The sequence below is a fragment of the Plodia interpunctella genome, chromosome 24 (assembly GCF_027563975.2).
Source record: "Plodia interpunctella isolate USDA-ARS_2022_Savannah chromosome 24, ilPloInte3.2, whole genome shotgun sequence".
Taxonomy (NCBI): Eukaryota; Metazoa; Arthropoda; class Insecta; order Lepidoptera; family Pyralidae; genus Plodia; species Plodia interpunctella.
Window position 1 is genome coordinate 4564189 of NC_071317.1, and position 72089 is coordinate 4636277.

General features: G+C 33.7%; 5 protein-coding genes across 5 annotated transcripts; 3 read left to right on the top strand and 2 right to left on the bottom strand.

The window, feature by feature from the left end:
- The first annotated feature begins 5776 nt into the window (after positions 1-5776).
- LOC128680536 (uncharacterized) lies at positions 5777-9563 on the top strand. Its single transcript, XM_053763757.2, has 3 exons — positions 5777-5972; positions 6258-6510; positions 9121-9563. Exons 1-3 carry the CDS (start codon positions 5835-5837, stop codon positions 9450-9452), a joined length of 723 nt encoding a protein of 240 aa, XP_053619732.1. The 5' UTR covers positions 5777-5834; the 3' UTR covers positions 9453-9563.
- A 3271-nt stretch (positions 9564-12834) lies between these two features.
- Positions 12835-17736, top strand: LOC128680534 (uncharacterized). The gene is made up of 4 exons (XM_053763756.1): positions 12835-13026; positions 14230-14373; positions 15059-15164; positions 16504-17736. The coding sequence occupies exons 1-4, from the start codon at positions 12889-12891 to the stop codon at positions 16842-16844; spliced, it is 729 nt and encodes a 242-aa protein (XP_053619731.1). The 5' UTR covers positions 12835-12888; the 3' UTR covers positions 16845-17736.
- A 6796-nt stretch (positions 17737-24532) lies between these two features.
- On the bottom strand, positions 24533-26397 carry LOC128680371 (uncharacterized). The gene is made up of 3 exons (XM_053763461.2): positions 26194-26397; positions 25651-25906; positions 24533-25019 (listed from the first exon to the last, which is right to left on the bottom strand). The coding sequence occupies exons 1-3, from the start codon at positions 26320-26322 to the stop codon at positions 24649-24651; spliced, it is 756 nt and encodes a 251-aa protein (XP_053619436.1). The 5' UTR covers positions 26323-26397; the 3' UTR covers positions 24533-24648.
- A 29101-nt stretch (positions 26398-55498) lies between these two features.
- On the top strand, positions 55499-59741 carry LOC128680563 (uncharacterized). The gene is made up of 3 exons (XM_053763795.2): positions 55499-55683; positions 55937-56192; positions 58660-59741. The coding sequence occupies exons 1-3, from the start codon at positions 55549-55551 to the stop codon at positions 58980-58982; spliced, it is 714 nt and encodes a 237-aa protein (XP_053619770.1). The 5' UTR covers positions 55499-55548; the 3' UTR covers positions 58983-59741.
- Positions 59742-68898: 9157 nt separating this feature from the next.
- On the bottom strand, positions 68899-70270 carry LOC128680375 (uncharacterized). Its single transcript, XM_053763470.2, has one exon. The coding sequence runs from the start codon at positions 70251-70253 to the stop codon at positions 69438-69440; it is 816 nt and encodes a 271-aa protein (XP_053619445.1). The 5' UTR covers positions 70254-70270; the 3' UTR covers positions 68899-69437.
- Between the last annotated feature and the right edge of the window lie 1819 nt (positions 70271-72089).

Consider the following 72089-nt stretch of genomic DNA (forward strand, 5'->3'; position numbering starts at 1 on the left):
TGAATATTATAAAATTTGAAGTGAAAATTTGTATATATCCAGAAATTAGACCTTAACATGCACCTTAACATTAACATGTTGGTAAATAATATTTGAAAAAATTAAATTCTTTGAATTTGACTAAAAATCTTTTGAAATAAATTTATAAATTAATCACAAACACACACAACTCACTCGACATTTAGCAATTTAAGTTATGTTTTAAATAATACCTATTTACAATATGTTACCTATTTACTAATATTCTTAGTTCTTACTTACTCACTTTTATATGTTGTGTTAAAACTGTAAAAAATACATTTAATTTCATGAAAAAATAAACTAACGCTAGTGGACTGGAAGCAAACATCGCAGCTCATGGACACTAGCAACCCGATACGGGTCACCGCGCACCGGTGCGTTGCCGACTTTTTATTACAAACAAAATAAAAAAAATACGCAAGCACGCATACAAAAAGCAAGTAGTGTGTTTCGAGAGCGGACTCATGGGATGGGTGAGGCCTGAACTTTCGCGGCGCGCCCACACCGGCGCGAGATTCGGTACCGTTCCCATGCGCGCTGGTGATCATCAAAAAAATTGTCATCATCATTTTCCATAAAAATTCAACTTCATCATCGTGATGGTTGGAGCAAAATTTTGCATACATGTAGTTTGAAGTATAGAAAAGGACATACTCACCTTTCATTGCGGAAAACTAACTGTTCCCGTGGAAAATTTCCGCGGGCAAAATCTAGTTAAAAGTAAATAAAAAAGGGCGCTCACTAGTGCTACACTACATTACAGTTTTATGAATTATATAATAATTAATGGCATGTACGTTTATTTTTTTTTCAACGTAATTTTAAACGCCTTATCAGAAATTCGAGGTGATGTAAAGGAAATATATTTAATACATACAGTACATAGTATCACTGCATAGTATAAAACAAAGTTGCTCCCCGTTGTCTGTATGTTTTAATATTTAAAACTACACAACGGACTTTTATGCGGATTTTTTGATAGATACAGTGATTCATGAGGCAGGTTTATATGTTTATTTAGTATCAGGCGGGTCGCTAGTTAGCTGAAAATCGGCGTTATGGTTTCCACAGCAACACGCTGAGCTGGTCGCCTTTTCGACAATATACTTACTGAATTGTTAATTTTAAGTCGCATAGTTAGTTAAGTTAATGTAATTTTTTGTCGAATATAAATATTTTCTTTCTTGAGTCTAGTTCATTATATTTCTTACATGACCTCGAAAGACTTCCTAGAAGATTTTCTAGTGACATTACATCGCTAGAAAATCAATATTTTGGATATTACAGCCATTCATACTAAAATTATAAATCTCAAAATGTTTTTGTTTTCAAGCGGGGATATTAAAATAATTTTATCTCTATTTATTAGATAAAAATGAGAAATGAAACAAAATTGTGTAGAGTCGTATTTTTAAAAAAATAATTTTTGTATAGTCTGTAATGTACGTTTCTAGTTCAAATTTTAAAATGTAAATAAGTCACAAATGGGCTCAGACGATTCAAGTTCAAATAGAAAGCTTAACTTTTAAGGTAGGGCTTGACGGTGGCCGTCGACCCCGTTTCCTAATGTGACGTTTTCTAAACACTAAAAGGTAATGGTTTCTGCTAATTATATTGAGTTAAACTCTCTAAGGGAACAACTAACATCGTACCTTGAGATTATACGGAGTGTTTTCTTTGGAGCGGTTACCGCCATAGAATATCTAAAATATCTTTTGTCGCTGTCGCACTTTGTAATGTTTGGTATTGACAGTAAGAGATAAAGCATACTTTAGCTCAAAGTAGGTTTTAACTTTTTTATAAATACAAGGTAAGACTACCGTGGACGTGTGGTGCGACAAAATAACTAATAACTGCTAAAGAGGGTTGACGTAAACGATGAGGGACTTAAAAATCCCCGGGCCCCGGGCTTCAATCCCGAATGCAACCGAGAACACGCCAAGTTGAGAAAGAAAGTGAAAGTTGATTTTAAAATAATAATTACGGACGAATCACACAGATTTAGCTAGCCTCAAAGTAAGTTCTAGACTTGTGTTGTGGGATACTAACTCAACGATACTAAGTATATTTTATAACATACACATATATAGATAAACATCCAAGACCCAGGCTAATCAGAAAAATATCATTGTCCATCATAACCCGACCGGGGATCGAACCCGGGACCTTTCGGTTCAGAGGCAAGTACTTTACCACTTCGCCACCAAGGTCGTCAATATTCCATTTAGGTGGATCCCCTTTAATTTGTTTGAACCATGTCCCATTGCTCAGTCGCGCTGCGTTGCAACGACACAGCACGTTGCGGCTATGTTCCGCTTGCTCCGTTGTTTTCTATATCTTTTGACACTGGCGTGCGTTGACGTACGTCAAATCTCCACACAATTTCTGCGTTGTCCGTCAACGGAGGACGACAAAGCGCAATGTAACATTGGGGCATAGCTCTTAGGACATGTTATTAAATCAAGACTTTACCTACAAGTTGTAATTTTTTATGAATGCGGCACCCCACCTAGTCGATTCTTCAAAGTACTTTCACAATGTAACCCGTTGTTGCATCAGGCGATTGATGTATTATTTAATAGTTTTATAATAACTCGTCTTACTGACCAGTTGACTGTCTATGTAAAGGATAACCTTGGTTCCTTTTTTTTTCTAACCCCGAAGTTAAAAGCTAGGTACTCTGATAACAATGTACATTATTTTTAAATGTTTACAATACATGTACTTAATAAGTTACAAAAAAATCTACTAATAAAAATGCTTACCTCTCTCTCTTTTCTTAAATATGCTCCCGGTTGCACCTTGGCTGTGACGCCCCAAAAGCTTTGTCCACTTAACAATGCAATTGAAATTTTTGAAAATTCGTTTCATTGTAACCTTATATGGGTTGCAGTTTTTGCATCATAAATTCAATATTTTTTTTCATTTTATTATGATATACAATATATTATTTATTGACAAAGGAAATTTATTTAAAACTAAGTTTACCTACTGCCGACTTCCAAAGCAGGTGAAGTCAAGCGGCACAACTAACTTCAACGCAGCCTTTTATTCAAAGACGTCAGTTATAAGAGTTTTATCAGGTTAAATATATTTTTGAAAATAAATGTATTTATATCCAATGAAATTCTAAATGTGTTGTTGTATTAATCACCTATTATCACAGCTGTCAAGAATATGTACTTACGAGTATACTTATATTCGTCTATAATATTAAGCATACTACCTAATTAAATTTTTAGATTAGGCTTAAAACAATAGGATTGTAGTCCGATCGGGGCGCGCGAGAACTGAGGGCTTTGTGCAGGTTTGCCACCACAATATAAAAAATGTAAACTCATGTTTTTGCAAATAAATCATATTTGCCTTTGTCTTTGCTATTTCACCATCGAGTCGATTCGAAGTGAGATGCAGCGAACCAATCACATTGCACCATTGTGACGCAACTACAATCACACTGCAATGTCAATGGTCGGCTGTGTCTCACTTCGAGTCGATTCGATGGTGAGATGAGAAGTCAAATGCAAACCAGCAATAAGCCCTCTGCATAAGGGTCATGCTAAAATAGTATTCCATATAATATTATTTAAAAAAAAATATTTTTATTTTTTTGTTTGTAATGAATAAACTCAAAAACTACTGGGTCGATTTTGATGATATTTGGCACAGAGATAAACGAAACATTCAGGAGTGAGATAGGCTAGGAAAGGAAGCCGGGGCGGGCCGCTAGTTAATAATAAAGATGGCGATGGACACATAAGTTTTCCCTTTCGACCACATCCTCAGTTATGGCAGTTTCACCACGCTAAATCCGAATTCCTAAAGCAAGATATCAGGTTTTTCGGAATGTTACATAGTATTTATTTACATAATCTGTACTGTAGCAATATAGTAAGAAAGTAACTGAATTTCTGTCTGTTAAGTCGTTATATATAACGACAATTATATATCAAATTAGTTCAAAAAATTTTATAACATTTTTTGAACTAATTTGAATATGGTACTTTGTTCTACTATTGTAAGTGTAACCTAGACCTTAGTAACCCAGATCAAAGTCATGTCAGATGCCTTTAGACGGCTTGAATAAAATCTGGCATTAGTGCTAGAAATTATAAGAAAAAGAAAAAAAGGAGAAGTACCAGAATATTTCTTTTTTTATTAAAACTTTATAACATCATAGGCTCACTGCATATTTTCCAGTAGTTTTACCCGGGTGAAGCCGGGGCGAGATGCTAGTGAATAAAATTAATAATTACCAACATTAAACATATTTATTATAATAGAAAATGAAAAGAAAAATATAATCAAGCAAGTATGTAATTTTCTCACAAATAATGACTATCATTCAAACATGATCACTATCCATGTCAAAATAGGTTTTATGTTTTCTATTAGTGGGTTTAATAGTTTTAGATAAGCCTGAATGGGCAAGTATTAAAGTAATATTTTTTTCCCACTTGAAAATTGTGACTTGTGTTGTCTTTTGATGCTTTTTGGAAATTCCAAAAAGCTTAATAAGTACAATACTAGCCTGAGAAATCAAATATTTATTTTCGTAAATTAATGAACGGAAGGCAATATATACATATTTTAAGGATTATTGTCTATCTTGCTTCCAGTGAAGGAAAATATCGCGCCACCTGTACCACTAGTAGGCAATTGAGTATGCAACTGTTTGCCCACTAATTAGGCACGTGTAGTCGCAAAAGTCCTGTCAGATGCCATTAGGGGGCTTGAATCTGACACTAGTAATGTTCGTAATAAGACACCTGAAAAGAAAGAAATTTTTATTTCTTATTTCAAAAACACATTCTACTTTTAAAAAATCTACCTAATAGATTTAAATCATAGATAAAATTAATGTCTATGATTTAAATTCTTCTATCCTACTAAGATTATAAACGCGAAAGTTTGTGAGGATATGTGTGAGGATATTTGTTACTCTGCCAAAACTATCCATCTACTATATGCATTGTTATGAAATATTATACACGTGTAGTGTAGAATATAACCTGGAATAACACATAGGGTACTTTTTATCCCGAAATTTCCACGGGAGCGAAGCCCCGGGGCGCAGCCAGTAGGATATAAGTAAGAACGTAAAGACTCGCGCCAAAATCTCTGTGACAGAAAGTTTTTATCGGGGCCGGTGTACTAAACTTTTCCGGTTTCGAAGTGACCCCGAATTTCGTGAATTAAAAAAATAGCTACATATAAAATTAGGAGGCGTTTATGCGATAGCTGACCATTCTAATAACTTTATATTTATTTTTTTCCATATTGATCAAAAACGGAATAAATACGTAATAATTATTGATTTAGTCATAATGTTAGCTCGACTACATTGCGCTTGCTCCCAGTAACAATTGCAGCTCGATATCTTACTCAATATACTATAATTAAGTTGCTTTAAAATCTGTTTTATTGTTATGTAAATAAAAGCTATTATATGAAAGCAAAAACTAACAACATCAATAAACAAACATTGGTTACGACGTTAATTTTCACCGGTAGTTTGCACAAGAAAAATCAAGTAATCACACTTTTTCTTTCGTTTCATTTACACCTTCGAAAATAGCGTAAGAGTGCGTATTTGAGTGTCGTAAACGCGAACCTCGCTTTCTATGAGTAAATATTTGTTTATCTACTTATCCTTACGTACCTTACGGCGTGTCAGTTAACACAAAACGTCAAACTGTTCAGACGTCACAGCCAAAAAGGCGGTGGGGGTCGTAAGGATAAAATCCATCAGTTTTTTGAGAAAAGTATCATACATATCTTGCCCTGCGTCGGGTTAGTACGTCACTCGCATAATGATGTGGAAAAGTATAGCCTTGTTAGCCATAGTGGCTTCAGTGCAGTGTAACCCGGTGAAGGAAAGCGGCTTAGCTGAAAAATTCGTTAGTGCCGTCTCGGAGTGCATAGAAAAGGATACGTCGTTATGTTTGAAGGTGATTTTCCAATGGATTTTTAGTGCTGTGAAGTGATTTGTGAAACATTGGACTGTGCAACTTCAGTTTTTTGGTTAGGAAAAAAATCCATGTCTATTTGACTGCGTTTTCAGTCAATTCCAACGTTGAATCAATAATCAGGGTTCGATGGACTGTGTTACTTTAAAAAAATACCTCGTTTCTTTGACTCCGTTTTCAGTCTATTCAAATTTCGAATCGATAAAATATCTGGCTAAAAAAAAAGTGAACTAAGTAAACTCAAATAATTTTTCCTGTCTGTTTCAGGAAAAAGCGTTGAAACTCACCGAAAGACTGTCTCTGACGAAAGACGTCAGCCTCCTGGAAGGCATGTCTCTGGTCAACACTGGCTCAGCTCGATCAGCGAGGAGTTACGAACCGCTAGCTGAGGAGCCAAAAGCCAGGGAAATCCAATTGAACGAGAGGATAGCCAACAATATCGGAGACTTCTTGGATGGCCATGTGCTGCAACTGCGCCTGACAGAACCTGAGGCGGAATCCAGGGAATTGGATGAGGAAGGTAAGAACTAAATTGTACTTATTCTTCTACTTTTAAGTCTAAATAAATAAATTAATTTTGAGCCACAGAAATTGCCTTCTTTTGGACTCATTGAGGTCTATTAAGGTATTTGACAGTTATTTAACTAAATTATCTACTTTTATTTTTTTATCATATATTAAAAAAAAAGTCTTGTCGAACATACGATTAAATTCAAAACTAATTTATTTTTCAATTGTGTCTGTTTGAACTTTGTTAAAACAAAGTTCAAACAGGCTTATATCATATTCCTTATGCCTTAATTGAAAAAAAAAAATTGGTCTTGTGAAGTTTTAGCTGAAAAAATTAGATTATGTATTGGTCCATGGATCAATTACATAATGTATTTAACATTATGTTAAGGGTTTTGATTCTAACATTTCTTGTCAAGCTTCCGAAATATATTGTATGTGCCTATCTTTTGTACTACCTATTTATATATTAGGAGACTTATGAACTGTGAAAAAATCGTTACACGCAATAATGTTGATCCAACAATGTTTACCACCAATTTCTAAAGCACAGGTGAAGAAACATCACTACAGCCTTTCAAAAACTTAATGAATAATTAGGTCATAGAAAAGATTTTTCACAGGTAAAAGTAGCATCCACGCAATTAGGTCACTTTAGGGCCATTGCAAAATTTTGTCAAACGCACTGGCCATTGCAAGTTTTTGTCAAATGCACGAAGGAAGATTATGATATTTTGTCAAATGCAAGGAAGTTTGTGAAATTTTGTCATCGCACGTGACAAAGAAAATAGTTTTTGTAAATTACAAAACAATAGTTCAAAATGAAAACACGGAAATTAAATGTATAATAGACGTTACCCGACTAGTATTTGAACCTTGACTCGACATTTTAAAACAAAGATGCTTTCTCCTAAAATTTGCATACAGAAATTACCATGATATTTCTCAATAGATCACATACTATGTTTCCCTCATTAATGCTTTGAAATATATACATATAAGTCATACTTGTGTAAAGGGATGTCTCACGCGTGCCAACTTGGAGTGTGGCCTCTCTCTTAGAGTTTCCTATGTAACAAAATGTTTGAATACATCTTACTGCCTTTCTCTCTATATTTTTAGCGTCTTACCATTTTTTTAATATTGCATCTTCTTATAATTTCAATTAATTGGATACTATTTAATATCAGAAGATGATATAAGATAATTAGATCTAACTAAATTCAGTTTTAGCAATAACATTGTGGAAAAGAAGAAGAGTGAACTAGATCTTGCTCCTGAAGCTCCTACCATTACATTTGACATAATTTTGTGTTAGGTAATCATAAAATTAGCAAGTTTGTCATGGCAGTGTTATCGTAACCCAGCCTAAATTTAATAGACCTATATCGTCACCGTATGACGGCGTTGATTGGGAATACTATTTTTCCATGTCAAGATTATTAAGTAGGTGATAGTAAAACACCCTCTGAATAAAAATCTAAAACATCCTGTAATTATCGATATTTCCATCACAATCTATACCGCTTCATCGAGTTTTACATTCTCATTTTTGATGTTCCAGAGCCCAGAGTCCATATTAAAACTAAATCTTCAAATTATTATATTAGTGAAATTTTAACGGACTGCCAAACTTATAATAATCTTTAGGAATGTTATTGTTACCTATCAACTGTCAATACAAGAAGCATCCTTCAATCAATCTCTTAGCGATGTCATGTCACGGGAAGATAAGAAAGTGTTCCTTTTCTAGGGCGGGAACTACAAGCGAATGTTTCCATTCAATTACCGATTCATTATGCTAATTCAAATTCAGAACACAATGCAGACGTTTGTCTGATGTGTTCTATTTTTAACTGAGTCACGTTACGTGGGGTTATTAGTAGATGAGAGACGTCCCTTTAAAAAGCCGCGTAATTTTTTTATTCATATTCATAATTTGGCGGGAGTTAACAATTGTAGGTTAGGATTTTGTTTTTAATTTTAGGTATCTCTACTTTATTTATTATTTATATTATTTATTTATATTAGGAATTCTCGTATGTTGAGAAACATTAAAAAAGTATAATTTTTTTCTTTCACTAACTTTTTTGTACTGGTAAAAATATAGAAAAATTACTTTTGCCAGTATATAATTAGTTAATTACTTGCATTTTCCTAAATAAAAGAGTTGAAATGATTTTTTTAAAATTACGTTCGCTTAAGGGCATTTCGTGCCCTTACATAAAATTTACTCCCGTAGAGAGATATTACAAAATATACCTACATTATAATAATCGTTTGTTATTTTATGTAAAAATAAGTTACTCATACAAATGGAGCTTGATCCGAGAATTATTGTACGTTTTAGTAATCATCATCATCATCATTTAAGAACGTCTTTCTTGTCGGTGGACCAACTTCCATCTCTTTCTATCCTCAGACATTCGTCAGACTCAGATATCCTCAGACGTCAATCTTACTCCCTTCCTTATTTGATCCATATAAGCCCTTCTTGGCTTTCCCTTTCTTCTTTTCGCTTCTATTATGTTTTTAATTAGATTATCAAGTTGCACAAGGTGGTCAAACATTTTTCCACGCATATTACGAATATTGATAAAATATACATTTTTTTTTACAGGCCGTGGCAAGAAGAAGAAGATAAAGAAGCTGCTCCCTCTTCTTCTGCTCTTGAAGCTGAAACTCGCCGCATTAGTTCCTCTCTTTTTGGGTATCATCGCCTTCGCTGCGGTCAAGGCAGTCTTTCTTGGCAAGATTGCCTTCGCCATGAGTGCCTTTAACCTGGTTAGGAAACTGTTAGCAAAGGGAGGTTCAGGTCACAGCTCAGGTTCTATCAGTATCACCCCCCACCATCACGAAGAACACCCAGGGTACAACTACGAGCCAGCGCAAGGATGGAGCAGGCAAGCGAGTGATGCATCTTCGATGGCCTACGCAGGCCAGTTGAACTAGATTTATGTGTGCGTGTGTAATTTATTGTGTGTGTATGTGTATTTATGTTGCCATGTATGAGTATTGAGTACCTCAGTCTATTTATTGAGTAAATATTTATTCGATAATGTTTTTCTATTGTTTTCTTTGACTTTCTCATTAAAATGTATTAGAATTCTTCTGTCATGAGTCTGCTGGAAAAAAATTAATTAAATCATTCAAAATAAGGCGTTCCTTTGTACTCTGTCTACCTATAAACTGTTAAATAAATTTGTAAGAAGGTCTAAAGGCTCTCGATTAATCTTCTTCTTTTTTTGAAGTCTGTTAAAAAGGAATGGAATGACTTACGATAAGATACGAGTAGAAAACAAACTAGTTTTTGAAAATAATAAGGAGATTTCTTAATTCTGAATTAATTCAGCCGAACTGCCATGGTTTCGATAGCTCAGTGGCGCGGGTTCAATTCCCGCTCGACTCCAGAATTTTTTTATCTCATTATTATTTTCAAAAATAAGTTAAAAAGCATGCGTGACATGTATAACAAATCAATTTTAAAACAAACTAGTTTCTAGTGTTCGATATAGTTTCACAGACACTCTTTTACGTCAAATTTTAAATTAAATAGAGTACTATATAATTTAGTTTGTAGCTTTTTTTAGTAGTAACTTTTGAATGGTATTTTTCGTTATATCTTTTCACCCTCATTTAACTACTCCAAAGGTCAAATTTAAAAAAATCCTGAAACACGTGTTTCATTATTTTTGTTCCATAGCATTTATGCCAATTTTCAAGTAGATCAGTAAAGATTTTCGTTATTTTTCATACAAACTTTACCCCTTTAGGTGTCGAATTTTGAAAATTCCTTTCTTATCTGTGCACTACGTAATAACCTAAAGCCCAAATTTCGCGTTTATAGCTTCAATGGTTTAGGCTGGGCGTTGATTAGTAAAAAACGCTTGTTCTTTTACATATACGGATTATAAAGAGGTATGCGTTTTTGAATTTGTATGTTTGAGGCGGGTAATATCCGAAACTAACTAACCGATTTCAAAAATTCTTTCACCATTAGAAAGGCACATTATCCAAGATTGCTATAGGTTATATTTTATCTCAAAATTCCCACGGGAGCGAAGCCCCGGGGTACGATCTAGTCCGTTTATATAAAGGAATCATATATTATTTATAGGTAAAGTCTTTAATATCTGTAGGTCGAGTGATACATACCTATTGTGTCGCAGTTTAGCCAATAAATTTTCTTACTTTCTTTCAAAACAAATTCAAACTCCCAATCAATCAAAGTTCAATAAATTAAGCGTATAATTCAAATGTATGTAATAGCTGTCACATTTATGATTGATACCTATTTAAAAGATAAACATTTTATATATGAACTTGTATATTTTTTTGTGTGTGCATAGTGGCGTGTGTGCATAGTGGCAGCTCTGTCCTCATTGACATAATATCTTTCAAGAAATGCATAAATATAAAAAAGAAATACTTTTGATGTCTCACAGCCTTAATACGTTTTATAATTGTAAAAGTTTGTCATAATTTGAATTAAATATATTGTGATAGGTGTATTTATTATAATAAAAAAAACATGAACTTTTGTCAGTGTTAGTAAGTACCTACTGGTAAATTAAAATGTTTAGGATTCATTTTCATATTTAGTATAAGATCGATTAATTGAAATAACACAATGCAAATAATGATTATCAGCGACAAAGAATACATTAAATCTTTCAAATTACTATAAAAGGAGAAGTAAAACTGATAAACATTACAAGACACCATTTAAAACGGTTTGTTCAGCGAAATATTCAACCAAACATTAAATTAATTATGCGAAAATAACTCAAGAAATAATAAAAAATACATCATAAGTAAGTATCGTCAAATATGGTAATTGCCAGTAGTACTATCGAGTAGTCTTACTAACCTAAACAACCTAAGGCTTAAACTCCCAATGGAGTTTTGTTTTACTAGTAGCTCAATTTTTAAGTGTAATAATTATGGTTGTCCTACTGTTCCAATGTGCAATAAAAAAGCCGCTCTTACATCGATAAATGCTAGGAGTATTATATAGTTTCATCTAAATTTTGGATAACATTTATTAGAGTCAGAAATCTTGTTACAGTCAACGAATATAATGATGTCCATGCAGTAAACTCTTGAGGAGTTCTCTTTTCGAGAGCCAATCCCGGTTGCACCATCTTGAATATGAATGAGAAGGTAAATGGGATCAACTCTATCAAGTGAAGAAAGTACAATACAAAAAAGGTAAAGTATGATTACAAACAGACGAGACAGATGCAACTATAAAATCGCTAAATAAGACACAAATTCACAAATTTTCCTTTGAACATTTTCAAATTATAAAAAATATTTATAAAACAATTTATATATTTGTAATTCATTCTTCTATGAATGAATGAATGAAATATTTATTCAATTGAATCAAAGTAAAAATAGATGTTATGAATAAATAGATTATGTGACCTTATATGTTCCGCCAGAAGTATGACATGTAATTGTTATTATACTTATTAATAACATAATTAAATAGGCGTTAATTTAGAAATTAATAATATTTTAAAAGGATATCTACTAGATTTTAATTTCAAAGGTATATAGTATCATTAAACAGTTTCTGGGCTGGTGTTAGAAACAGCTGAGAAAACTCGGGAGAAACGGGTTTTCTTTAGCCTTAATTTATGAGATTTTTGGGCTGTCCAGTCATTGGCGTACCTAATGTATTCCCTAAAAGGTTACATTATTTTATTGACGGACTATATCAATTAATTGAACATATAATATGTTTATAACTATACTTAAACTTCTCAAAAAATACACAATTATAGAACAACTAAATATAAGTCATTACATCTATTGATACCATTCCTAAAACACTCTCAAAAGCCTATTTTAATGTTAGTCATAATAATAATTAGCACTACTTAAATAATGCTTTATTATCTATAAATGAAAAAGAAAACTTAAAATACAATGAACATTTTATTTATTTTACAATACGATCACAGAGTGAATAAAATTGAGGTTCAGTCCAACCTCTTACTTTTTCTCTATAAATTTTACGTCATTCACATAAAAGTCAATAATTATATCAACCATAAAATCTATTATATTTAGTACTACTATATACAATTTTATTCAGCGAAACGAAGCCTTAATTCAAAATACAAATTGTAAAATGTGTCATTATTGAATAAAGCCATCAATAGAAAAGTGAAAATGGCCGTGAACTATCGAAATAAATATTAATGAAAATAAAAATCCGTGGTCAGTATGGCAGGGTGTCATCTAAGTTTCTCATAGCTATATCGTTTTAATATGTTAATACGGCACGGCTTAGTGGGGGGATTTTGGATAAAAAAACTGTTACCAATCAAAAGTTTATCACAGTTGCATTGCCGTCGAGTCGCACAAGACAGCAAATATGAAGGTTTTCGTTGCTTTTCTCGCTTGTGTCCTATACGTGAGGGCTGGACCAGTGAACCAAGATGATTCTGTTGTGAAATTAGTTGCAAACCAATTCATTCATTGCGTGAACAGTGATCTAAGTTTGTGCTTGAAGGTTAGTGAAGTGAAGTGTGGTCAGCAATTGCAAGTGATTCCTTGGATTTTGATGATAAAGTTACACAAAATTGGAACTTCTGGATTGTGTTATATATGACACAATCTAAAGCTGCATTAATCGATATTTCTCTGGCTTTTATAGTACGTCTATAAAACCTGGAAGCGTGTCTTATGAAGTGTCAAAACGCGGAATTATGAGTGTTAATTTTTTTGTTTGAAAAATGCCATTGATTTGTTTACAAATGCTGACTACATACAGTGTCGTAATAGATGGTCTAATGGAAGTTATTTATATCAGTTATTTAACGAGTTAATATGTGTTTCTAGTTCAAGGCAGAAGTTGAACGGTCTAGACAAGTTCAGTACTGGTTTGAAGTGCTGTTTTTATAATACCAACAGTCTATAAGATAAAAACCTGTCGTTATATTAATATATGATTTTTTAAAGGAAAAACTAATGACAAGAGTCAATTGAAAAAAATCCTTAAAATTAAAAATATTTTAAATTATCAAAATTATACTTTTAATTGAAACAAATAAGTAACAAAAGCAACTAATTCGAAAATATAATTTTGAATCTTGAATTTTTGGAATGTGAGAATGATCAAAATTGATTCCTGCAAAACTTAATATTTACTATTGAAATTCCATGAAGTTATTGTAAAAGCTTTAAAAATAATAATAGTTGATTCATAACGGAACTTTTCTAGTCAAAGAAAGCCATAAATATGTTTACACAAAGAAAACTTGATGACTCTAATTAGACAGGATTGGCTGACGATTTATTTTTAATGAGATACTTTTTTACGACCTTTATTATTTAATCACTATACAAAAGAAGTTAACAGCAATTAACTTAACCACTTAACTACAAAAATATTTTCTTCTGACGAGAAATGATGTTAATTCATTGAATATACATATATTAGCTACAAATATTGAAATATTATTTTTTGGATAATTAAACAAATAAACAAAACACTAGTATTATATTAATTACTTTTTATAATAACATTATCATCTTGACGTGAACCCTATCGAAGCTTTGATCATGCTCTGCTCTTACATGCTCTTTGAGAATGCGTTTGTTACCGTCTTCTTCTTGATCTCCTTCCCACTTATTTAGGCTTAACACAGTATTAGCCTATTAGCTATTTATCTTTATACTTCATTAAATAACCATAGTTTTCTCATTCCTTCAGGAAAATGCCTTGAAAGCGACAGAACGTCTCGGAACAGTTCGCAAGCTGTCCATCATAGATGGCGTTACTATCATCAACAATAGCCCCAAGGAAGCCAGGAGTCTTGACTCCTTGCCCACTGACCCCGAGGCCAGGAACAAGCAGGTAAATATACTATTTATTGAATATACCATATCACCTGAACTATGTCATGAGAGTTGAAAATACATCTGGTATTTTTTAAAATAAAAGTTTTGTACTTATTCGAAAGTAATGAATCATATTTTTACATTTAATATGTGATAGAAGGAAAAATTGAAGCTAGAGAAAGGAAAGGAAAACCAAGAAAAGTATTCATAAATGATTAAAAGATAAGGCACAGCTATAATATATAATAGCAGAGAACAGAGTAGAATGGAAAATGTTCCATCGACATGAGCCTCGTTCTTAAATTAACTGAAATAATATCGTTAAACTATCAGTGACATTATTATTATAAAACTAGAACCTATGTGCCGATAAAAAGCTAGGTTATAGAAACAAAATACGTAAAAAGTGATAATATTTTTGAACTTCCACAGCGTGAATTAATATATAATTCACTCATCCTCACGTACCTATGCTTGGTTACATTCCCGCCTTTTTGTAAAGAGAAAATCAATCTTAATTCGTTTATAAACCGATATATAAAATTATTATCACATGTATTAATCCCACGAGAAACAAGCCATATATTCATAGACAGAGATTAAGTATTTCCATTTGTCACGATACCTGGATGTCCGTTCTAAATTAGTTGACGAAACTTTTATTTTGTGACGAAATTTTTTGTCAAATGTTTTGACCACAGGTGACAGAAAGACTATGGGAGAAAGCCACAGACCTTCTGCAGCAAGGTGAACTGGAGCTCAGCTATGCCGGTGGAGAAGAAGAAGAGTCGCGGGCTCTCGATGAATGTGAGTGTATAGTGGAGAAAGTAACATTTAATTTGATTCTTGCAATCAAAAATTAAAACAACGATAGGTTATGATTAATTCCGAAAAGCAATATAGTTGTGTCTCCGGTTACTTTCGGAGCTGTGATGCCTACAAGGAAATTATTATTTTTTATCAGAAATCTCTTTTCAACAATATTTGCAATTGAAACAATGTAAAATACATCAGAAAAATATGTAGGATACGGCGGTACACACTTTGTATTCTTCCACTATAATTTACATGAATATGTGTGTGAAAGCTCTCTCGTGCATGATAATAATGGTCAGATAAAATCTGTAAACAAGTTTTGTATAGCAAGTTCCCAGGGCCTTAATAAAAAATCGCCAAGTGTCTGTTGGATAAGTAATAGATGCCAATTTGACCCTGAGAAACTATTTTCTAATGAATCAAGACTAAAATAATTAGGTATATTAAAAAAAATATTGCATAAAAATCGAGACTCGAACTAACAGCACCTAAAAACGCGAGTTTTACACGAATTTCTCGAAAAATATGGTAATCATTAATAAAATACTTTCGTTCCGGAATGAGATTGGAGTTTTCTCTGACCAAAATAAGTCGATCAGGTTCCGATGTGGGTCGAAACACGCATATAAAGCCAGTTAAGGCTTAAATTGATTTGTTGTCGTGAATAGTACCGTTTAAAGTTTCTACCCACTTAATATCACTATGACTTATTGTATCCGTAATTTTAGTTCTAAATTGAACAGCACAATATTTAGTTTCGGAAATAACAAATGACTTACTAGGTTGCTTAGTTTCTGATATCGTATATACTACTGATTTCAATATATATCATTTTGAATTATCAAGATAATAAATATGGAGATACTTCGACTACAACTAAATAAACCAATCTAATAGCAAATAGCTTCAAAGTAAAGTAACAACCTCTTGAAATTCCTTGTTTTGACGGTCCTGTGAGTTGAAAAGTCATACATAAAGGCAGTCAATTGTATACCACTTTGGCCAAATATTATAATGAAGGGAATAATAATGTTGAAAGTTATTGGCATAGATATTGAAGCGTGGGATTCTGATGATTGTATTTAATGCGTGAAGCCAATACTATCATTATGGGCATATTAGATGTGTTAACATATTTTTCTTTTCGTGTACTTATGTATAATTTGAAGCATGATAATATCCGTTTATTGTTGAGATTAAAGAGATGATTAGTTTCTAGTTACTTCTTCGTTTATTTCATTAGATTCAAAGGCATCTAGGGGAGCTTGGCGAGCCTATATCCTTGGTAGCGACGAAGTAACTAATCATTAATGTTTTATTTTCTCCGTAGCGGAAGAAGCCCGTGGCAAGAAGAAGCAAGGCAAAAAGAAGTTGAAGTTGCTCATTCCCCTTCTTCTCCTGGCTAAAGCCAAGGCCGTTGCTATAATAGTCCTTTCTCTCGTGGTCATCGCTGCTTCGTTGTTCAAGCTCGCCGTGATGGCCAAGATCGCATTCATCGTCAAAGCTATCACAGTCCTAAAGGCTCTCTTACATAAGAAGCACCATGAAGAAGACCACGGCTGGGCTCCAGTGGAAGAACATTCCCACGGAGGTCACGGCGGATGGGAAGGCGGCTGGTCCAGGTCTAAAAACGACGGATCTTCACTCGCCTATTCTCACTACAGAAAGTAAAACTTGAAAAACGTTTGCCATGATGACCTGGAGGTAAAGTGACAGATTTTTGTCGAGACTTGATCATAAAAATATTATTTGCCGTTTTTTTAGTGTTTTAACTACGTTCCATCTATCAGCTACATATATCAACTATTTACAATTTGTAGTGACATAGTTGGAATTAGGATCATTTGTCTGGGTCAGATTATATTTTAATTTATCTTATTTATTTGTGTGTATGTTGTATGAGTGAAGTTTTATTTCTTTTTCTTTTCGGCCATTTTACTTCTATAGAAGATTATATTGGTTAATTTGACCGAAAAGGAACCTTTCAATGTATATGTGTGATAGTTTATTTATTTTTACTTATAGTATTATAGTTATGTATGTACATAATTATTTTGAGTTATACCAAAAATAATTTATTTTAAGTTATTTTTATAGATTAAGTTTTTTTTTTCAGCAAATAATGCCAGTACAAAGATGCTCAATTTTATTTATGCGTTTTTTAGTTAAATGTATTTAATTTATAGACAAATCAAAATGTGTTTATTAAAATGTATATTTTTTATATTATATGGAGTCAAAGAAGTGTATATTAATAATCGAACGAGTACATATAGTCATTTTGCTTATTTAAGTATTAGATATGTAACTCTATTATATATTTATTTTATGTATTATAAAATATTATATTTATATCTGATCTCCTTTCTTAAGCAATGTATTTATTTAAAGATATAGATAAGTATATATTTTTTTATTATGCAATTTATATATGTGTATCGTGTATCACGAAAATTGAGTATATATGTGACTGTGTGATTGTGTGTGAGCGAGTTATTATTTATCCTCCGATTAAGTTATTAAATACTTACAAAGTTATTACAATAAACAGCATTTAAAAATATATATATTTTTTAATTTATTTTAACCCTCCCTGGTTCCATCACTATGTCCCACAGATGGGTATGTATTGAAGTTGAAGTTGGTGTGACAATAACACATCTTTATGCACTACGGGGGTAGGGAGATGATGAGGGGTGACAATGGACAACCAAGGATACTGACGACAGTGCGAAGTGAAGACGAAAATGTTTGATAGCGGACCCAGAGCTTCGACGCTAAACGACTGAGGAAGAAATCGGGTAAATGAGCTCTAATATGAGAGAGCCAAGAGTAGCCAAACCCGAAGGCCACGTTACTGCATGCCGTTTTTAACTGCAAGCGTAGGAAGAGATCATATCAGAATAACATTATATCTTATCTGATCGTTTTTCCGGCTTCTTCCTCAGCCGTAAAGCGTAAAGTTTTCTTTTCCAATTCGCGCGGTGCTTGCCATCCTTTGTTGTAATATCAGAAACATTATTTCTATTATAAGATTACCTAGTATTCTATAATTTATACCAAAAGTTAAGACAATGAGGCTTGTGCACTTTCATTTCATTGGTATTTTTCTACAACATAACTGAACAACTTCTTGATTATTTTATTTGTAAACTCTTTATTGCACGAAGAAAACACATAGAAAGAAAGCAGTAAAATAAAGAAAGGGACGCGTACAAAGTATTTGTTTTATACAAAATAGTACTTATTTGTTTTCATTATCCTTTCTCAAAGCAAATTAAAAATGTCTGAATATTACCAAATATGAAAGAAAGTTTAAAACGAGTTTGTACGTGGTATATATTCCAATATATACCACGTACAAACTAGATTCTAATCTAGGCACATAAAAATACATAATAATAGTTTTATTAAAATAGCCTACTATAATAAAGTTAGCAACAATTTTCTTATCGACAAAAGTGTTAGAATTTCTTAGCTTTCTTTGGCATTTGTATAAAGAATGTCGTCATTGTTATATTGCCTGTCAATAATATTAGGAGCTTAAAATTTTAGTAATTAATTCAAAACATCATAAGGCTCCGTCATATTATATTTATATACCTCTTGCTCGTACCCAGGGGAAAAGTACATAAAATAATGAATGAAAAGCTATGCATTTCCTGAAACCGTATTTTTTTCCAAATCTTTTTCTGTCTACCTCGTTTAGCATAAAGACATAATTCCGTGTTCCGTAAGGAATTATATTTTGCTTCCTGTCCGTGTTAATATTTTCATAAAAATAAAGTCTGCAAAATTTCGCAGAGCAAATTTCCTTAACAAACATTTATGTTAAAAAATGTCAGTCGTCTTAGAAAATTACGAATTGCTATCATTTGTATGCCGAGGCAACATTGCTAAGTCTATGTTGTCAGGTTTTTTAGCGTCTTTGTGATAAAATGTACTGTGAGCGTTCATTACGACCTTGCTACGAAGTACTTACTAAGTCCATGTTTACGACATATTCGCGTCTATCAAAATGACAAGACAACAAAAATCTTCCTTCTATGATAGATTAGCTTTTTTCGTAGAACGTCACATATGCTAACCGATCCACGGAGTTTTTTGTAAAAATTTAAATCGTATGGACAACATTTTAAGAAAACTGAACCGCGCCTTTGGCGTAGGTATGTAAATTTAACTAATTCCAGATTAACTGGGCGTAAATGTTTGTGTCCGGCGTAAATCCATCACCTGGTATCTTGTAAATTGTCACTCTCCGTAGCTTGTGAACTTATTAAACTGACGTTAAAAAACTTTGTCCCACTTTTGAGGAGATATCTAAGACTTGTCATAATCATGCGCAGATTGATGTCGTCAAGTGATGTCGTCACAATGGGTGCTAATGGTCTGAAAACTATGGATGTCAAGGCCCGTGCGAAGTAGGTAAAGACAAATATATTATATAAATATATAATCAACTTGGGGTAAAAATATATTTTTTTGTATGTATATCGCGTTACAAACAGTTTGTAACGCGATAACTTGTACCAACCGTTGTTCTGATTTTGATGAAATTTAAAAGGTATGTAGTCGTCGGGCGTATCGTATGTAGGTATTTCGTCGTTTTTGAAATATTCACTATTTTGTAAAAAAATATTGTTTTACGAGGTTTAAGTTCATGGCGAACAACTAGTATTTGTAAAACATTGAAACGGTGGTGATGTAATGGTTATGACGCCGCCTGTAGATCGAAAGGTTCCATGTTCGAATCCTATTCGTGCCATATGAGTTTGTATACCAATCTCACTCATTTATAGTAGTTTTCATCGACTACCTCTGTAGAAGTGCTTCCAGGTATACATTGCGAGGAGACCTGCACTCTGGTTGATAATCAACTTGGGCGTGAAATGGAGAAGGCAGGCAAACCACTCCATTAATACGTTGTATACAACGACTTTACTGGCACTAAATGGAATGAAACACATGTTCCTTTCCATGTAGTGATGACGATACGCAGCCGTGATGAATACGATTATAAAGAGAGAATCATGCATAAGAATACATGTTATAAAAGAGCAACAATGATTAACGATATACTTAATCGATGTGCACATACAATGTCAGACTTAGTATGGATGCGAAAATTAGAAAATAGGACCCCAGGGTCCTATCGCGGGAGCCCAGGCTCCCGCGATCAACGGCTAAGGAAAAATGCTCAAATGACAGAAAGAGAGAGAGATATATTTCGTGCTGATAGTTCAATAAACGTGTGATTTTACGATTCAAAGTTGATTGCGTTAATTTTCCGTCACTTATACTACTACGTACTTGGTCATTCACATACGAAGCTTTACCATTGTGGTCAAAACGATATTTGAAGAAAAAAATATCGAAGAAATCTCTCCAAGCAGTTGTGCATACTAGTACAACTCTAGGAGGAACATAGGGACATTCTTTATGGCTGGTGACAAGAGGTGGTTTTTCGCACAGAAAATTTGCATTGGAGAGGTTCGCTATATTATACTTCTTCGGGAATGACTGCCGCTAGTGCTCTTGGCATGAGGCCTCGCGTGCTTTGTTAACATTTTTAGTTTAATTATAATTATACCATATTTAAGTCTGTCTTTGGTTTATTAAATGGTTAAAGAAACATAAATAAATTAAATGCCTAGTTTTTATTCCATTTATTTCTTTATTTCTATACGTAATATAATAAAATTGTAAGTGCGCCATGTCTGTACGTACATAGAGATATTTAATAAAAATAATTACATTGGGTATTTTATGGGACTAATAAAAGCCAAAACAGTTCTTTTTAGAATTTTTCTCTGTCTGTATGATTGTTCGCTCATCATACAAAAACTACTAGATGGAATTTAATATGGTTTTCACAGTTGTATAGCGGATGGTCTATCTTAAAATCCGGTAGCCCGAGATATTGACAATAATGTGTTATGATCGGACGCAAGAAACAAACGCTGGCGAAGCCGCGGGCTTAAGCTACTTTATAATATTTCTTTATTCGTCATTCCATAACATTTCTAACACAAATTCTCCACACATCCAACATGGCAGAACAAAACACGTAATTGCAGTCACAAGCATATCGAATGCTTTACTTAGAACACAATGATTGACACAAATAAAATGACTAGTATAAATAACCATGGTTTCTTCCATGGGATGTCTATATAAACTCCACTTTTACTGTCAGTCAGTTATGATTACACCGCATTATTGAGAATTTCTATTTTATTTCTACTTTCTCGATCAAATGCCGATAGTTCATAATGATATCGATAATATTCTTCATAATCGATATAAGTTACTATTTACTTACGACTTAGTAATAATCTATATCTATACTATATTATAAAAAGTTAAGCGTTTGTGACTTTTTATGTTTGAGGCGGGTAATCTCCGAAACTACCGAACAGATTTCAAAAATTCTTTCACCATTACAGAAAATTACATTATTCAAGATTTCTATAGGCCAATAAGGCTGTTTTTTCTCAAAATTCCTACGGGAGCAAAGCCCCGGGCAACAACTACTACTAAACATAAAAGAAGTGATTACAAACATTTTATTTTTAATAACTTTTATGGGAGTTCAAACACGCACTAATCTAAAAGTAGATATGGTCGTCCAATAGACTTAAATAAAGTGCGACAATTCAAACGGCGCTGGTTTGTTCTCAGAGAGTTTCGACCGCTGCGGACGCACTGTCGATTACGGTCCGTCAATTTTGTTGACGTACAAATCATTTCCAAAATCAGTCATTCATAAAATTTACATTACCATAATACAGTTTAATTGTTTTAGTCAGTCAGTAAAAATAATTCTTGTTTTTTAACAATTAAATTTTAAACATTGTAATGACAGCGCGGCCGCAGCGTTCGAATGTTCTTCAGAACCCCGCTGCGTGTCGCCGCAGCACCATACCATGCTTCAGCGCAATCGCGTAGGTACCTACCTAAGTGTGCAAGTATCGGGCGATTTTCACAGAGACCCGTGCTGCGTGAGGTCCACGCTATGTATCACCTATATACAGACCAGAAGAGGCCTTCTGGTCTGGTGCCTACCACGAAACATACAATGCGTAACACGTAACACATTACTAAAGTCCAAATGCTAACTCCCTTTCCCATATCGTGCAAAAAAACAGAGTACGTTTGAACGCAATGACGTGCTACGTATTTTATGTTTCGTGGTAGCCCCCAACTTCCAAACAAACTTTCATTGTCTTTATCTACGATATAATCACGTATGCCCGAAGCTTGCCCAATCCAATGATGGGTGGTGTCAAAATTAACAAGATATAATTTATTGATCGCTGACTGATAAGTTTCTAAAGCTTTTACACTGCAAAATGAACTATTGTTCTTGGTGTTCGAAACAATATACTCATTTTGCAAATAAGAACCAAACTCAAAATGTGAGAAAAGTTTGATTAGACGTAATAAGGTTTAACTTGCAGCTGAAGAGAAAATCGATCAGAAATTGTTATAAAAGATTTTTGAAAATACTCTATTGTGACAAATGAAATGAAATGAACATAACATACACAAATGTTAGAGTTTTTTACTTTCCAAACTCAAAATTTGAAAAAACTATAATTTTATGTATTCCTATTATAAGTTTTAGTTTGTAGCTGAAAAGAAAATCGAAGAAATCGAAGAAAATCGAAGAAAAACAAATTACGCAGTAATGTAGATGTAATTAAGAAGAAGATAAAAGGTAAAATACCATTTCTGAAGATAGTAAACATTTGCTTTGTATGTTTTATTATTTTCCTAGACAACCGTTTCCCCATGTCCACAGCCATTTTTGGTGTTATTAAATAAGTATGAACAATATCTATACTAACACTATAAATAAAGTCTGTCTGTCTATAAGTCTGTCTGTTTGTACCGCTTTCACGGCTAAACCGACCTATTTTAATGGAATTTTATTTGTTGAAATAAATTTGTTTTATTCAAAAATTAACCCTCAAAATGACTATAATGGGGGGGTGAGTGAGAATCAGAGAAATTCACGCGAGTGAAGTCGCGGGTTAAGGCAAATTATTAAAATTTATCAAATTAGTGATGAATGTGTGTGCAAAAATTATACCTTTTCCTCAGGCTGAAATTTCACTTGAGCCTAATTATCTATTAATAAATAACCAGTTAACGACATCTCTGTCACAGATGTCTTTTTATTCTAAATATTTTAAACATATTGAGGTCAGCTCGTTTCGATATCCGGTTTTGTCTGACATTATTTAAAAAAAAAAAACGTAGGTGCGGTTTGGTCGAAAAACAACATCAGATTTTATTTTCACCAATCAGCCGAATTTCGGAACGAATAATTTCGTTATTAAAATATTGACTTCGACATTAAATAAATACATATGGAACACACACATTGAGTTGTCCCCAAAGTAAGTTCCAGGCTTGTGTTATGGGATACTATAGTCAACGTTATTATATTTTAAAACATATACATCCAAGATCCAGGTCAATCAGAAAAAATCATTTTGCATCTTTATCTGATCGGCGATCGAACCCGGGACCTCCAGTGTAGCAGTCCGGCATGATGACCATTAGGCCACAGACGTGTAATTGGGGGAATAATGTGAAAATATAGAAAGTGAGCCTTTAATATCTGCTTTAAAACCTGTTCTAAAGAACAAGTGGCATCGTTAAGCAAACCACTTTTGTACCCAACTCTCTAAAGAATCTCATATTTATATAAAAATGTAGAACACAATTTATATATACATATGAAAGTGAACAAATTAGATACTCTAATCTGTTAACAGGAAGTTTCCACTAATTTGACTCTAAATGAGTTATTAAAAAAGAAAGTGGCAGTGATTATATCATTTATAAGTACATTCTTTTAATGGTCATCCATAATTACGTAAGCCGGATCTCGGATAAGATCGACATCTTTAAAACATTCACTTATATGTCATAAATGATTTCTCTATAGAGGCTTCGTCTTCGTATTTATTAGCGGGAAGCATTGATCAATCAGATTTCACATGCCTGAGGCAACTAGTGCCATTTAGTTGTGTTAGATAAACAACGGCGAGATCCAATCTTTTTTTTATAATATTAGATTTATCTACGGAATTATATGATAATCATAATGATTTTGAGCAATGAGAGCATTTGTAAAGATAAGATTTGAAATCTAGTTGTAACGAAATTTAAACGAGTAGAAAGGATAATCTAGATCCAACTGTATTACGGTATTTAATAGTAATTTTAGTGAAGCATTAAGGGGTGGTATTAAATTCACATCAGTTTGATGCAAAAATCATGAATAAGGAACCACTGAAGAAAATAGGGATTGTAAAATTTCTAGGCTACTTAATAAAAACATAACGAACGAAATCAATAATTTATTAATAGAATAAGTTAATGGCAATAAATTAAATAAATAAATAAAGTCTTTGTACAACAGAGGTTTAAGTTACAGGCCTAGCCTTTGGTATTTTTCTATCTACTTGTTATGAGAATAGGCATTATAGGCCAAGTTTTGGGCCTCATCGAGGTTTTTGTTCCAGTCGGCACCGTAGCTGGAGTAGCCACCTCCATGGCCGTGAACATCATGGGAGACATGTTCCACGTGAACTGGGTGGTGGGACTCATGATGGTGCGCGTGAGGGATGACCTCATAAGTGGTCTTGGAGTGGTCATGCTTCAGGCACCAGGCAACGAACAGGATGACGGCAAGGACCAGAGCGATCTTGGCGGTGGCTAGAGCTTTGAGGGCGATGAGCTTGACGATGAAGAGTTTACCGAGCAAGACCTTGGCTCCGAGGAGACCGATGATAGCGCCCATACCGCCTCCCTTGTTCTTCTTGCCACGACCTGAAATTTGAAACAAATGGTTGCTCTATAACAAAAATTGGCAATAGATTTTGACATATAAATGGTAAGTTTAAAATGAAAATAATCGAGTATTAAGTTTCGAAACTTCAATTAATACTTTTAACGACAACATTAAAGTTAAGATCATTAGAGATTTGTACGTAAAACTTGTATAAAATATCTTCAATTGATGATTATAAAATAGATTTTCTTTAATAAGACTTTTAATAGGGGAATCAAAGAGACAATATTTGCTGTATTACTTTGGAAGAGAACGCTAAATCAAAAGCAAGCTTTCTTAGAGACTTTAGGTCAATAAATTGTTTGCTGCAAACACAAAACTGGTTTATCAGAGAAGATCTTGTGTTTCATGTAAACTGATTTTATTTATATATAAATCTAAGTAATCATGATCTAGTAATTGCGTGACATAATTAGGTCTATAAAAATGATCTTCTGCAAATATAATATTATATAATCGATCAATCGTATAAATTTGATATTTTCAAACATGTTCAAAAAAAAGTCTCAAAAATAATTTTTCGATAAACATTTTTTTTATAATAAATGTTTAATGGAAATAGACTTCGAAAAGATTATTTCAACTAAAATAATATTTTAGGTCAATTACCTTCTTCAAGTGACCTCTGGATGGTCTCCTTGTCAGCTTCGTTCATTTTAACCTCGACAGCATGAGTTTCAAACAGGCTGACAACTCCATCCATGAGTCTGTAGTTAACCTCAGCATCCCGGGCGGTAGGGTCTACGGGTAAAGCATCATATTTCTTCCCAGTCCTTGTCTCTGGTTCACCCTTCAACACAACACCCTCAGCAATAGCTATGCTCCTTGACGCTCTTAGGTTGTCGACAATTTTGAGTAGTTTTTCCTGTTAAACAAAAATTTTAATTAGTTTCCATTCGAACTAAATTCGAATTTAATACGAATTCAAAAACCTAAATTTTGATAGATTTGTTCAGATTTCAAAAAATGATGTAGCAGTTCTATTTTTAAAACAAATTTTGCAACGGTTATAATTCAGAACGCTAATTGACGTCGCACGGGTCATCGTTAATTAAAAAACAAGCGAGAAATGTATAAAACAGTCCACGAGAAACTTGATCCACATCACAACACGATCACTGGGCACTTTCACTTAATAATAAAATTATGAACCTTAACACATAAGAAGTAATCTCCTTTGCAGTCCTTCACAAAACTAAGGGCGATTTCCATTGTGTTATCACTTTCTTCAGCTGAAGCGAACGCCGCTAAAGCAGCCACGAGAACTAAGGTCAACTTCATTTTTTAAATCTTTTTTTTCACTGGACGGATTATCTTCCTTGCATCCAGTGATGTCAAGATATGTTTGGCGTGTTAGCGGCTCGGCTATACAGTTTTATCATTTCTCCCCCCACCGCAATCTATGTGGACCGCGGACCAAAGAAATCATCTGGGTTAAGATGAAATTTGATTCACATTCGACCTAATGCGTATGCTAATACGGGTGATGCTTAAAACAACAGCCGAAATTCTACCTATAGGGACTTTAGGTACACAGTGATTAGTAAAAGTTGAATTTATAACATAAATTCATATTTTTACAGTTTATGAATTTAGATGAGGATCGAATTATCATAGATTTAGTTGTATTCTTGATAATGCTTTCGTGATTAGTCATTTGTATGTTTGACGGGGTTCATTCACTTTTACGGAAGCAAATTAGCACGTAATGTTTCTTTTATAAATTTTGTTTGCTCAGATATGCCTCCAATATATTGTGTGTGGTTTTTTTAGAACATGAAAAGGTTATTGTGGTATAAATTGCCAACACTAATTTTAATATTCTCTGAGGAAAAACTGTACCATGATGTTATTGTAGCTATTTCATTGTGATTCTCTATGTCCGTTTTGACATCGATAAATATTTCAATTACAAAGGCAAAAAAAATCAGCAGTAAACTTAGATAGGTACCTATCTAAGCAGACTTAAATATAGGTGTCTAAGTTTATTGCTTTTTTCAGCGCAGTAGAGAGCGGCGTAACAAACTTCACCACACCCTATTTGTCATAGAAACCATAGATATAATACTTACATTATATCTTTTTTCACTACGGTATAATAAAGTGAGACATTTTCATGAATATCGATTGTATATTATAAGTAATACATAATCTACTCTTTCAATCTGTCTTAACCGACCGTATTCTCGGTTACTTACACAGCCATTAAGCGTCAGAGCCCAGAACCCGTTTTTCAACTTTTTCCTCATCCCTTCGCTCTCTTCGGCATCACTCCACCATTTTAAACAATGTCATTGATTTATCGAAATTACAGGTCTACCAACTCAAAATTGATTTCATAACCGTGACGTAAGAGAGAAATGTCTTTTTAGTAAAACAGGTTACAGTAATATAATTTCTAATTGCCATTTAATTTTAGAAAGAATGGCATTAGACTCTTTATTCATTAATGAATGGCTTGTATAATCTTTACTCGGCGTAAGTGTATTATACTTTAGATGTAGACAAGTTATTATGCGTGGACGTCTTTCTTTTAAAATTTAATTATTTATTCATACTATTCAAGTAAGTGGAGAGATTCAAATATTTCGAATTTTATAATTGACTACCAAAAGCTTTAAGGCTACGCTGTTGTAAGAATTTTGAGATTTAAATTAATAAATAATTAGATAAAGATGGGTAATGAAGTTTAAATATATCTTAAATTCTTTACTTTCAACATTTGACGTCATGAAATTCATGTCCAAAAAACCAGCAGTAAACTTAGATAGGTACCTATCTAAGCAGATTTAAATAGGTGTCTAAATTTACTACTGATTTTTTCAGCGCAGTAGAGAGCGGCGTAACAAACTTCACCACACCCTATTTGTCATAGAAACCATAGATATAATACTTACATTATATCTTTATTCACTACGGTTTCTTTGACAAAAATAGTCGTTCACATTACTGAGTAGACTGTAGGTTACAAAATGGTATGCGAAGAGGCTATTTTATAACCAGAAATGAAGAATACTCTATCAGTAAGGCCCTAGCTATCCCAAAGAACAAGAGTGAAGGTGAACTTCCGATCAATAAAAGGGCCATCCTCAAGCAAAGGGAACACACAAGGAAGAAGAAAAAGGAGATAAGCTTGGGGACCTAAACCTAGAGAATAATGTGTAAATGCATTTTATTTTCAGGCACTTCAACCCGTCGGGCCCGACTGTAATACCACCTATACACATTAGATCCACGTGGTGGGTCATACATACTCCTTATGGATTATCATATCGTTCTCATTATAGATGGCTATATAGAAGGCCAGTGTCCCAGCAGTGGGGACATTGAGATGATCGATGATGATTCTCACTCAGAAAAGCAACAAAAAAATTTTACGGCACATACGAAAACTATTCATCTTCAATTACATAAGACAGTCATTAGACTAAGTTTGATGACAATTAGCTTGGAATTTTTTTCTCTCTCTAGTCACTTTAACAAAGACTACACAATAAGCAAAATAAAAAGGTAGTTCTAGCTTTAATATATCTTTAAAACACACTAATTTACGTGTTTTAACTAATAATGTACAATAAAATTAATTACCTGAAATGGTAACAGGTAACAATAGTTATTCTTATATCGGATAAACTCAGGTGAAACGAAAAGCTGGAAGTCGCATTCATGCAATACAGCAGCATTCATAGAGTTGACGTCAAGCAGGCGGTGCGTCGTAAACACGGCCGAATATTTGAATATTTTAATGTTTATTTTTTACGCCGTTACAAATGCCAGTTTGCTAAACAGTCAAACGTATGACAATTCACTCGCATGAACTTCAATACCGCGGTGATAGTAGTGAATTTGCAATGAATTTGAATAGCTTGATCTGCTGTTGCCTGTACATAGTAAACACAATGCTTTGTGTGTATGAATGAAGAGCGTAATATTGTGAGAACATAATATGTGGATATCGAAAGTCAATTGTCATGGATCTGTTATAAGCGTTTATATGATACGATTATAGGCAGAAAAACAAATGCCATTAGCATGAATATTTCCATACAAGAAGATGATAAGCAACTGGCATACAATATGGACATCGCTAGGGCATTAGTAGAAGCGGTGACAATCTAACTTGTGTATAGTAGTTTTCATACACCACCACGTGCTTCCGGTGAAGGAAAACATCGTGAGGAAACCTGGTACACTTGTTGATTATTAACTTGTATGTGAAATGGAGAAGGCAATGGTAAACCACTCCATTAATAATGCCTAGAAAGTTGTTGTGTGCGTTTCAATGTACATAATGACCACGACCCTCAGCCATGAGGAAATACGTCTATGAAAAGGGCATTATTACAGCTAATAGGAACGGGGATCACTTGCAAGTTTAATACAAGCGTAATGTATACTTCTGACTTTACATTCATGCTCCGTTGCAACGACGTGGCATGTTGTGGCTCCGTTGTTTTCAATAGGTTTTGATACTGACATGCGTTGACGTACGACGAAACTTCATAATTTTGCGTTTGACTGTCGACGAAGCGCGACTGAGCAATGTTAAATGATTCTTGAACTCATTGTTAACCTTTTTGACAATACATTTAGGTATACGATAGCAAATAAGATTAGCTTAAACCAAGGTTTTTCGGTTATTTCCGCAACTGTTAAACTTCTGAGCCGGACTCCGGGGTTCGGAAATTTAACAGTTGCTGATTTTATACTTTTTGTGGTCCAAATTCGCATATGCAATGCCCACCACGCATTGTTAGTTGTCAAACTATTGGCAGATATGCGAATCCTCCGACGAAATTAAAAGAACAATATATTGTCATTGTCACTTAGAAGAGGACAATGAGATAGATAAATTTCAATGGAATTTCATTAATAACAAGATTGTCAAAACCGGGCTATCCCATATAATATGAAAATAAAAATTGCTCGTTTAAATTTAAATTATAGTATATCTCAAATTATAAAAAAGTCTTTTTGCGCATACTTAAACAGTGACTTTCTATTTATATGCCACTATTTTCCTATTATAATCTTAGTAACACTTTCTTCAAATCCAAAAATATGCATCAAGATTGTTCCACTCTGACGAATTCGTTCATAAGACTTCAGTTTAACTTACAACGGGTGGCGTTTTTAAACAACTTTAGCATCGCTTGGTTTCTTTTTGACTGCAGATAGACAAACCATGACCAATGAATTTGAAGTTCATATTACTAAAATTAAGGAATATTTTTCTATTGATTTCTTGCAACCCGGATGCGATTTAGTGAATTATTTGAATAAAATACAATGTTAGACTTTTAAGTGCAAAAAAAATATAATTAAACAAATAAACCCAGATTAAACAGTAGTAAATACATAGGCACGTAATTCTGTGATGTGTAATTTTAAGTAAGTGTGTGAAAACGCATTTTTTTCAGATGGGTCTCAGTTGTTGTATGAACAGAATAAAACTCTTTTGAAAAATTCGTGTGTTGTGTAATATCATTTTCTAAATCAAACATATTTATGTCAAAACACATTGATCCGTGCTTGCTATAAAATAGTTCATTAAAATAACCATTGCTGTTGTTAATATCAATAATGGCTAAATCAAGACAAATTCTAACAATAAATTATATTAAATTAAGTCGCTGTCAGTAAAACATTAACTTTAAGGGGCTTATGTTTCTGAGTGATGGATCAACCCAACTGTACGACTTTAATTGAGGTCTTACACCTTAGGAAGATTAGCATTTACTCGCTTTTAGTCTAATTTATGGTATACGTCGTTAATTATAGTATACAACTGTAGTAGAAAATGCTTTATAGCTTTATATAATAGGTACAATTTTGACGGAAGAACCCTATTTGAAGCAGATATCTTCAACCGATTGAGCTAAAATTTTGTACACACGCTTAGTTTGGATGACCATGACTTATTATGATAAGCATAATCTGATGGTATACCGAGGAACGGCTCCAGACGTGGATACTCTTCAACGGTTTACTGCACGGACACGATTATTTTGTAACACAATGAATGCTATAAGATCTCTCTGATCAACAGCTTGTGCCAAAAATGTTATTTTTATAAAAAAAACTCATTAAATGCCAATTAATCTCTTTATTTTCCTAAATATTTGTGCATATGTAATTATGTTTTTCAAATAAAATTTCCTTTCTTTCTTTGGCAGTGGATGTGTGAGTGTTTGGTCCTCGGTATTCTAAACATGATTCATGTTTAGTAGTTTAGTGAATGTTCAATTCATCAAAAACATCGAGAACTGTAAAGCGCATTTAACAAGCAATATGGATTTTTAAAAATCATCGTTAACACGATATATCGCTTTACTTCCGTGACCACACTTTCGTTTTCGATCTTACTTTCGATCGATTTTAAAAGACATTCTCAACATTTGCGGCTTTCTATGTTAGAGGGCGAAGTTTTTATAATAAAAATGTTAATATTTGTAGGTCACCTAGTTGGATCCTTTTAATATTATTCATTATATTCACCAATTTTAGTCTCGAAGGTTAGATTTTAAAATGTGTAACTTGCGGAATACATAAGGCCTAATAAATATGAATGAAACCTCATTTCAAGTCACCAATACATAGTATATAATAGACTCGCTTCCCGCTGTGTGTCTGTCCCTGCGAATGCTTAGATCGTTAAAACTACACAACGGATTTTGATCCGGGTTTTTATATTAGACTAGATGTTGCCCGGGGCTTTGCTCCCGTGCGGATTTTGATAAAATATAGCCTATAGCAATCTTGGATAATGTGCCTTTTTAAAATGGTGAAAGAATTGTTGAAATCGGTTGAATTCGGTAGTTTCGGAGATTACCCGACTCATACATACAAACTTAACAAACGCTTACCTCTTACATTACAACAACAAAAATGTGTAATATTTTTTATCTCAACCATCTGATATGAAACTCGAAATTGAAAAAAATGCGAGCTCGAGGTCATTGACATAGTTTCACTTTTACTGAGCTAAACACAGATCAAAAAAAGTCTAGTCAATTACGGTAACTTCTGTTAAAATGTTACAATAAAAGTAACTATGATGTTTGTAAGCTTTCCTGTGTAAAACGTAATAATAGTAATGAACACTTTATCTAATTTATCTGTCTCACTTTTTAATGTATTTTAAAATAAAATTGTTTAGGTAGGTATTTATATACAGATAACGAATACAAAGGTATCCTACAAATGCTACTAATATTATAAATGCGAAAGTTTGTGAAATATATTTGTTACTCTTACACGCAAAATCTGCCGACTGGATGTTATAAAATTTGGTACACGGGTAGAATATAACCTGGAATAACACATAGGTTACTTTTTATCCTGAAATTCCCACAAGAGCGACCCGGGGCGTAGCTAGTATTATATATATATTTCCAGATATAGTATGTCATCATGTCTTTATATCATACCGGGCAAATGTAGTCTAATTTCGCGAGAATCGAAGGCTTCGTTTTAACTAGACAGTGGAATTATTTTTGAAATAGAGTTTCTGAAATGGGGTGTCTACAGTTCACATAATCATCTTCATCGAAAGCATGTTTCGTCGAGGTTTTTTTTATATATCTTAAGTTAGTTAAACTTTATTATCATGTTCTTAACTAACCTAACCTAATTATGTCAAGCAGGACTGAATTTACCGCGATTATTCTAATTCGAGCTTATCTAGATTTTGAGAAAACCAAAAAAATTTTTCGACGAAACGTTCTTTCGATGAATAGTGATTTTGTGATCTGTGGACAATGCTTATATTGTGATACGTTGCTAGCTCATCGTGTATCGTGAATATCAAGTTATTAGCCATTTCCCTCGATTGACTTTACAATTTGTGTGGCAGGAGAAGCAGCTGGTATAGTTACTATGTTTTTTCAATCACAAAAAACAATGCAGTAAACCGTTGAGGAGTTCCTTCATTGGGAGCCGACCCTGAGTGCACCAGAAGGTCATATCATGGTTCATCATAATAATGTATCGTTATGAAAACTGATGAGACGTGGAAAATTTCGACTCTATAGGAATAGGACAAGCGCAAATGCAAGATTTGATTACAGACAGACGTACATTGGGACAAGTGAAACATGTGAAAATAGTTTATTGTTTCAAAATATTCTATTTCATTGTCTTTCCATAAATGATGTGGCTTTAAATATATAAATGTAAAGTAAAATATGCATACGCACAGGCACTTAAGTTTTTTCCCACGTTGTCTGTGGGGTCGGGCGCAATACGCATGTAAATTTCTTCCATGCGGCTCCGTTTGCCATTTCATATGACACTCCCTTTCAATTCATACTATGTTTCTGGCGATCCATCCATCTCCTTTTGATGTTTACTCCTGACATGGATGATTCTAAATTGAATACAATCATTTTTGCAAATGCAAAAATTTTACATTTACCGCGGCACGAATTGCTTCTGAATGAATGAAACCATCGTGAGCAAACCATCAGGAAACCAACTACACTGGTTGACCAGTGTGTAGGTTTCCTCACGACGTTTTTCTTCGCTAGAAGCATTTGGTAGCTTTTGGAAAGTACTATTATGGGTCAGATTGGTATACAAACTCAATTCAATTCAATATTTTTTTAATTCATATTTCCAAATGTTACAAATCAGACTAATGTATAATATTCCTGTATGCAATTCACATTACTATCTGATTTTTATGTGCCAAATAAGAACAATTTTACAATAAGTAGCTATAAATAGATCCAGTATGTTATCATAGTCCAACACACCTGAACTAGGCCGAGCCTGTATCTCAGATACTAGGTCCTTCCTTTGCGTAACACTATACGCATTATTAAAATAAATATAAGTAAACACACGTGACATGAGTAGGATTCGAATCTAGGAGCCATCCACTGCAATAAGGTAGATGACTAATTTTTATTTTGATCACTATTTGAAGGCCCTCATATTATTAGAAACACCAGTGATAAAAATACATATATACATACATATAACGTATATATGTATTTTTATCACACAATACATATAATGACGATGCTATTAAAGATATTGTCAAAACAAAATCACGCATTTTCTCTTCCAAACGCTCCATACTAAATGATACTCTAATGTGACGTCACGATTGAGTAGGTAATATATTGGCGAAAAAAAGCTATGTTTGTTCGACAGCTACTTATCTTGATTATCGCTTTTATGGTTTTGACTTCTTAATAAAAGTTGTTTCAAAATTTTAGTTCTTTGTGATGATTGATTGCGATTGTAATTTTTGCAATATTATTTTTTTTACATGTACTTTCCAATCAACTTTAAATCTTCGTATAATGATTCAGCTGCATTATAACAGTGTATGATTATCACAATGATCTTAAAATCTATTTTATCTAGAGCATACATATTTTTTACAATTTTCTGGTCGTGTCATTTACCTCATTAAGTATACGAATAAATAACAAATGTCATTCTAGCAGTGAAAATTGACGATAATGACACCATTACTAAGGTCAACAAACAACACAAGAGCTATCAAATCCACACAATAGAATAGGCAATTAGCCCACGCATCAAAATAAATGCTTAATTGTAAATTTTTGATCATAACAATGGGAAAAGGGAAAAGTGGTATGGAATTTTCACATAGTAATACTGTAACCACTATTGTTATTTACGAGACTAAAGTTTACTTTCGTCGGGTGAAACTACTTTATGATTGAGAAAAACGACTGAGAAAAACTTCTCAGTCGCTCCCAACTCATAAAAAATTTCATCGAGTAATATTGAATAATATGTTAATTGCTTGTGATTTGATTTATCTGAGACCAATGAATACGTAAAGTTACCCTCGCGCACAGCGAATTTTCACAGAGCGGCCTGTGTGATGGGCACCTTGCCTAGCGGCCAACTCTAGATATTTTCGATACGAAATGATTTGAATTTATTCACCCTAGGCGCTAAAATTTACTCAGCATTTGAATTGAATGTTCGCTGAACTTTCTCAACGAAACATGTAGTTTGATCTCACCGTCTTAGTAATTCAGCCCTTGGGCAGTAAGAGCCTGTATAAAAATATTTACCACACAGAAATATAATTATATTTTGTTTCACATAGAACGCGTCGAGTTCAGTAAATTTATTTCTAATATGTTAGTTTTAGTCTCACTGTAAGTGAATTAATATATTCTTTATGAGCCACTAAAGATCTTTAAACGTACTTAATGATAATGCAACATATATATTATCATGTGCTGTCTTTGGAAATCATACACAGAGTTGTTTCTGTAAATACCTTATTTTGTAGCACTGACTGACACACTTGAGATCTCAATGAAGCTATTTTTAGCCATGAATTTGTTTCGCGGAACAAACATTTTACATACGTGAAAGGTGAAATTAACTTTTTTTACAAAATTGACAACTCAAATTATAACATTTTTGTTCACAACAACACGAAAGACATTTGAAAATTATAAAAAAAAGTTTTTTTTTAAATTATTTCTAAATTAAATGAAAGAAATTTAAAAAATAAATACTTATAGAACAAAGTAATTGACACAACATTTTTCAAAGAAGTACCTTCCTAATCCGTAGTCGCATTTAAGAAAAAGAATTCAAAAATTGGTATCAGATTTGAACCTAGTCCCTCACATCACAAGACACTTGGACCACAATATTGACTCAATATGTACTACATAACAAACGTAAATAGCCAGCTACACACTATCGGCAGACAATTCAACAATCGTATGCAATTTCAAAGTACATTGCTTTTTCTTTTCCCTCACATACGTATATAAGCAATGTAACGTCCATTCGCATCGGTAACTCTAAATTCAGAAATATGGTTTAGTAGACACGAATTAAGCATTTACATCCTATCCTTATTTACCCATTTAACTTCACTTAAAATAAAAGCACACATACATATTTAAGACCGAATATTGTGAGCCGAGCTTTTTCAAACAAGATAATAATATGCAGTAAAAGTAGGTGTACGAATTCCAAAGAACGCCAATGGCTACTTATTCAAATTTAAGTACGACAAGTAGGGTTGCCAAAAAATCGATAGTTACACTATCGATACAAGATTTTGATCTTGACATCAATCCACATGAGGCAACCTTAGCTATGCAGCTAGCATTATACCTATCGACATTTGGATTGGTATCGGCTCGGAGTGCTATGTTAGATTAATACATTTTTGACGAAGCATATTGTGGATTCTTTCATGTAAACTGTATCTTTCATGTTCTCCTAGAACCTTTACTATTCCGAGATACTATCGATTATATTATCTATGAAAAGACTATTCGATTCTGAGCTATCGATTGTCATCATTAACGATTATGAATAATGGATACATTATACTTTGTCCTTAATGATGACTTTGCGGACTACATCCAATGAAAATTTGTGATGATCGGTGACCAGTTTGAACAGGCCATGGATAGTGCCTAATGGTGTCTATTAGTTTAGGTGTCCGATGAAAACTGCCTTGAAACCGTACTGAAGTGTATGTCATGTTCACTCAAATGGTCAAACTTGTGGTAGCGGCGTCGTGAGATTCCTTCTGCAACGGTTGGTCAACATATGCGTCAACTCGTGAACGGATGCTGCCAACAGGAACTGTTCAGTTTGATTCTTATATTATATTGTTGGAAAATGTTGTTTTCGCTGTTAAATGCTGTGTATATATCGTATTACACAACAAGTAGGTACAATTTACTTATTATAATCCGAGCGAAGCCGGGACGGGCCGGTAGTAGTATTATAATGTAGACACTACAAGCGTGCCTTATATTAAATAAATAATAATAAAAATAATATGTCTTTATTTAGATATTACGGGGATATCAGTAGTGCTATGATTCCTGGTCACTCCACTGAGATCTACGCAAAATCATTTACGGCACAGACTGCGCAAATCCTTACTCCATTTGATCTACTCAGACTCTGAGTAATTTCGAGGACCAAGTTTTTTATTTTACTTACTATCACATACGTTTATGTATAGTTTTTTCGACTCTACTTAATGTAATCTAGTCTAGTCTAATCTATACTAATCTATCAATTTTACGAACATGTAAAATTTTCGTAAAATTAATAGATTAGTATAGAAAGCCTTTTTGGTAAGATTACGATTATTCTCTTATCTATAATTAGGGCCGATACTCTAGAACAAAGCGATGTTTTTTGCGTTAGTGGTGCAGCTGTAACATCTAAGAAAAAAAACGTTTCTATTGGGTTAAAAGATACATGATCAATAGTGATCTCGTTTTTCTTGCGTCATCTTAGAAACTCAATTTTACCCATGAATGACATAAGAAAGCTACAATGCATCCCATATCATTGTTTACGGTTAATAATCACGAAAACTTAAATAATTCATCTGTTACTTTCACCTGTGTCGCAAGATTTTTTTGTAGCGGGCCTCAGTGGAATCGGTGAGAGCAAAAGTGATGGTTGAAATCACGGAAATCGGAATCATAAGCTAATGGAAGTTCAAATCATTTCAATCATTATATCGCCGCCTGATAAGATAATAAAGTTTACATCTCCCTCTCTCATTTGAGAATTTCCCCCGGTTGATTCACAGCTGTTGTGCGTCGGTGTCCATCGTTCGCTTTTCTACTTTTTCGTCTCCATTCCATGGCATGGTCGACGGCATCCCTAGTTGTCAGAGCATTGGCACACACTTACCCGTGGCGGCTAACAGAATTGTCTTCTGCTATTCTCAATAAATATCTGACACTCGCTCTGATAAAATATATGTGGCAGTTCAATTCAAATTAGACCTTATGGCGACTGGTACTTATAGGTCTTTATTGCTGTTGTTCGAATACAAAACAACGGCAATAATGGTGTAAGTGCCGGGCGCCATATCCCTTTTGATTTGGACGGCCACATATTGTGCACGCTCACGTGTCATAAATCCAACCATATGTGACATAAGACGCCATGTTAAGCTCAACAGCTGGAATGGTGGTAGAAGAAACCTAGATAACGCTCAGAGAAAGAGAGAAGACACTTCTATTTATCATATTATTTCAAGTTCTGCGGCTGAATCTGTATTTATGGGACTGCCATAAATAGACATACAGGGTGTCGGCATTTCGATGTCCAGTTCCAAACCGGTCAACGATTCGGCAATTTTTTATCAACTTTTACTAAAGAAGCTGTTTATGTGTCGCCTATAAAACATTGAAAGCAAGAAATCCATATGCAAAATGTTTTTGAAACCGATTTAAAAATTTTAGTATTACTTTTTCTCCCGGAGCAATTATATTTGGGTTCGGTAATTGACACTCCATACTCCATAGACTGAACAAGACCGCGGTGCCATGGCTCAGTTGCGCTGCGTCATCCTCTGTCATGTTGACGTCCGTCGACGGATCAACGCAGAAGAACGTAGAAATTATATGAAGTTTCGACGTACGACAACGCATGTCAGTGTCAAACCCTGTAGAAAACAACGGAGTACGACGGAGCTACAATGTGGTCCGTCGTCGCAACGGAGCTCGACTGAGCAGTGGGGCATGGCGCCTACTTGGTTCCTACAGTCGAATATCGAACGTCTCTGTGTGTGGAGGTGATTGGAGGATCGGTAAAGTAAATAAATTCGGTTTGTGACAACTCTGTTTGCATTATTCACATTTAGCAAGGCGGTAGCAGATAACTGTATGATCATCTCATTAACTGTGCTTAGGCACAATTAGCTAGCAAGCTTACACATCCAAACTAAAATTATAAAGACTAAAGAATGTCTGCCTGTTTAGCTTTCAATGATAAACCGCTGGTTTACCCTTGAAAGCGGAAAACATAAAACTTATTTTGATGAAATTTTGTATGCATAAAGTTAAAGAAAGTTCAAATATAGGCTACATTTTTTTTCTTCAAAAATCTACTTCCAAACGCGGGCAAACCCGTGGGCAAAAGCTAATCGTTTTATAGATTTAAGATAAATCAATTATTTCGTGTGTGGGATTAAAATACATTCCAAAGCAAAATTGTTTTATCAACTGGTATCAAAATTACAAGAAAAATTTAAACGTTAAAATGAAAAATTTAAAGTTTTTTTTTTTTACATTTTATGAAAATTACAAAAAGAAAACTATTGAACAAAATTTTCTGTGATGGTCAAAAAATTGACTTTGTGAATTACGCAGCAGGAAAAATAGTTTTCCTATGTCGTTGCTTCCAGCCCGGAAATCAAGGTCATAACGCCATTCCACTGGAAAGCTCACGTTATTAAGCTTTAAAGCTATAAGCTTGGTGAAACACCAGGTTGAGGTCAAATGGATGTAATTTTCTAAAGGTGGGTGACTAGACTGGTTATAAAGCCAAGTTTACGTGGCAAAGATGAACGAACGCACCGTGTGGACTGTGTCTTAGAAGTGACCACATCATAATCATAAAAATAAAGCCCTTACGAGGTGTCTCTTGAGGTCTTATTCATAGTCGTTTATTAGCCAATTAAGTGTACAATAGTAGTCTTAAAATGATTATTAGGTACATATAACATAGTCACAAGTATTAATATCAGCTAGGGCCTTTTTGTTTGGAGATTACTACGAATGGAAAAGGCAATGGCTAAACAGACTTAGAAAACCGTTGATTGTATTTCCTTCCACTTAATGGCATGACTATAACCTTCAGCCATGAGGTAGGTATATGACTGTAAGGAAGGGAAGATTTGTTTAAGGAATTCACAGATACTATGTTAAGAGTTGAATTTTATGACATAGAAACTCCGACGGAGGGGTCAACCGGATCCGACTCTCTATTCACAAAACATGTAGTATACGCATTCATTACGCAAGTGTATCTTGTGTCAGAAGTTTTATTAATCTTGGTTGACAGTCGGTGAGTTCATAAGAAACCAGTTGGGGGACACACGGACGAGTAATTTGTTGAACATGTTTCACCTTACTTTTTTCTGTACTGTATAGTTATTTTTTATTTATTTATCAATAAATTAATATTAAGTTTCACTTTTTTTATGTTGAAAATTATTTTAAACAAAGAAAATATATTACTTATAGCAAAGAAAGGATGGAATATCAAGCAGAACCTTTTCTAAGACCATAGACAGGGACATACAAAGAAGAAATTAGGGGACACTTGTTTAATAGTGTAACAAAAATAACTAGATATTAACAAAAAATTATGTGTAAAATATGTATCTCAAAATAATAGATATATTAAAAACATATATGACTTATTTAGACAGTACTTATAAGTACTGTCTATTTAGACAGTACTTATAAGTACTGTCTAAACGGTAAATATATGTGAGATTAATTTAGATTATGTATTTCTTAGAAGGTTAAAGCTTAAACAACTTATTTTAAATCATTTTTTTACAAACTTATTGCTCCACAACTTTTCTTTATTTTTGTTTTGTATGTACTAAAAAGTGTTCGCCAGAAAAATTGGATAAAGCAGACGCTTGTATACCTTATTAAGTAATTTGAAAACACAGACTCAATAAGTTTGTAATAGTTATGAAAAAATGCAGGCACGGTCTTTCAAACAAGATTATTATATTAATCCTAACTAGATTAAAACATAGCTTAAAGAAATAAAAAAAATGTTCAACGTTTTATCTAACCGTATGTCACAAATACAGGTGCTTCCGAACCGGCGATCACTTTCACAGAACATTCGAAATTAATTCAAGCATGTTTGCCACGCATAGCATACATGCTACCTTTATCTGTGTCAGGGACTGGTGTGTGATTACCTTAATTTCATTAGAGATCGCCCTGGAAAAGCTTTAATCTTCTGCGTGATTGTAACAATTATGTCAATTAAGGCGCCCCATGCGTGTAATCTATACCAGTAATAGGGTGTGAAAAGATTTTACTTTAGTTTAGTCATTTGCATGTAGATTCCAACTAAGAATTGGGTACTTGACTGGGTATAAAATAAAATGCATATAGGTATTTAAATGACCAAATAGGTACAATAATAAAATGTCAGTTTAATTGATCTCGGGTCTCGTACCGACCATTATCTGTAAAAGCAGCAAAAAATCGTTTGTTATATGGGGGCTTCCTTAAATATTCATTTTATTCTTTTTTTTTTTTTTTGTATTTGTTGTTATAGCGACAATAGAAATACATTATTGGCGAAAATTAAAATGTTCTAACAATCACGACACACAGACAGACAGATGAACAGACGTCGTACGAAACTCCATAGATTAGTTGCCTAGAATAGAACCACTCGATATCCTCTCATCGAGGCCATACAACGTGACAGGACACATAGTCTTGGCTGTTGATAGGTAACAATGACATTTTCAAAGGTGTCTTAATCCGATTTCCTAACTCCATCTATCTGTAAGAGCGGGAACTACAAAGCGAACGACTGGTGAAAGTAGTCAACACACAGTGCTTTTACAAGCAACCAATGAGAGAAAGGCTTTCACTGAAGGAAGCGAATACGCACCTGCTAGTGTGCATAAGTACTGCTTTTTGTTTTAGTTTTATTGTGATCCGTTGCTCAATATTTAAGCTGCGCTTGCGCATAGCGATATTTTGTGGACTTTTAATGTTAAGCTATGCTAGAAAAAACGCCAAAGCTTGCCGAATTTATTGATTCTATATACTTATCATATATATCTTGCGACAAATATCATAAATAGTACATGCTATGTATGATGATGCTTCTCGCGACTATATTTTAAGTAAACATTTACAGTTGGATTTACTACTCTAGTTTAACAATAACAATTGTTCTCAAAACTAGGCACAAACCTAAAATCATACATAGTTTGAAAAGGACATATTCTAATCATTACATAAATTTCAAATCAACTTGGAATGTAATTGAAATAATTTTTTTTTTAAATTAATATTTAAAGTGGCCAGTAACAAATAATATTATTTGAAAGTACCTAATTAGAACAAAAACGTCTTTTTCATGAATATTTAAAGTGGCCAGTATGAAACAATATTCTTTGAATGTAATTGGAACAAACATTTTGTTTTTTTTTTCGTTAATATTTAAAGTGGTCAGTAACAAATATTGAAATCTTAACAACAACATCCCTAAGTACCTATATTCATCGAATATTTTTTTATACAACACCTACAGTTTAATAATAGTTATGGATGTAATCACACTTGGTACGCATACCTATAAGTAACTTTCCTAATCACTTAGCATTAAAAGCCTATAAGGCTTTCGTCCACGATCAATAAGGTCGTATATATTCGGACATTGCCTGTATTTGAGAGACGTGAGGGAAAATGTGTCTGTGTCGCTTTATGACATACATAATTGTGTCTTAATTTCCGGAGTACGAATAACTTTTGACCAAACCAAGGTAGTGGCCCATGAAGTCATTAATACTATAGGACAGTACTATTTTTGTGTCAGAGAAGTTGTGTAGCGCCTGTGCTCCTAAAAGTAAAGGTAGGATTTTTTAGCCTCGTACAATTTATGGTTTCAGTGAGGATGGTTGGTCACAAAATGGCGAACCAGAAAACGTACATTTCTCCGTGCCGTGTGCGTGTTCTGCCCGTGGAAGGCAAGTTAAGATGTTTGGGTTTCGGCTAAATTTGCAGTCGTTAAAACGAACCAATCAAAATTAGCCTCGTAATCCTCCTCTCAGCTCATTCACCTTCTCCATATGTAGGTAACAATAGCCGCACCTTTAGGGGGCTTCGCTCTCGTGGCAATTTCAGGATAAAAAGTACCCCATGTGTTATTACAGGTTATATTCTACCTGTGTACCAAATTTCATAACAATCGGTCAAGTTTATTTTGTGTGAAAGAGTAACAAACATACATATAATACATCTTCACAAACTTTCGCATTTATAATATTAGTAGGAAATAAAAATAGCTATGATAGTGATGTCTTGACATCTTTTTTTTTTTCTTCAATAGTCGCCTATACATCAGTGAACCAAATAGTCCGGTACTAGGTAGGCTTCCTCACGGTATTTTCCGAAAAACAACAGTATCATTCGACAGAAAAAGATTCGAACTTCAAAACCTATTCCTCATGGCTGAGGGTCGTGGTCATTGCGTGGAATGAAAAACACACAACAACTTTCTTGGCATTATTAATGGAGTAGTTTGCCATTGCCTTCTCCATTTCACACAAAAGTTAATAATATACCAGTGTGCAGGTTTCCTCTCGATGTTTTCCTTCACCGGAAGCAAGTGGTGGTCTATGAAAACTACTATACATGAGTCGGATTTGTATACAAACTCATGCGGCACGAGTAGGATTCGAACCTGGACCTTTCAATCCACAGGCGGGCGTCTTAACTATTACACCACCACCGCTTCTGTTTCATAGATCATTAAAAAAGAACAAAAAAAACTGTTTACAAAGTGATGTATGTATCACCCTATCATGTATCAATGGTAAGCCCTTCTGGCATAATAGGGACCAACACTGTTTGAATGAGTTTCTTTCGGCATTTCTTCTCAGCAGTGGTCGTTCCGAAATGCTAGTAGTTTGTAGCTTTGGTAAACATCATTTAATTTAGAATATGACGTGAAAAAGTACCTGTGAAGGCTTAATTTCTGAATAAATGATTTGATTTTAATTTTGATTCACCTGACCACTTCAAACTAAATGGCTAAATAGACAAACTAAATGGCTCCTCAAAGCAAAATATTCGCAAACTACATAATAGGTAATATAATATGATAAATTATATTGGCAAAAAAGTTTATGACCCCACGAATAGAATTATGCAGTTAATTTTATAACATGAACACTTTCTATTCTTACTCTTATATAGGCATATGTTTATTTTATAATGATTAAGTACTTGGGAGTGATTGACTGATCTCGGTGATGTGGCTTTCGATGTTTTTATCAAAAGCTGTTAGTAAACTATTAGCTGTGGTGTATTTTTACATATGGGGCCCTGGGCATACAAGGTTAACAACAAAATAAGTACTTGTCATAAAAGTCTAAATCATTATCATTACATAGTTTAAAACAAAGTCGCTTCCCGCTGTCTGTCTATAGCCCATAAAGAGGTTATAAGCCTATGGATACCTGTGCAATAACAGGGGTAATATATTGTAATAGGCTAGTTCTCCAATTAGTCAAATCATAATTCAAAATTTTATATGGAGCTGTGATAGCAATGTATTATGATGTTACAGATTTTGGAGTTAAAAAACAATTCAAATTATACTTTAATGAGACCGAAAAAAATGTACTTAAATCCCGTAATTAACAACAGATCAATTAAAGTGATACTTAATTATCATGTTTGATTAGTTCAAAACCTTGATACATTTTATTTTTTAACCCCTGTCGCAAAAAGAGGGATGTCTGTCTGTCTGTGTACGTGTCACCGTAGATCATTAACGGGTGAACCGATTTAGATATTTTTTATGCGGTGGTTTTTAGAATGTTCGATTACAATTAGTTCAGCCGTTCAAAAGTTGTAGCGAAATTAATATTGAAAGTCGGGGTTTTTTAAATTTGTCTAACAAATAAACTTGTTACCCAGTCAAATAGCCAATTACATTGCATCTGGAAACACACAAAGCACAGCAGTTTGGCGTCAGAAACAAATGAGAATGTGGCACAATGAAACGACTTTTATACCAACAATCTATACAAGGTTACTGGTATCAAACGCAAAACCTCCTAAAGACTTGGCTACATCAAAACAAGCAACTTTTATTCTACGATTTTTCGTGATACGTAGTTTTTTTTTTCATATAAAAAAAGAAACAATCTAATTTTTTATTCTACACATCTTAACCCTATGTAATAGCCAAGCAACACGAGACAGTAGCGTTTGTAGCAAAATCAAACATAGAGGTAACGTTTGATAGAAACAACATTAAAACTAAAAAAAGGATTTCTTTTTGTATTTATTACGTTTAGACAAAAGTTGTAGAACAAAAGATGTACCTTACGCGCCTTTGGAAGGTTATGCGTTATATACCAGTAAACATGTATACTCCTTGTTTCTATTTAATCGGGCGTTGATCTCTGTTGGTCGCCTCTCAAAACTACCATGGTCTTTGTTTGACGAATACGCCACTGCATATACCATCGACATGTGCATGACAACCATTAATCAAGTTTTGCATGGTCAACGATTGCGCAAGAGCATCTCAGAGACTCCATCATCGTGATATGGATTACTCTCATAAACATGGAACTGTTAAGTTTTATTATTGGACATGACATTATTGTCAAAATTTTATAATTATTTTTCTCTTTTTTTATATATTTTTTTAATTTAATATATGTAATATAAGATATAATAATATTGTCGAAAGCCGGCCGGAATAAAAAAGAAAGAGAAGGAAAAGAAAAATAGAGTGTAACATCAGCCTCCCTTTTCGTTATACTTTTTTCTTTATTTCACCCGCTTTTCGTCGTCCTTTTTTGTCAGACGATTTATATAAACAGAATACTTATACAAAATTTTAATTGAAGGACGAAGTGCAACTATTTTTATTTCTGATTAACTCGCTTTCGAATAAATCAACTTGCACTCCAAGTTCCAACGAACTTTCTTAGAAGTTCATAAGGTTATTTACGATAAGGACCGCCTTGTACTCGTATGTATAAATAACTGTGCATTTATAGTATCAAGTTAGTTATTTTAATGAATCTGAAAGATTTGTTTTCAATGATTTATTTAAAATTTTATTAAAGCTAAGATTTGTTTCAAATGAACATTGTTTTACAAACGCAAGTTACTAGTTTGTGCCCGCCGATTTACCCGCATTCGCTTCATTCCCGAATTCTGACTATATTATGTGTTCGAAGCGAGATATCAAGAAGAATAGATTATATAGCACATGCAGTAACTTGCGTGTTGAGGTAACAGAATAACTCATTAGTTTAATTGTTATTTAGAACAAGTTGCTCCCTATTACTTCTGTAGAAAAATTGCAACAAAAAGTCAAATTGCAACAAAAAACTAATTGTTGACGTTCTGTTTTAAATATCTCATCTAAATAAAGATTCAAGATTATACATCCTTGCTATCTAAACACGTGTGATAGATAAAATACGTCACGCAAACCGATTCATCGATTATTCGTCACTCGAAACTTTCATTTAATCGATAGTAGATAAATTGTTATGATTACTATATTTTGCATTATGTAATTTACAGTTCGGAGTCACGATGTGTGAAAATGTTTTTTTATTTTTAATTTAAGAACATTATTCTTGTCGGTGTGGAGTGAATTACATGCCTGCCAGTATTCTCAGATTTCTCGCAGGACTCAGCTTTTAACATCTCCTTTATTTGATCTATGTAAGTCTTTTGGATTACATTTTCCGCTTCTAGCCTCAATTTTTCCTTCAATCAAGTTTTTGAAGAAATCGTCATGTCTTATAAGTTGGCCAACCATTAATACATCATTTAAAATGTTATGTTGTAATTTTCTTCCTCTCATTCTCACATGTTTCTGGTTTTGCCTTTGATTCTTGATCTTCTCAATGATCGAAATTTTGAATGTTGAACTAGCTGTATTTTTAAAACTTGCTTCTTGACGTTAACCCTCGTTAAGAATGTTATAGTTGCCAGCTTGAAGTCAACCGCTGTTGAGAATGTTAGTTGCCAGGTTGACGTCAACCCTAGTTGAGATTGTTATAGTTGTCAGGTTGACGTCAACCTTTGTTGAGATTGTTATAGTTGCCTATCAGCTACCAAGGCTACGTGTCTATTTGTCAACTCGTATAATCCCGGAGGATATGGAGAGTATTAACTTCTTTGTATTATGTTACGAACATGTGCAAATTGTACAATATAGTTATAATTAAACACAAAAACAGACGTTTTCCTTTAGCGGAATCACTGTTTCCGCTACACAGTGCGGATTAATAGAAAGGAAAGTCCCTTATTTCACTACCGCCTCGGAATATGGGTCTAATAACCATTACATAATGTTTTGTTTTGTTTGGAATTGAGACATTAGTGTGGAAAGCGGAAAATTTCAAGCCCTTACGGATAGAAGAGTCAAATTATAGGTACTTATACGACTGTTGAAAATTGCGTTTATTTTTAGTTTGTGTTATTTTCGTCACTTCATTAATATCACGTTCAAGTGACAGTGTACGGTTCTATGATTTAAGTAATCTAAAGAGGTTTTATGACATACCTGCGGCTCGTCCCAGCTTCGCTCGGGTAAAAACATAATAAATTATACCCATAAACCTTCCACAGGAATCACTCTATCCATTGGTGCAAACCGCATGAAAATCCGTGCAGTAGTTTTTGAGTTTATCACGAACAGACAGACAGACAGACGCGGTAGAGGACTTTGTTTTATAATATGTAAGGATAAAATCTGGTATCTTTATTTATAATTGACCATAGTTGTGGCTGATTATATTGGTTATCACAATAGGTTTTCTTGAGGTCATTTTCAAACGCCACTTTATCACAAAATGCTACTTAATTTGTCATAACTAAATTATGTTTGTAAAGTTTCTAATAAAGAAATTAGATAAAGTTATTATTTTGTTTAAGTGTGTACTTTATGAGATGGGACCGGAAAAATCACCAGTTTATTTTCCCTCAGATGAAAGCTTATCATTATCAGCCATTTTACTGCCGGCTCGGCCTTCTAAATTGATGAATCCAAACTAATATGATACATGAGAAAGTAAGTTTGTTTGTTACCTCTTCACGCTCTATCTACTCAACCAATCTTCTTGTAATTTTGTACAGATGTAGTTTGAAGTATAGAGAAGGAAATAGGGTATTATATATAATTCATCCTGGAAAAATACCTGTTCGCGCGAAATTCGCCTAGGCGAAGCCGCGGGCAACAGCTGGTAAGGAATGAAAAACAGCTTGTTCTTTAGCATTTACAAGATGGTCAACAATTTTATTAAAATTATTATGATACGCAGATCACACATCAATCATACACGCTCAACGTAACGCATTGTCGCTTCAAATAATAAAAATAAAAAGTTGAAATTTAATTACTCATTAACAAAAAAAGCGGAGTTGTGTTAATAGCGAGAGTTGGAATTTTGGTGACGCTCTAAATATAGTGAAATTGTGAAAACATTTTATCCATATCAGGTGTTTTTTATAAAAGTAAACGTCGGACACAATTAAGTAACGTATATGCGTACACTTGTATTGAATTGTAGCGTAGAGTTGTGTCTATACAAAAAAGCGCGTACACGTATCCGTTACGCATTACACATTAAAATATAAAATCCACATTTGTTAATTGACGTCCTTGGTGAAAAGGCTGCAGTGAAGTTTGTTGCGCCGCCTCTTCTTCACCTGCGCTTTGTAAGTCGGCAGTAGACTCATCATTCGAAGTTAAACGTATTTTAAATTTGAATTACGTAGTCGCAGCTTCCAAGTGTAATTATGCTTCAAAGGAGATTTAAATGCAGTATTAGTAGTTGATACAACACCAAATGTGTATTGATTAAAGGAAACAAATACACGTTTAAATCAGGCAATGACCACAGAACAACAAAACGAAAAAGAAATGGCAGCGACTGATTTTAAAATTGTAAAGTCAAATTTTCAAAAAAATTGGTAATTTTTTTACGGGTTCAAGGTGCTAGAATCTCGCTAAGATGGAAGAGAAAATGAAACAGTAAGGGACATTAAAATCTCTAGATTATCTCTTATCAATAAAAAATAAGTTATCTAGCAGAAAAATATATATAATATAAAAAAATATATTGCTGAATTAAAATCCTAATTCTTGAACGAAATTCAGTTCATATTCGCTTTCGCAGCGCTGTTATTTTGTTGAAGACAAAAATGCACTTTATTGCTATTTCAAACTTGAAATACTCTTATGCAGAGCCGGTGAAATATGGGTTGAGACTTGAGACCACAAATCATAGACCACAGATCACACAATCTACCACAAGTGTCACATGCACATTTAACTTCACCATTTTGTAGGTCATTGACCACAAATCACATTGATTGAGGTGCTCAATCAAATCAAATTTTGAGTAAAGAAAGGATATACGAATGATACAGTTCCAATTCCTAACAGTTCTTATCGTGGTTTGATGTTAACGTTAGGAAATGACAAGATCGGAAAATGTCATAATATCGAAATGTCGGGATTATTTGTATATACTACAGAGCAAGTAAACAAGGATGCGTCCCATCTGATAGAAAGTGGTCACCGCATTGGACACCTGGTCCACAATACATATTTTCACGTCCTTTTAGAAGAAACTTTGATAATATTTTTTATATTACAACTAGAAGCAGCTGCAATAGACGTAACCGGTTTAACATTGCAAAAAAACCTGAATAGAAATTATGAATGAAGAGGTGAGGTCATAATTTTTGCCAGACAGACACACATCGGAAGTTGATCATCAGACGAGTCCAACTAGTTGAACTACATGAAAAGAAAAACACAAAAAACCTCTACGCTTTTACTTTCATTACAAATGCGAACAAAAAATTATTTTAATTGCTATGGTGATTGTAATTAGGTGTGCTCTAAATAATGATAAAATTACCATAACATTAGTACTGATTTATTCATGTTATTTATCTCAGATAAGTAACACGTATTTCTATTTTATTATTATATGTATTGATTTACTATATTACATACTAGAACATATATCTATTATATTCTAGACAGATAAGAGATAGATATATGTAATGGGTGTGTGAAGTTTTCAACGTTCACAAAATGACCGACGTAAATTTATTTGAGTATGGAATGAGACACACATAACTACTTTCTTGGCACTATTAATGGAGTGATTTGCCATTGCCTTCTCCATTTCACACACAAGTTGATAATCAACCAGTGTACAGGTTTTCTCACGTTGTTTTCCTTCACCGGAAGCAAGTGGATGATGAAAACTACTACACATGAGTCAGATTGTACAAACTCATGTGGCACGAGTAGGATTCGAACCTGGGACCTTTCGATTCACAGGCTGGCGTCTTAACCATCACACCACCACCCCTTAGGTCTGTGGTCCAAAATCATTATATTGAAGTTTTAATTACTATATATTTTTGCCCATATAACAAAATTTATTTCGAAAACCTACTATCCATATTAGATCGATAACGACTTCCGATTCACTATTCTCAGTTCACTTTTTTGGTTAGTTCTTCTAACTTTACAAACTTTCGCACGGATTCTATCTATCTAACATAAGTGGACGGTAAAACAGCACTCCTTTTTGTAACATATCGTGTAAGAAGATAAAAACGTCTCGCTACTTTGCGTTTCTATCGATCATCGCTAGAAGTTGAAGAAATTTGTATCCTGCCTAATAATGAGGAATTTCCGTCATTCTGACTCTCAAAAAAAAAAGTTAAAACAGAGTGCGAATAAGTTTAGATGCTATATTTTCTATTCTACTGAAATATTTTCTAGACTGGTTGTTAAATAGTGTCATTAAAGCGTCTGCAATTTTCATTACAAATCTTTTCTTTTATTTTAAAATACTCTCTTAAAATCCTATATTAGTTGTTCGCCGCGAACTTAGACCACGCGAACACAATAAACTGTTGATGAGTTTTTACAAAATTGAAAATATTTCAAAAATGGCTTAACCGATTTTGGTGCCCCACGAATTCTATTGACAGATCCCACATACCTTGTAATTTTTTTCAAAATCAGAACAACGCTTCGAAAGTTATCGCTTTACAACACAAAAAAAAAATATTTTTGCCCGAAGTTGATTTGTAGACCTCGCTCGCATCGCTCGGTCAACTTCTTCTTCATAGTCGTATTCCTCATAGCTGAGGGGTCGTGGTCATTACGTGGAATGAAACACACACAACAACATTATTGGAATGAAACATACACAACACATAGGGTACTTTTTACACCTAAATTCCCACGGGATCAAAGCCCCGAAGCGCAGCTAGTTCTGAATAAAAATAAATTCAGTAAAATTTTAAATCTGTATTCCAATACCGTAATTTAAATTTTCGCATCCATATTCATACACTAATATAAATGTGATAGTCTATTTGTCTGCCAGGCTTTCACGGCTTAACCACAGGGCCAGTTTTGATAAAATTTGATGGAATATATAAAACGGCCCGAGGTCAAATAGCTACCGCAGATTGCATGAAACAGCTATTAATAAATTGTCAGTAACACCGGAAGTGACATCATGAGACCTGATATGTTGTGACATAATTTTCACTATTACGGCACACTCAGTCTTAGCTTGTTTATTTGCTTAGGTTCCCACACATATGCTTGATGACTCAGGTGACTGGTTCTCGTAAGAGTTACTAATCTAACAGTTGAATATCAAGTCTTCTTAGACTTGATAGGTTAAGATTATGAATGCGTGTATTCATCAAATAAACCAGCACTAACTTTTGCGAGCGGCTTCGCCCGTGAAATTTCCCACACGAACAATACACGAATAATTTTTTTGTTTTTTTTCTAGGATGAAAGGTATCATTTCTTATGTCATTTCTCCATACTTCTAACTACGTGTATGCAAAATTTCAAGGAGATTGGTCCAGTAGATAGAGCGTGAAGAGGTAACACATAAACAAATAAACAAACTTCGCATTTATAATGTTGTTTAGGATAATCTTTAATTCTTACATTTAGATTTTCATACAGTTTGCACCAATAGACATTGTGGCTCCTGAGGAAGGTTTAGGTATTAAATTATTGTGTTTCTACCCGAACAATGCCGAGACAGGTGGTAGGTAAAATAACATTATTTTAAGCTCAAATTGCCGTGTTTCAAATGAAATCTACTAAAACTACATATCAACGTAACTATCAACAATATTTACAATCTATTGACACAGTATCTTTATTTTGATAGAAAAGCAAAACAAACATACAGCCAAGTTTAAGGTTACTCGGACAGACTGTGACGCAACTTTTGAACTGCAGCCAATAGTAGGTACTACGTTGTATACAGTCAATGAACGGAGAAAAATAATTAGATACTATTTGCTATTGTAAAAACAAAGCGTTGCAATTAACCAATGCCAAATTGAAAGGGCTCCTGACGATGGAACATACCTGTCACTATATTGGAAGCGGTGGTGGTGTAATGGTTAAGATTTTGGTGCCCCACGAATTCTATTGACAGTTCCTACATACCTTGTAATTTTTATCAAAATCAGAACTACGTTTCGAAAGTTATCGCTTTACAACAAAAAAAAATATATTTTCTTGTGAACTGAAAGGTCCTGGGAACTTTCGGTTCGAATCCTACTCGTGCCACAAGAGTTTGTATACCAATCTGACTCATGTATAGTACTTTTCATCGACCACCACTTGATTCCAGTGAAGGAAAACATCGTGAGAAAACCAGCGCTCTGGTTGATTATCAACTTGTGTGTGAAATGGAGAAGGTAATGGCAAACTGATCCATTAATAGTGCCAAGAAATTTGTTATGTGTGTTTCATTCCACATAAATGACCACAACTTTCAGCCATGAGAAATCCGACTACGAAGAGAGTTACCTATTACTGGAAGAAGAAATTTTTGTCATATATAAAAACAATAAGCTTTTTACATATATGAAAATGTTTGAAAGTTTTATTGTTGTCAGAGAGATCTTATTGCATTTAATGCGTGACAAAAAAGTCATGTCCAGGCTGTAAACTTGCTTTCCCTCATCAGGAGCCGTTCCTGAGTGCACTATCAGGCGATGATCATAATATAATGCATTGCCATATAAATTAAACGTGTGTACAATATTTCAGCTCAATCACTTGAAGATATCTGCTTCAAAATTGAGTTTCAAGATTCCAACCGAACATACATAAATATTGCATATAAAATAAAAGCTAATGAAATGGAGGAGGAGGTCCTCAATTTAAACTATTATTATAAAGAGGTAAGCGTTTGTGAGTTTGTATGTTTGAGGTGGGTAATCTCCAAAACTCCCGAACAGACTATAAAAAATATTTCACCATTAGAAAGGTACATTATCCAAGATTGCTATAGGCTATATTTTATCTCTAAATTCCCACTGCAGTGAAGCCCCGGGCAACATCTAGTTTATGTATATTTTCAATTAAAACATTATCTTAGCTAAGCTTGATGTCAAAGACTGGTTACACTGTTTTAAGATCTAAAAGTTTTTGAAATGTCATTGTCATTTTTTTTTTAGCTACTGTATACTATTTATTTATTAATGAAAGATTTTCATCGAAATATGCTCAATAAGCATAAAAAAATTATACAATTTTAAATTCGATGGCGTAACACGGTCAAATCTATTAGTTCCATCCGGAAGTTAAAATATTAGAATTACATCAGTAGTGTAGATTATACAATGAAAAATCAAAATTACAATCACGATTTATGAATACGGAATTATGTGACACCACATTGCGCAATATTAGAAAACTTAATTAAAATTAGGAATATTAATTAGCATTAAAATATCAACTTGTATGATCGTAAATTTAACATTTGGTTTCCGTCGAATTTGTTAAATTTCAATGACATTAGTGCAATCAGTTTCCATAGCTTCAATATTTAATTGAAATAAAACTTACCTGAAAAAAAATATATAACTAGCGGCCCGTCACGCCTTTGCTCGGGAAAAACCGTAATAAATTATTGATGAAAACCGTATCTTCGTTTTTGAGTTTATTGCGTTCATACAGACAAGAAATGGCATTTTTTATTTTATTAGATCTAAAACAATAAGAACAACCCGCTTCATTTTAAGCGATTCAAATCAAATAAGCAAGTAATTATAGAAAGCAGAATACTAAGTCAAAATATTATCTAACATAATAAGACATAACTAGTCTATTGAAATTTAAAGTCAAGGTTGCGAACAATAGACAAAAAAAATGGCAATCATGTTACCTCAAAAAAGAAGACGCTATTATGAATTCGGTCTATGAATAATTTTTACACATGCTTGATAATAGATAAGTAGAAGTCTAATATATATTTTTTTATGTAGCTCTCAGGTCCCACTGCTGGGCAAAAGTCTCCCCTCTTTGTTTTCAATCAGTTCTATTCCCCGCCAGTTGTTGCCAATCCTTATCGAAGGCCGACAGTTCGTCAGACCATCGCACCTTGGGCTTGCCTTGCGATCTTTTCCCATCAGTCAGGACCCAGGTAGTCACTCTTCTGGCCCATCTTTCCGGCGCCATGCGGCTCACATGACCCACCCAATCCCACTTCAGTTTAAAAGTCTAATATTCTCTTGTTAAAATGTGTTGCATGTCTACTTCATACGGTAGGACTTCACATAAAAAACTACAGAAAAAGAATAGATCTTATGAAAATATAGATCTTATGAGACATTTTCAAGATCTATCAGATCGTGTGCTCATTGTATTTTCTATATATTTATCTCACACATCTTCGCGTGTTTGTCAGTTAGTCACCTGGTTGCATTCGGGGCTATGATGCCGCGAAGCCCAGGGTCAGCGTAAAAATAATTTAAAATTTTGAAGATTTGGCTATTATTTCCGCATGCCTGACGTCAACCCTCCTTGGGAAAGCTATTGTTGTCTATCAGTTGCCAAGGCTTCGTGTCCCATAATCGCCTCGTACGAGATCCACGGGAGGATGTGGAGCGGTTCTATTCTAGGGCGGAACCACCCGCCACAAATCGTAATCTATTGCCTACCTTATTAAAGTCTTCACTAATAAAAAGCTATTTTCACCTATAGCCTCAGCGATACTAAGCATAAACTATGTAGGTACATGTTTTGCCACGACTTAGCAACATATCCTGTTTACCTATTGACCTACAACGCATATAAATCAATGTTTATACATATTTACATACATACATATACATAGCCCTGCACGACTACCATACTTAGGAACTTCTCGAAGTCATAATAAGGTTGTACACTGATTGAATGATATAAATGTGAAATAATCTCGATTACAATTTCATTTAAAGACTATCTATATATATATTTTTAAGGAAAAGCTAATTAATATTATGAAAAAGGTAACAAATCGAGAAATTGATTGTATTATTACGGGTTTTAATGTAACTTTTTAATTTTAATAAGTATTACCAAATTCTTAACATACGCGAGGCGCCAGTCCGTCTACAAAATTACTATCGACGAAATCTAAACTATTATTTCTGTCGTACAAACTTAGTAGTTGTTGGAAAATAATTTAAAACTATTGTAATAAAAGACATATACTTAATACGTCTTCATTTCAATAGCAACAATATAATCACTATCAAACAGAAGCCATAAACACTATTTCCTATTATTGTGTGTTCATGAAAGTAAAACTGTTTCCGGCTTATTCAATCACAATTAAAAATCAATATCACGCAGATGTATCCAATCACGCATAAAATTATAAACGTTATTATGTAACAATTTGAAAATTCAAATGAACTTTTCCAAATTTGAATTCAAAAATTGGTTTTCGAACGCTGAAACATGGCCGCTTCTAAAAAATTCTCGGCGCGTCAATGCGGTATACTCGCGCGTACGCATTTTGGCGGGAATCGGCGCAAGTGGGGGTACGTAGAATAAAACCGCTAAGCATCACTCCAACATTACATTTCACTTATCACCACCGAAGGAGCAAAGGACAAGATGAAGTTCTTCCTCCTTTTAGTAGTGAGTGTCGTGGCGGTGTACTCCAAGCCAGCGGGAGAGAATGACGTCATAGGATCCGTGATCGGTGTCGTGAAGAATTGTGCCGAAGGAGACGTTTCCCTGTGCCTCAAGGTGTGTGTGATAGTGTTAAAAGTGTAACTGGATCAGGTGTTATTCTTTTGCAAAATTGCAAGATATTTTTTTAATTCACAAATTCATTATTCTAAGTAATGGAAAATTTTAAAAAGGAATATTTAAAAAAATTGAAAAATTTGAAAACATATTCAAAAATACAACAGCCAATGTAGGTTAAAATCTTAGAATAAAAAAAATACTACCTAAATCTAAATTTTAATAATACTAAAGTTCAAACAATTGTTCACAGGAAAGAGCCCTGAAATATGTTGAAAACATCAATTCTGCTAGGGAGGTCAACATTGCTGATGGCATCAGTCTCATCGGGACTGGATCCAGTAGATCAGCCAGATCCTTCGAGCCTTTACCTGAAGAACCTGTGGCCAGGGAAAACCAAGTGGAGTCCAGACTAGTAGACGCTGCAGCGGACTTCATGGAAAACCACATAATTCAACTGCGCATGCCTAAAAGCACCGTTGAAGATGTCAAGCGATCGCTTGAGGAAGGTTAGTTATTTTTACTGTTTATGTCAGTTAGATAATGTTGAATACGTGTGAGCTCTACGTTTTATTTTCAGTGATTTAGAGATAACATTGTAGATATGATTTCAGATATTTTACTAAGTTAAATAGTAAATTTCATCATAGTACTTGATTTTATATCTAAAATTAAATTAATCTAGCAAAAATCTGAATGTCATACAATAATATCTAAGGATTTTATCGATTTATTTACCAAATTGTCATTATTTTCAAATCAAGATTAGTGCTAAATCTTCGTCAAATTTTAAACGGATTTTCGTCAAATTTAAATAAAAGATCGTAAAGTAAAACGAGAAGTTTTAACACAACATTAATAAATAGAAGTAAATTAGATTCCGAAAGAAAACGGCTGTTTAGATCAGTTATTGTGTCAAATTAATGGCATTTGTAAACTCTTAAAATACGTCAAAACCTTTTTAAATCAAATATCTTACTCATATAAAACCAAAATTATTTGTATCAATTCATCATTTCCCATCTCAAACATTTTTAATTCATTCTAATCTCTCGAAAAAGCTAATTATATCAAACATATGTTGAGATGATTGAGACTAATTACGCTACTAAACATGTAATCATTGTCATAATTCAGATAATCGTTTTGATCAAATTACTAAGCGAAGTGAAAGTTAGAGAAATATAATTATAAAACTATCTTAAATCAGTACACATAGTAATTGGCTTGACCTGTGGCTCTTAAAACACAAGTTACTTATTAGAAAGTTTCCATATAAATAGTCGGATTAGCGCTTTCAACTTAATTTAATAGTGCAAATTTTATACGAGGCACTTTTACAAGAAATATAATTTCCTTTAGATATTGAGCAGTAAAGTTATCGTACTCTATTGCCTATTAAATTAAAGCCTTGGTTATCCTGCAATTTCTATTGCATTTATTTCTAACCTGGTACCTACAATATCCGTAGATTGATACAATGTAGCATGATCTGCTTTAGTAGTAAATATAGTGCTGAAGAAATGGAATCATTTAGAATCGCCTCGTAGTCTTTTCGTTCAGTGTTTGTTAGTTTTAGCTTTCGGATAAAAATCACAAAAGAGTCTTGTAAATTAAGCTAATAGTATATAAATATGGTGTTGCGATTTTTTAATTTCCAAATCTAAAGTTTTTCTCCTCGCATTTGTTTTTGTGATTATTATATGACATCTAAGTCTTAAAAACAGATTTGAAAAATCTCATAAAAAATAACTCGATCTATGTACAAATAAATTTATAGACAAATATATCAAACCACAAAGTGGAGGTAATAAGATATAATGATCTCAAAAAAGAAATGATAAAAGATTGGGCCGAGACTCGGTCATCTGTTACGACACTTATTGTTATATAATAAAAAGACGTATCGCGTGAGTAAAAACTGGTTTGAACACCTCATTTCATTGATGACCGCAGAATATTTGATATCACTGGCGATACAAGCAAACTGATTTACTTTTACTTTTTACAACTGTCAAAAACTGCAACTCATAGTTTTTAACCATATTTCTGTGATACAACAAAATGTTATGAACGACTACTAGGATTTACTTGTTGTATTTACAGATACATGTCAGAATGTTAAATGACTTTGTGTTATATAAGACTAGAACGTACATTATTTTAGCACTCATAAAATGCTTGCCAAATCATTAATTAAAAAGTTTGTATGTGATCCGGTTGTAACCAATCAAGATAAAAATTGGAAAGTTCTACATTTGAAAAAAAAATTGCAAGATACAAACGAGCAACTGTGTTATTTTCATTAGTCAGTTTAATGGGATATCTTAGAAAACGGACATCCGTGTTTTAGAGAAACAAACCGTAGAAGAAGACACTAGAAATCGCAACATCGGAACGGGTTTGGTGGGAATTTCTCCAGCCTATTTAGAAGGTTGATTGTGGTGAAAAGCGGCCTATACGAGTCTAGTTTTTGCTAGATTTCCATAACCTTGCTATGTAGGACTATACAGCCAGTTCTCCAGTTCCGTTAGTACATGCTTGCTACCGTGATCAAAATCTTGATTGAGAACGAGTAAAAGTTTGCTCCAGGCAGTTTCTTTAACAAAATATGGAAGTAGGTCCGGAGCTTTCGAATTGTAACGTCCGGTAATCGGACTTTCTAGATGAATGAGGCTGTTATGCAAACTGGACGTAACATTGTGAATTTCAATGAAAGCGACATGATTTAAATTTTAGACTAGTGCGTCTGTGCCTCGCTGTTCGGTATTCGATTCAGATTTGAAAACAATTGACATACGAAGCATGTTTATGGATTTTGAGACATGAGTTTATTTAGGTCAATATTTGTTTGATTTTGTTTGATTAATATTCCATTTAAATGAGTTTTTATTATTAGATTATCTTCATTCATGCATTCGATTACTACTGAAGTTTGTTGAACTTGAAATGCTAAACCGCTTACTTTAACTTCAGGTCGTGGCAAAAAGAAGAAATTGAAGCAACTGTTACCCATCCTCGCTCTCCTGCAACTGAAGATCCAGTCCCTCATTCCCTTGTTCTTGGCCATCATTGCTTTCGCTGCCATCAAGGGTCTGATGTTGGCCAAGGCTGCCCTTTTGGCTTCTGCCCTGGTTCTGCTGAAGAAACTGCTGTCGAAACATGAGCATCATGAAAGCTATGAAGTGGTAGCCCATCCTCATCATGAGGAACACTACAGCCATGGAGGTGGTCACGGCGGATGGGGAAGGTCATCACAAGATGCCCAGGCCCTCGCCTACAACGCATACTCAAACTAATTACATACCTAAGATGAGTTTAAGACTGTACTTATCCCTATGGATACATAGTCTGTATCTTCGGTTAGTCTAGTAACGGACCTCAGAGTATTGAGTTTAATTTATTGTTAATTTATTTAAATTATTAAAAAAAAAAGAATGTTATTAATTTAAATATCGAATGAGTGAATCTTGTCTAGGCTATTGACTTCCGAATCATCGCCATTTTCATTTATATCATATTTATTAATTTCAATTTCAGTTTTTTATCTATTTTTCTCTGTCAACGTACCTGTTTTTTTGTTAATTTAGTTTTTATATAATCGAGTACAAATAGTAAGTTTGTTTAGTTTCATATATAGCTTTAACCTATATCTTTTTAGTCACTCTTTTGACTGTGTTCATTAAACTAGTCGTATTTCTTCCTATTTTTATATAGATATATATTTATATACTTTTGTAAATATGCTTCGTATGAAAGTATTTACGTAAAATATTGTTTTTGGCATCTTCGTTTGTATTATTATATGTATTATAAATATTATTTATTTGTGTAATTTCGTGTCATATATATTCATATGCTATCAATTTATCGGTATTTCAGGGCATTTTGCTGAGCGATTTTGCCCTTGTGTAAATTATCCTTTACCTAGTTCTTATTATTTTTCATAGGTGATGTATTTTTCCACTTATTTCGTACAAAACGTCTTCATCAGTTTCATTATACTAAACCTAATTTATTTACAAACCACCCATGAATAAAATATAGTCATTCATGTATGTTTGTGTATTATTTACTTAACCTTTCTCGTTTTAGGTTTTCTCTTTTTAGCATTAAAAAATCTTTAAAAAATTTGTAAGAGATCGCTGTGACAGCCTGCCTGACGATAAACCTCTCTAGATCTTTAATTCCATCAGCTGTGAAAACGTTTTATCCTATAGTCGCCTCTTATCACGGAGGATATGGTGTAGTCGTATTCTTGGCCAGAAACCACACGCCACACGTGATTAACAAATCGAATTGGATCAAAAAACCAAAAAGGCAAATTATATCTTCATGAATTTCAAGTATTATTGCATAAAAAAACACAAAGACACAAGCAACAAAAAATCACTAGCAACGGCGGACTTATCCCGGTGAGAGATCTCTTCCAGTCGACCAGCAGGAGAATACATATCAGGCCAAAATAAGTTGAAACAAATCAAATTCTTCTCTCATCTTACTGTCTTTAAAAATCAAATCATTGAAAATCACAAGCAAACATGTCAGACAATTTAATTATGTATGTGACAGTAAAAGTACCTACGAAATTATATTGTTTCTGGAAGTAGATCGAATAATAAACATAATAAACAAGTGTAAATCGTAAACAACGTCAAAGTCAAACTCTTAATGAAATGATTATCAGATTACGTACATTCAGAAATAATAATTTAATTTACTTATTTCACAAAATGATTCTAGAAAATATATAATATACATACTCGTAATTTAATAAAATACATAATAAGAAGATTTCTCTTTACCTTTTATAAGCCTATCGCCTACAAAAAGGTGGCTTCGGTTTTAATGATATAATAGAAAAATATAACTATTATCGCATTTTTATATTCTATCGCAATCATATAAAGCTCAATTTCCGTAAATTAAATATCATTATTAAATAGAGAAAACAAGTTAACGACCATAAAAGTTTGACTACCTCGGTGGCGCCGTGGTAAAGTGCTTGCCACTGAACCGAGAGGTCCCGGGTTCGATTCCCGGTCGGGTCATGATGGAAAATGATCTTTTTCTGATTGGCCCGGGTGTTGGATGTTTATCTATGTATGTATTTGGTATAAAATATAGTATCGTTGAGTTAGTATCCCATAACACAAGTCTCGAACTTACTTTGGGGCTAGATCAATCTGTGTGATTTGTCCTAATATATTTATATTTATAAAATAATTGGAATAAGTCTTATGCCAGTTAAAATAATTGTAGCTATCAGACTGTATATCCCTTAATTACCCTATACAACATGAACGTTAGGATGTGGAGTGGTCCTATTCTAGAGCGTCACGAACTATACCAGATTAGCTTTTGCCCGCGGCGTGCGGACAAACTTTTCATATCAACTTTCACCCCTCATTACGATAATTTGGGACTTGATTCTTGCAAAAAAAAACAGTAGCCTATGTGTGAACTGGGGCCTTTAACTACATACATAACTAATTTCTTCGAAATAGGTCCAGCGATTTAGCCCTGAATGCGGAAAAGACAGGGAAGACTTGCGCGTGTTACGAGATTATTAGGAAATTATAATTAGATTTGTGTTTTCAGACATACTTTCAAATAAACAATCCCAAATCCCAGATTCCAATTTTCTAATTGTAAAAATTTGAAAATTGGAAACTATGGGATGTGGGACCAAGTTTTCAAGATTTTATTACAGACATACAGTAACAGGTGAAATCTATAATAACTACGAATTAAAACCATTAAATTTACATAATAAGACATATATTAAAAATTGTTAATATGTTTTAGTTAAAAACATATTGTTATAACATAGTATAAAACAAAGTCGCTTTCTCTGTCCCTATATCCCTACTCGTATGTATGGTTAAATCTCTAAATTGATTTTGATGCGGGTTTTATTTATATATAGTTTGATTCCTGAGGAAGGTTTAGGTGTATAATTTATTAAGATTTTACCCGAGCGAAGCCGGGACGGGCCGCTAGTAAAATATAATTATAAAACTATAAGGTAATTATGAGGCAAAAGTTAGAAATTACATGAATAAATGATTATTAACCATAAGAACAGTCTAAGACAATGAAATAACATAACCATGTGAATTCACTTTCCTAAACGTGTTTTAGTTCAAGTAAAGCTGTGCACTGAGTTGAATTTCCGTTGGACCTTCAAGATTCGACCCAAAAGCATAAAGAGCCCATTGGGCCTGATTCACATGGTCCATTCGACCTTCCGAAAATTGATACAACCTTCAAAATTTAAAGGACTTCATAAATCGTGTGATGTGGAAAATTTAAGTCAGAAAGCGGTCCCTGGGACGCTTTATAGCTGCGGAAGAAACCTGATATATATACTCACCATGATAAAAATAATGGGTGAGATCAATTTTTAAAGGTCTAGTGAAGCACATTTTTTGGGAACACTACCCTTACCACCACAGACAATAGAACCCAATCGACCGGCTCCTAATATAGTTGAATTTAAACTATGAAGGTCCAGCGGGACAAAACTTCTCAGATATCATCTCGAAGAAAGTAAAGCGCGAACAATACGCACATAAATATACGCTTTCGTTTTCATTTGGACGTGTCAGTGGAAGTTTCATTGGCAACAAAATTGAGTCAAAAATTTATGTATTATTACGATGAGCGGGGTTTTTGATATCACTACCGAAAACAAGCATGTAATCGCGATAATTGTTTTAAAGATATATATTTCTCATAAAGAATAACATACTTAATTCACTTGGTATGAGAGCTATAATTAAGTGTCCTATATGTACAATTAATAAATAAATATGTAACAGTTACATGCATGAAAAAAAAAAGAAATCATAACACACAAATCACAATCACTTAACATCGCACCACACAACCCTCAATATTCATTATCGACGAGCGAGAGATATCCGCGGAAGACCAGCATCTTGGTTCACGCCACGACATCATGCTGAGCATAGACCATTTTTGATACAATTATTAATGATGTAATAACTATTACTTGATGTACTTGTGTTCTATGTCAAATGATCTTAAATAAACATTTTTCCTTTCGTTCTTTCTTCAAATTATGATATGAATTGAATCAGAATAGGAAGAATGTTTTATCCTGAGCTCCGATATTATTAGAGGAATGTGAGACGGCGAACGCAGGGAACATTGTAAGGAACGACTTTTTTCCCATTTGAGTAGCAAAATTTTTGAACACTTTCGAAAAAAGAAGTGATCAAAAACAGATTTAGTCATATCCAGAAGAGGACGTCACAAGAAATTATCACAGACCGCCTAATACATAATTGCTTAACACAAGTATTAAACGCGCACGTATCTTTTATAACTTCTCATATTACGAACGTTTTCCAACATGGAAAGCCAGAAAGATAACTGAATTATGATTGGCAACAGTCCGTTAATTTAACTGAATCCGGTAAAACTAAAAATGATATCAGTCTTCATCAACACGGTTGTACAGCATAGTTGGAATTCCGAGCGAAGATCTGGGCCAGACTTAGGTGCGGTCGGTTCTGGGTGACCGTGTTAGTGACCAAGGGCTTGTCAGACATACAAGTATACCATTGACATACGTAATCTTAATATAATCGCTAGTACATGTCAGACCATTGACGCATGTAATCGTATATCTGCTAATAAAAAAGTTAAGAGGGATGCCGTGGTTCTCATGGCATGTAATGAGAAGACGATCGTTGCGCTCGTCATTGATTCATTAATATTGAGATGTACCTGTCACTTACATTAAGAATGCAAACTAAGAATTGAATTGAACAATAACGTGAATACTTGTTCACTATAAAATAGAAATCAGACGATACCAAATCATCAAGGAATTCATAATTGCCTGATTTGGAAATAAATAACAAATCACACAGATTCAGTTAGCCCCAAAGTAAGTTCAGGGCTTGTGTTATGGGATATTAAAAAATGATACTACCTATATATCTTATAACATATACATGTAAAAAAACGACCAAAACAATCTGAAAAAAAACTTCATTTTCTATCTTGACCTAACTGGGGTTCGAATCCGGGACCTCTAGTGTGGCAGGCCAGCATGATGACCATTAGGACAAAGTGTTCGTTAAATAGTCTCTGCACAATCAAAAAAATATTTTGAAAATAGACTTGACAAGTTGATGAAATTAAACAATGTGTCATTGTTGTTTAAAACAGAAATAATAAAGTTGTCTAGTATTATTTTTGACTTCATAAGTATGATAAATTGGCTACCTACAGAACTTTCCACGCTACCTGATATACGTACTATTAGATAGATAATTTTAACGTATCCTGGATCCATTACCTTCGTTCGTCACGTTCTGTATGTTTAGATACTTTTGTATAATCATTTTCAAACATACCAACGCCACGGAACAAATTCGCACAAGTTGAAAATATATTGTTACAGTGAAATTTAGAAAATAATACTCATATAAATTATATTGCTAATAAAAATGTGTTGAAATTTTATGAGTATGTCTTAGCATTAGATACAATAGTAGATAGGTAACTATTTTCCAGGAAAAATTAATGTGTAGGTAATAAACAGGTTTTTCGATTGGCTGTTGCATTAAAGCAATTAGATTTTTTAGAGTCGCATTTCATAAAGCTGTACACACTTGTTCATGGTTGAGTTATTTGCATATTCGATATCAGTGCAAATAAGGTAATCTCCCGTAATTGTTTTTTCAGATTTTGAAGAAAAAAATTGCAGGCCCCCTCTCGCCAATAACGTCAGCATAACATCTCAAACTGTGAAATATAAAATCGATTATGAGTTTTCCTTATTACGTAAAAAATATAGATAAAATGTGTGAAGTCGTTAATAATTTGGTGTTGCGCATATAGTTGAATCAGTGACATCTACCAATCTAGATGGAAATACTCCATCTCATCAACAACAACATCACTTTCTTTTTGGAAAGCATATTTTATACCATCATCGGCATCATCTCTTCTATTCAGTAGCGCCATCTGTGTATATTCTTTAGAACTATGATCATGGCTAAGTTTGTTTACATCGCAACATATTAACAGTTCAAGGTTTTGCGTCTGCGCAGTCATTCAACTAGGTATATTTATTTTATTGTTTTTTTAACTACAGAAATAGAGATATATTTTGATGACTGCCAGTAGTATCAATTAAATTACAAAATTTCAAAATTGTTTCATTGGCACTGAAAATAGTATCACCACAAAGAAAACACACTGGCAATAAAAAAAAAACAAAATCAGATTCGCTCACGAGTCACCATCGTTCTTATTCCTATTTCGAAATATCAGAAAAGAAAAATAAAACGCGACCTTGCTGCAATAAGCGGATCAACTTTTTGCTTTTATCAATGGCTGAATGGTAGCTTTTCTTTGCCAAGGTTACGTTTACAACTCTTGAGTCGATGAACCGCAGACTCAACTCGTTTTATTGCAAATGGCGTCGACAAGATGGCGCAACTGAAGTGAGCGTTTGTAACCTTATTACGATCTAATTTTGTAATCATAAGCAATTGTATTTTTCTTTTCACATTTTTATTGAACTTGAATTTTAGGTCATTTACTTTACTAGGACTTTTTATCGATATTATACTTTATGTGAGCGTTTAAGGTCAGTATTTTAATTTTTTATAAATTGTCTCTCTCATCAGAGCGGAATTTGCGGTTGCCTCCTCCGCCTTAGATTATCAAAACCCTCCTGATTCAGATCTGACTTCAGAACCTTTGTTGTCAGAACATTGGCACGCATATCTTTCTTGACGATATCAAGCCATGTTGGCATCTTAGATTTAGGTGTAAAAATACTTTTACTTGATGGCAAGTACTTTCATTATTTAACATGCCATAATTTACATTGACATCATATATATAAACCTTTGCCCATCACATCTGTGAATGAAACCTGAAACATGTGAAGAAGGGGGGAAAATAAATCAAGAATTTCACTTTCCATTTTAAAATGCAACTGTCTATCTTCTACAATTCGCGCCCTAGATAAACGCACCAATTTTCAGTTTCCGCCCCCAGGCCTGTAAGCTAAATTGCCAGCTTTTACCAGCTTTAAAGCTTCGTTCACATTCTCAAGCTATTGTTTCTTATTATGGAGAATTAACTGCAAAAAATCACGGTCACAATGACAGTAGAGCGTGGTAAATTTGCCTATTTTACTTTTCGACTCTCTCTTTCTGTATCTCTCTCTCTTATCTTCGTATGTTTCATTTGAGACTATGACGCCACGAAGCCAGTCAGTGATATCAATTAACTTTATAATTTCGAAGATTTGGCTATGATTTTAGTGCCGGTCGTCTGCCTGACGACAAACCTCTCTGGGAATGCAATTTTAGCTGCCAAGGCATTGATTGTATCGTCTTGTTCGAAATCCATCACGACTTTTTCTTGTTTAGGACGGATCTACACATCTGTGTATCTCTTTCATCTGAATATGAAGCCGGTTTCTTCCTTAGCTGTATTGTGTCCGAACCCAGGATCCTCTTTGCCATATTTTCTTCAAATAAATTTTTCATAGAGTTACGAAACCTAAAAGCCCAAAAAATACGGCCGTTTAGTTCAGCTAATTGTTACTCTATCATTTGACTGATTTTTTATGGGTGTGGCTAGTAGAGAAAAAAATTGGCAAAAGAATTTTTAAACTATTATTTCCCTTCATGTTTGAGCACACCATTTGATTGATTTGTTGTAATCTGTCAAAAATGATTCGAGATCGTGATTCGTAATAATTTTCTTTCGTCATGGTCTGATTATTGACACCAACAGTGGCATACGCATTAAAAAGAAACAAAGAAAATAAAAGCATTACATTATTATCTATCTAACAAACTGTAAGATGTTACGCGTGGTTCCGTTCGTGGCAAAAATTAGTCTGTCTCTTCAATCTTCCAAATATCTTCACTCAAAAAAATCTGATATCGAAATGCTTCTTTTATAGTCGTTCTAGCTTTTAGCCCGCGGCTTCGCCCGCGTATTTTTTTCCGGGATGAAAGGTGCCCTATGTCCTTCTCCATACTTCAAACTACATTTGTATGAAAAATTTCAAGAAGATAGTTTGAGAAGAAAGAGGTAACAAACAAACAAACTTACTTTTGGGTAAATGAAGAGTCGTCAGAATCAAGCCAATTGTGCATTCGACACAAAATTTGTATATTAGTATATGCCCAGCGAAGCCTGAACAATAAAAGTACCCACAACCGAACAGAATACCAGCCAATTAATCTAAAAACCGTCCTTATCACCTAGACATAAAGATACATGTGGTAGATTTTTAAGTGTCTATCACATGTTGTCGAAAACATTACCACAGATTTAACTTTTGATGCAATGTTGAAAACGTGACGGATTCTATGATTTCTCCCGCTATACCTTTCTCTAGAGGGCAAACGTCCGACCTGGATCTAAGGAAAGCCGGGTGACAGTGCAAGTGATAGGAGATAGATGAGATCTTCTAGTATTAGATGAAATTTCGAATTTTCACAATTATTATTTAAAGTCTTATGTTTGTGTACTATGTCAATGTAAAATCAACTTTTTAAAAAATTTGAAACTAATATTACATACTATTTTTTAATCCAAATTTTGTAACTTAGTTAATCATGGGTTTTTTATTAGACTATATCGAACGTCTCTTATTAAATGGAAAATTATGAAGAAGGTAAAAAAAATAGGTATGTTAGTATGGTACCTATGTTATATTAATAACAGTGGAATTATAACTGCTTCGTTTCTAATTCTCAAACAAAATATCATATCCAATTTTGACCACATATTTTTTAATTGCATCCCGCCGTGCTTCGCTTCCCTGGTATTTGAATAAAGTACCATTATTTTACACCCCCTTTGAGTAATTCCCCAGTATCTCCCACATACAAACTTACGAATACATTACTTTAGTGTAGATATTATTATTGTATTTATAATTCATCCGCTTCCGTCTATGACTTAGTATCTAAATCTGAGCTCGTAAGTCTAGTATCTACATTATTATCTGCAAGCTGCATCATATTTGAAATAATTGAACAATAGAAAGTATTCATACCTTATTATTGAATTTTCACCTGTCCTTCTATATATTTGCCAAAAAGTCATGTACCTACATGATCAACTGCATGTCAAGTCTACGGACCTTTTTGCGGTGGCAATAGTGTCTAATTTGCTTATAAATTCGGGTTAAATTAATTGGCTGTACGTAGATTTTTTTTTTTGTTTTGTTTCTCCTTAGAATTTTTCGGCACATATTCTGATTCTTTATGAGACGTTATGATATGAATCTAACACGTATATTATTAGTAACACTAAAAGTTAAAATTAAAAAATAAAACTAATATATTAAATACTAAATTAATTGAAATAAAAAATTTACACTAAATCGCCGTCGTCGTGCGGTAAAGTTTCCAGAAGGCTGGCGAATATATTTACATTTTTTTGCAGAAAATTCATAGTTTTTCATTATAGGTATATTAATACATATGTATTTGATTATTTTATAATGCAAACGTAATACTTGTCTTCCTGTATACCAGCTGTAATGTGGGATTATTTTTAAATCGACACCTTATAAACGGTAAACGTGGTGAAAATAGCATATATAAACGCTTTGGTCATTTGCGGCTTGAAAGTTAAGGTTCTCCTACCGGTTTCTTAGTGGCATGTTGGTCTTTTTTTACGGATCTATGTGGTCAGTATGGTCATAGAATCTGTAATGTATGGTAGCAACATGTTTTCACATAAAGGAAAACTGGACTAGGCCGTATCTTTCTACTATAAAGTTGAACGTGCACAGAATAATAGTTTTCATAGCTAAATGTATACTTTGATCTCTGGCAGTCCAGGATGTGGAATCAGCATTAGTAGCGATGTTAGTTTAGCTCATAGTGGATGTTCTCTTTATAATAATGACCTATTTTATCCGCTTTCCTCATTTAACTTAAAACCGCACATTAAAATGTGTTAAGAGTTTATTATTATGTGTTACAATGAGCACTCGATTGAAAGTTTTGAAGTCTATATTTTGATTTATTTCTTTAAATGCCATTGTTATTTAATGATATGTGACATTGTTATACAATGAAAATTGTATTTCGAAATTGCTTGCAATATTTGATATTCTTTCATGGATTTCCTGTATGGTGTGTATTAAATTTTCTTATTAATTTGTTTGAAATAAAACACGATTCATGTCATTATTTTTTAATACTTTAAGTGTCATTGTATTTGTTTTAAATTTATTTAATTAATAACATAACAATGATATAGTTAAATGTAACATATACATAATATTATTTCTCTTGGACTTCATGTTAACATAAATTATATAAGTATATATACAAAGTTATATCAATATATACAATATAAGTCTATATATCTTACATAATACTTAAAAATATTAAAGCCAAGTACTTGGTCGTAAACCATAAATATTTATGTCTATAGTGAAAATTACTTAAAAACAATTTTACGAGTATATACATACTGTCTTATGTAAATAAATAATCAGTCATAAAATATACTACATACACTATATTAATAGTTACTCGCGACCTCTTACAAGGTTTACTAAAGAACAATCAATGACTATGAAATTGAGCTGAAATGGCATAGTACTTAACATAGATTCAGTCAAATAAATACAGACACTCACTCACACACACATAAATACAGATGCAGTCGTTGGGTCGTAGAGAAATCGTCGTAAAGAGCACATACAACTAGGTCAGAGCTCATTGAGGTTTCTGGGCGGAGTACGCTAAGCTTTGCGCTTCGAGTGATCTGCCCCATCCTCCCCCGTGGCCGCTGCTGCTCCCTCCACTGCTGTAACCACCAGAATCTCCGCCATATCCACTGGTGCCGCCATAATCATGACTCGACGTATGGCTCGATGAATGATGCGGGTGTGCAACCACCTCATACGTCACGTGTTTCTGCTGCGACAGCAATTTCTTCAATCCTATTATAGCTGACAAAACCAACGCCAATTTACCAATCAGCAACGCCTTTCCAGCAATCAACGCGATAGCACCAATCGCCAATGGGGTCAAAGCCATCATCTTCAAAGCCAACGCTGCAATTAGAGGTCCCAACATTTTCGCAGCTTTTTTCTTCTTCCCTCTGCCTTCTTCGGATCCATCATCAGTTATCGACGACACTGTATCTTCTAAAGCACGACCGGCACTTGACACGGCATCGATCACATCCGAACCTTTCACTTCGACACGAAGTGAATGCGTTTCGAAATACCTCTTCAATCTCGAAACAGGATCTAAGGACCTCGGTGCTCCAGTTTCAGCGGGCACATCGCTCGCCTTGACAACGGTGACTCCGTCAGTTAGTGCGAAGGAATCCTTCTGTCCGAGCATCTTGTCGACGTAGGAGAAGAATTTGTACTTCAAGCATGAGGTGGAATCCTTTTTTAAGCAGTCCCCGAGTCCTTCAAGATCATTTTCGGTGTACGACGTGTCTTGCGCGGGCACCGCGACGCACGCGCCGACGACCGCGAGAAACGCAAAAGTCCTCCACATTGTGCAAAGTTCGAGCATAAACTGTGCGCCGGTCGGTCTGTCTGTCAGTTAAATAGCGCCTCCGCACCCCTCGGATCTTGAAAAAACGCTACCAAAATACTCGTACTTTCTCAATGAGTAAAAGTAAGGGTTTCATAATATGCGAGTGCTTGCGAAAGCTTCTGCCTATGCGTCATTGCAAAGGTCAGCTTGAGTAAGGTTACTTATTGTTTACGTTTTTGAGCTTTTGAGGTTTTTCTGTCTTTTTGTTTTTCGTCCAAAAAGAAGCTAATTTTGAGGTGTATAACAATTAATATTTCATACCTATCATACATTTGGGTATGATTATTCTGACCTCATGTTAATGCTTGTGTAATACGTCCTTGAATTGAAAAATCTTGGTAGGTTATCTTGTTTATTCCAAATTGCTTGTAGTTGTACAGAATTCAGTCTCTTAAGTAGAATATTATGTGAAGACTATTGAAATATTTAATTTCCTTTATAAACAAAAACTTACAATAGTTGGCGTGATTTTGAATAAAATTGAATAAATAATATACTCTTATATAAATTCAAAATCTTTATCTGAAACGTATATAAATTAACTTAAAGGATCGGTGACTCGGGGCTAAAATTCCAGTCAGTTTGAAATAAAATCCTGAATCCAGAACAAACAGGTTACTCGTACAGATTACGGGATAACAGAACTGGTTTGAAAGTTAGAAAGCTTAAAATATGGGATTTGTAATGTCTAGAAATGTACGTGTAATTGAATTACACAGCATTATTACTCAACATTGTAATGACAAAAAAATAATCTTAACTTTTTTCGCGTGTCTACTGCATACTGGTTGAAATTTATGTTGAATTATGTATTTAAATTTTTTTAGTTTATTATAAGTATTGTATAGGTATAAAACACATAAAATAATAATTATTAGCTGCGCCTTACTCTTAAGAATGCCCGGAATTCAGTAAATATTTGCAACAGAACAATTAATAATATGAATAATGAAATAAAAATATATAAAAATAATGAAACGTGAAAGTTTAAAATTACACGTTTTTTAAATTTTGTTCTAGAAATTATATATAAAAAAGACATAAAAACTGAGCGATATATATATATATATATATATATATATATATATATATATATATCTATTTATATATATCTATTTATCGCCTAATATATATATATATACATATATTAGGCACCGACACTTAACGGCTAAGGAAGAAACCGGGAAGAGGCAAGGCAAGAGAGAAGTAAGTACAGTCGACAGCACATCAACCTACTCAAATTCATTACAAACTCGCCGCTATTACCGCGCCATAGAGGTTCAGGGTAACTTGATGTGCTGTTGACTGTACGTAATTATATTACTAAATATGACACGCACATTAAGATTTAGTATGCGAATAAAAAAGATTCGGTGTTGGCGCATGAACTTGACCGCGTTGGACGCATTTCAAGACTTATTTACTTTTCTCATTATTATTTAACTTTTACGCGTCTCGCCGATGCCGTATCGATACTATCGATAAAGCAAACTTGTTTAATTATTATGGCTTGTTATTATGTAACGAAATATAATCGGTTGCGACGCTCCGAAGTCAGTGGCACTAAAAATAAATATAAAAAATTTGAACCCATATTTTGTGCCGCGTGAATTTGATACAAATATGATTTTCATACAAATTTTCGCCCCCTCATTATAGTCATTTGGGGGTCGAATTAAAAAAGTAGGCTGTATTTGAACGGGGGTTATTTTGATGAAATTTGGCATGGAAGTAGTTACTTCCATACCAAATTTCATCAAAATCGATCCAGCGGTTTAGCTGTGAAAGCAGAACAACCAGACAGACAGACTT

Excerpts from the sequence above, each read along its gene's own strand:
- LOC128680375 (XM_053763470.2), bottom strand. The coding sequence starts at position 70,253 with ATGCTCGAACTTTGCACAATGTGGAGGACTTTTGCGTTTCTCGCGGTC.
- LOC128680563 (XM_053763795.2), top strand. The coding sequence starts at position 55,549 with ATGAAGTTCTTCCTCCTTTTAGTAGTGAGTGTCGTGGCGGTGTACTCC. Across the intron at positions 55,684-55,936 it reads ACGTTTCCCTGTGCCTCAAG|GAAAGAGCCCTGAAATATGT; the intron begins GTGTGTGTGATA and ends AATTGTTCACAG. Across the intron at positions 56,193-58,659 it reads CAAGCGATCGCTTGAGGAAG|GTCGTGGCAAAAAGAAGAAA; the intron begins GTTAGTTATTTT and ends CTTTAACTTCAG.
- LOC128680371 (XM_053763461.2), bottom strand. The coding sequence starts at position 26,322 with ATGAAGTTGACCTTAGTTCTCGTGGCTGCTTTAGCGGCGTTCGCTTCA. Across the intron at positions 25,907-26,193 it reads ATTACTTCTTATGTGTTAAG|GAAAAACTACTCAAAATTGT; the intron begins GTTCATAATTTT and ends TTTGTTTAACAG. Across the intron at positions 25,020-25,650 it reads CCAGAGGTCACTTGAAGAAG|GTCGTGGCAAGAAGAACAAG; the intron begins GTAATTGACCTA and ends TTCAAATTTCAG.
- LOC128680536 (XM_053763757.2), top strand. The coding sequence starts at position 5,835 with ATGATGTGGAAAAGTATAGCCTTGTTAGCCATAGTGGCTTCAGTGCAG. Across the intron at positions 5,973-6,257 it reads ATACGTCGTTATGTTTGAAG|GAAAAAGCGTTGAAACTCAC; the intron begins GTGATTTTCCAA and ends TGTCTGTTTCAG. Across the intron at positions 6,511-9,120 it reads CAGGGAATTGGATGAGGAAG|GCCGTGGCAAGAAGAAGAAG; the intron begins GTAAGAACTAAA and ends TTTTTTTTACAG.
- LOC128680534 (XM_053763756.1), top strand. The coding sequence starts at position 12,889 with ATGAAGGTTTTCGTTGCTTTTCTCGCTTGTGTCCTATACGTGAGGGCT. Across the intron at positions 14,374-15,058 it reads CCGAGGCCAGGAACAAGCAG|GTGACAGAAAGACTATGGGA; the intron begins GTAAATATACTA and ends TTTTGACCACAG. Across the intron at positions 15,165-16,503 it reads GTCGCGGGCTCTCGATGAAT|CGGAAGAAGCCCGTGGCAAG; the intron begins GTGAGTGTATAG and ends TTTTCTCCGTAG.